The following is a 71,940-nucleotide window of genomic DNA, read 5'->3' as shown; positions in this document are numbered from 1 at the left end:
CAATTTCACTTGATCTTTGTGAAATTGAACTTTAGTCTCACCTACTGGTGCATTTCCACCACCTAGCATCTGGATTGACACTGAATTCTTCTTAATCCATTTGCTCATGCACCAAGAGAAAAGTTGATTGTGCTTATTCTGGTGATGAAAAAACCATACCAGTGATGTACTTGTGGTGACCCTTTGTTCATTATAAGCTCACTGTGCTTAAAAATATTAATCTCCACATCTTCCCTTCCGATCGCAACAATGTTATTGTCTACAGGGTTAAACACAAGGGATGTTGCAGCTGATGGAGGTGGCGAAAATTCAGACAATGCGTCAAATGTCACCATGTTGAATAATGAAACTATTCCTCCACTTGAAGACATGGAATATGAATCTTTCCTCCGATCTTCCAGTTCCAGCCTTGCTATTTCATGATATACTTTCTCCTGATACTCGCGTTCAACTGGCCGTATCTTGCTGTTTTCCTCATTAAAAGCTTCAAACACATTTTTGTTCTCCAATTTCCTTGCATTAAACTCATTAAACACTTGACATAGAACAAATGTATTAAATATCAATGTGTCATTTACCTTTAATGTCACACCAAAATTATTGTCACCTTTGAATTGAAAAGTCAACAAAATTGATATTTGATACAAGGCTTGTGACATAAGATTCCTCTACGTAATGCTTGTAATAAGAGGCTTTATTCTACCAACAATTTTTTTTATCCATTAGTTCCTTAGTAGGTTTTTCAGTTGCAAGAGCCAAAGCATCTAATGTATCCATAATCAAATTCACCCATAATAATTGAACTGATATTAATGGTTTCTCTTTTGCAACTTCGGTACCTTGAATTCCCATGGAAATTCCAATACCAGCTTCTATCAATGCGATAATTTCAACATCATGCGATAAATTTTCCACAATCTCCAAGATCCTTACTTCTCTGCTCCTTCATGTTGGGTCACGAGGGGAGCCAAGGTGACTGTCCACATCGAGGCTAGAACAACCGCACAAGCAAGAGAGACACCACACTCTTACCCAAAACCTTAAGGCAATGGGTTTATGGGCCCTCTTACTTATAATTAAGGTGTTCAACCTTTACTATTTTAGCCGATGTGGGACATATAACTCACACTTGCAAACCAACACTTCATATCCTCATCATAACCACCCTTCATCGACATTTGATACATCCGCGGCAACGAGAGCTACTTCATATCCAAATTTTCAATTGAAAAAAGCGGCAAGAGAGACAATCTACCGTGAGAACTGAAGCTAATATTTCCCCTTGAACTGATGTTGTTTCTATTGTTTTTGTTGTTATTGTTGTTGTTGGCGTGGTTATTCAACTGAGTTGTTAACATCGCCAATGTTGTAGTCAAAACATTGATGGTCGTGGTAAGAGTTGCGGTTATGCCGACAAACTCTGCCCTCGCGCTAAACCTAGATAGAAAAAGAAGAAGTTTGCAAGCGGCAAAAGGGTTCTGAAATCCACCAGAAATTGAGAAAACTCTCTAAAATATTATTGAATGAATAAAAGTTTCATCTTATGCTACAACTGTTAAGCTTAAATAGAAAATAAATAACAAAACTCTAATGGACCGAAAATCCAAAATAAAAAATAAAACATAAATTATTAAAATTGGGCTAAAATATAAATACTATAGAAATACTATGTAAATCCTCCTACATCAATTAGTCCTTCTGTTTATGTTTGTTTTTGCAATAACCATTACAATTTTGGTATATTTAACCATTTAGGACAACATCAGTGAAGTAGATCTTGCATACATTGATGTAGATCTTTCTCCTAAAGACAAAGTTTCTACCAATAAAGGTTAGCTTTATTATGTCGATCAATTTTTGTTAGTGTTTGTTTCTTATAACGTGAAGTTTAACACAAAAATAATGTAAACATAAATTTCATCAGTAGATGAGTTTTTATATGATTGACTATCACATGATGCGGGCCAAATTTTTTGTTCTTTAACCATTTAGTTAAAGATTTGATTGTGGTTTATGCATATACAATATCTTTAATAGATCTAAATCACCTCATCATATGATTAGTCTTTGTAAAGGCCGACTTAAGATCCAAGCTGATAATTGTTCAAAAAAGATCCAAGCTGATAAAACTATTATTTTATCAATTTTTTTCTTTCTTTACAAAATGTTATTTTCTCACTTATTTAAAGATTTATTATTGTTGGATGCCTGTTGCCGAAGAAAAAGAAGTCACTAGTAAGGAAAACAGAAAGGACTTATTGCCTACTGGTTATTCACAGACTCAATTAAATCGTACTAATGAAGGTTAGCTTCATACATACGACCAATTATTGTTAGTGTTTGTTTCTTGTAATGTGAATTTGAACGCAAAAATAATGTAAACATAAATTTCATTAACATATATGTTTTCATACGACAAACTATAAACTGATGTGGCACAAACTCTTGGTTCATTAACCATTTAATAATAGATTTAATTGTGGTATATACATATAGAAAAAAACTATAATGTGATGGATTAATCTCTAAAATAGATCTCAATCATCTATGATGATTAGTCTTTGTAAAGGTTGACTTATAACCAAGCTCATAAAACTATTTTTGTGCCGATTTGTTTTGCTCAGAGTGTCATTTTCTAACTTATTTAAGAGAAATGATATTTGAACATCCATTTTGTGACAACTTTCTCTCTCATACTCACATTATTTTTTACTTTATCTCTCTATTGCTTTGATTTTCGTGCAAATACTCATTTTTTCTTTGTAAATTATGGTTGTCACATAAGTTATCAACCAAATGGTTGTTCAAATAACACTCCTCCTTATTTAATGATTAATATTGTTTTATGCATCTTGCTCAAGAAGAAATCACCAACAAGAAAGAAAGAGAAAAAAAAAAGGACTTATTGCATAGTGATACTGCATATAGTGAATGAAGTGGATCCTTCTCTTAAAAGGCAATATTTCTAGTGATGAAGGCTAGCTATATTATAGCGATCAATTATTCATTAATTTTTTTTGACAAAATCTTTAATTTTTTTTTGAAAAGTGCTGTAAATCCTTATTTATTAATTTTGTTAGGTCTGCAACAATTTAATCTAATTTTTTTTTCTGTTCATTTGCTTTATTAGGTTTGCAATTATTTAACCTAACAAATTTCATCTAAAAAATGCATCGCACCAATTTTATTCTTATCCTCTTGCCTGTTTTTTTAAGGAAATATTTTCTACACTTATTTGATGTTGCAAGTTTGTTCTAGAAACTATGAGCATATCAATGATCACGTTTGATGCCTTCTATTTTATACTTTTTTTTTATTGTTTTTTTTTGACAATTTTTTGTACACTTTCCTTTTTAAGGAAATTAGTGTACCCGGCGTTGCCCGGGTTAGACATATTCAAGAAGATCAAAAAATTCTATGTATGATATCCACAAATAAATTTTATCACGGATTGGTATGTGACGAATATCTTAATAAATACACACGAATATAATAAAATAAACCATATTATAAATACTCGTAAATTTATATATCCACATACAGATAAAATTAACGGGATTTAGTAAAAATATTAACGCATATAGAATAAGATTAACTTTTTTTAAGTTTTCGGACTCACATAAATCCATATTCGTTATTAAATTAATAAAATTATACAATTGTTGTGTTACATAAAATAATATATAATTGGATCTCCTAATTAAAGATTTTTGTTCGATTAGTAATTTGTGAGTACCTGGTTTGGAGTTATTGAACTTCAGGAACAACATCGTTAATTATTAGTTTTGAATTATTATAGGGTGTATTTGATAGTTCCATTTTTTTTCTTTCTAAAAGTCCAAAATATAAAAAAAAAAAAAAAAAACATTTCAAACAATTTTTAATATACAAAGTAAACTTTAATTTGAAACACGTAAGAAAAAGTAAGTTGAGATATTTAAGCCAAATTAAATATTGGTTTTAAAAAATAGGAAAATAATAAAAATATTGCGAATAAATGCGAAAGTGGCACGTGGCATAAAAAACCTTACTTTATATATATGCATTTGATTGATTGATGATGTATCACGTGTAATTTGTTGAGATATTTCTGCTACATAAAATATTAGGAATTCAATAAAAAAGTTAAGTAAAATATTTAATAAATAAGATCAAAAGTTTGTTGAGATATTCATGCCAAATTAAAATATTGGTTTTAAAAAATAGAAATATAATAAAAATATAGCGAATAAATGTGGAAGTGACACGTGTCATAAAAACCTTACTTTATATATATACTATTGATATTTTGTACACTTATTTAATACTAAAAAAATGTATTGCTCCAATGTCATTCCTATCATCTTGCCTTTTTTTTTTTGACAATATTTTGTATACAATACTAGAAAAATTCATCGCACTAATTTCATGACTTTTTTTGGACAATATATTGTACACTTTTTTTTTTTGAACCAATTTCATACCTTTAATTCATTCCTATCATGTTGCCTTTTTTTTTTGACAATATTTTCTACACTTATTTAATACGTTTACAAACAAAATACCATAATTTCCATGCAAACTCGGCTACTTTTTTAGGAGAAAGTTTATTTGAGTTATGATTCACCTATTCATCGTAACTTAAACGGTGATCATATTGAATATGTTCATACACCCGGATTCCTCAACACCGTCACTGCTTCTGGACTGCCTAACCACAAATTAAGGTTAAAGGTTGGTGTGCCAGTTATGTTGTTGAGAAATATAGATACACGATATGGATTATGGAATGGAACCATATTGGTTATCACTAGGATGAGAAGATACGTTATTGAGGGGAGGGTCATTTATGGAAGTAATGTTGGTGATCAGGTTTTTGTATCAAGGTTATCTATATCGCCTTCAGATGTCAGGATTCCCTTTAAGTTTCAAAGAAGACAATTAACAAAAGTCAAGGGCAGTCGCTTAAACATGTTGGTGTATATCTACCAACACCTGTATTTTCTCACAGACAGTTGTATGTTGCTATTTCAAGAGTTACATCCAGAGAAGGACTAAAGATATTGACCGCTGATGAAGATAGTGAAGATACCAATGTAACGTCTAATGTTGTATATGAGAAAGTATTTCACAATGTGTGATGAAACTACATGCCGATGTACTAAAGATTTCATATTTCTTTTACCGAATTATTGATAGGATTACCGAATTTTCTTTTATAATATTTTCAAATTTGATACATTTTATGTAGTGCTTTATTTTGTCTACTATGGATTATCACGTATTATTTTTTCACCGTTATCAATTATATATTGCACTTTATTATTCGTATGTCAAATCCCTTTACAATAAACCCGAGCGGAGCACGGGTCAAAAATCTAGTTATTTTTAGTGTTCTTCTTTTTATAGTGTGATTTTCTTTTTTGAGGAATTTAATGGAATGTGAATTTGCTACACTAAAATAGTGCAAACATAAATTTCATTAACATAGATATTTTCATACGATTGACTATAACATGGTGTGACACCAATGCTTAGCTCTTTAACCATTTTGTTAAAGATTTGACCGTAGTTTACGCATATGGAAAAACATTTGTTTCGTAGTACTATGCATTGTAATATGTGTAGAGCTGTCAAAATGGGCCGGGCCGTAAGGGCCGGCCCGAAAGCCCGAATAAAATGTAGGGCTTGGGCCGAATAATTGGAGCCCGAAATTTGAAGAGGGCTTTTTAGCCCGGCCCGTAAAAGCCCTTGGCCCGTTAGGGCTAGCCCGTCCGGGCTCCGGGCTGCCCGGAAGCCCGCAAAAAATACAACTTTTTTTTTTTTTTTTTAATGTTACTATGGATAATTGTTATTATCTTGGATCAATCTTAATTTATCTTTTGTTCACTATTAACCTATTTGTGTATATTTAAGTTATTATGTTCAATCCTTAAAGAAAGGGAAGGAAAAAAAAAAAAACTGATACGGGCCCGGGCTGGCCCGTTAGCCCGGCATATTTATGTATGTTTCGTACTTAAAAGAATGGAAAAGGGAAGAAAAAAATACGGGCCAGGGCTGGCCCGTTAGCCCGGGAGCCCGTATAGGGCCGGGCTCGGGCTCATTTTTTGCAGCCCATATTCAAACCGGGCTTTTTAGCCCGGCCCTTAAAAGCCCTTGGCCCGGCCGGGCCGGGCCTAAACGGGCCGGGCCGCCCGTTTTGACAGCTCTAAATATGTGGGAGTTAAGGCTCGAATCCTAAACATTCAACTTATTTTCTTAAAGATTAAAGATGAATTCTAGCCACTAGATTACTTGTAAAAAAAACATTTGTTTTGATGAATCAATCTCTCATGTAAATTGAGTCATCTCAGATGAATAGTATTCATAAAGGTCGACTCAAGACCCAAACTCAAAACAATTGCTTAAAAATATTTTACTACAAGTAAGTATATAGTATCGTAAATGGTAAAGGATACATCAATTGATATACTAAATAAAAATATTGTGTATTTCATAAAATAAGAAATATAAGTTTAAATAAAATTATAATAAAACATTATTATTAACATTAAAAAGGATTTTTTTTTTTTTTTTATATATGTTGGGGATGCAACAAGAGGAAATATTCTTACAAGATGCAAAAAGACACAAAAGAAACTCAAAATCAAATGATGTACTGCTATCACTTGTAGTTTTTGTAAGAATAAAATTGCAAACTCTCTTACACATTTCTAATTCTTATAAAGATAAAATTGCAAACTCTTTCAATTTGAATGGAAAAATTGTAAATATTCTCAAAAGACACACGACTACTCAAGCCGCTAATACATTCAAAAGTTTAGAGTCGAGTTATTACATAGAGTGTGTTTGGATGGGGAAATGTTTTGAGGGAATTCAACTATTTAAGGTAAATTCTATTGTTTAAATTCAACTCAAATAGTTAAATTCCCTCCAAACATTACATTCCCTCAAAACATTTCTCCATCCAAACACATTTTAAGCGTACGTATTTTTATGGTACTTCATAGTGGATAAAGCTAGATTTTAGGTGTTGTGCTCACAATCTGTTGATAGTACACGTTGTTAGCATATACATTTGTTTGTGGATCACGTTCCATGGATGCCATAGTTCGTAAGTGTTGTCGTTTTGCGATTTTTTCTTTCTTTCAGGTGTTAGATTCAACATCGAGTGCGTCAAATAAGAGGAGAATATTAGTTTCAACAGGGTTTTTGGTTGGTTAGGTTTTTTACGAGACAGTAAATAATTTTTTTTTTTAAATACCAGCAATTTTGATTATATTAGATGCAACTATTAACAATTAACTCTAAATACTATTAAGATGCATAAACAAAAGGTTCAACTATTAACCATTAACTCTGGTTACTAAATTTGCAACAATTAAGTATAAACAAAAGGTGAGAGATCATCGATTGAGAGCATCACTGGGATAGAGACGATTGAGAAGAGATGGTCGAGATACAATTTAGTTCTTTTTAATGAATTTAAAATGATTACATTGTACATATAAAGTTAATTGGAAAAACAAAAAAGAAAGAAAAAAAAGAAGGTTGGGTGTTTTGTTTGAGCGAGTCTTTGGGATAAGTGAAGTGGTGAGTGTTTGGGTTGGGTGGAGAGTTTGGACTTTGGAGTGAGTTACTAATTTAAATACTCTTACTTAAAGTGAGTTTGCATTTCGATTTGGTTTGGGTGGCAAAACAAAAACAACAAAAAAAATTAAACCGTCTGGTTGAGTGAAAAATTGACCCGACCACATCCAAATGAAACTTAGTTTTTTTTTTTTTTTTTTTTGCAATTTCAGTTAGATGTTTTTTTGTTGGGTTGGTTCGGTTTTAAACACTCCTGCTCATTTTGAATGTTTGATTTGATGGTAACTTTCAATTATTATCATGTTGAGTAAGAGTTTGATGATATCATAAGGTATGGATCAAAGGAGTTGTCAGTGATGGCTGTCCTTTAGACCTGGGTGTATGAGTTAGAAGATTAAGTTGAATGAAATATTTAGGTATATCTAAACAAATTTTCTGGTTTGGATAGGAGTGATGAAAATTTGGATGAAGAAAATTATTTACTTATTTTTGTAAACAATTGCTAACTAAGATGTGTTTTTATTTTGTTATTGGTCTAGAGGCCAACACAAACTCAAATAAAAACATGAGGGGAAAATGTGGCGACCCAAGTTTGAATTTGGGATCCGCATAAAATACTCTCCTAGTTAACTCATAGTTAACAAAGCTATAATTAAAAATGACAAAAAAAAAATTATGAATCAAGAGCGCAAGAAAGACATCAAGGAGAAGCTGGACACCCCAACTATGTTGGCACCCCATAGTTGCTCCCATCCTCTCTACCACCTGCTCTGAAATTTTATTAAAATATGGAAAACTGTAGGGGGGGGCTGGGCCTGAACCCTAAAACTCAATGTGTCACATTATCAATTGTGCATAGTCAGATATCCTCAGGGACTAAAACTAAGTAAATCTTATATTACAAGGGTAGAGTCTCAATTTTTTGACAAGGACTTAAACTAGAACTCACGCATGGACAAAAAGCACCTTCAACCCGAATGTCAATTAAATAAAAAATTTCAAATGAATTTTTATTAAAAATATTAGATTTTTTATAATAGATCATGTGAAATAATAAGTTAAAACAAAACCCTACCATGATGGGAGTGTTAGAGTGAAAAAGAATGAAAGTTTGATGTCTAGGTGGAAGGAGGAAAAAGAAGAAGTATGATTGGGAAGAGTTGTCAAGTGATTTTCTCTATTTACTTTTTATTATTCTTTTATAAAAATGTTAATTTTGGTTAAAATCGGTGAAAATATGCTTCAGGGACTACTTAGTGCCAAAATGGGGAAGTTGAGGGGTTCAAATCACTCATTTTAAACTTGGAGAACCAAAATTGCATAATTGTGAAACTTAAGGGGTAAAAAAAGCAATCAAACTTTTAATCTAACACAAAACCCTACCCTAGTAAAATCCTTATAAATACATACATGAGTTCACTTTCACAATATGCCGACGGCGCTCTCCCAAACAACAATCCTCACATTTCTAACACCTTCATCGTAATCTTGTATTTGCACGAAGCAGTAAATCAGATCTTTTAGGATCATCTTTCTCCTTCATGGTAATCTTGTATTTCCATTTTCACGCTTGTTTAATTGTTTGATTGAATTGAACATGATGGTATTTTTCGAGAGGGTAGATCTATTGAATTTTTTTTCTACTCAAGTAAATATTGTTTACATGTAAAATTTTATGTGATTGATCTTACTTTGTTATTTATTGTAATTATCGTAGTTCGGATTACTTTTCTTGTTTAATCTTGTGTTGTTTTGTGTCACCCAGATCCGCGAGAGAAACAAAAAAACTTATTCATGGGTTGTAATTCCATGCCTGATCAAATGGAGACCATTAATTTTATCTTATATTTGTTCATCTTCTTTCTTGTGCTTTTGCTGTATCAATCTCGTTGACGATGCTCAAGATAAATATCCAACAAGTGTGATTTCTTTGATTAAATATTGGTAAGATGATACACACTATTGGTCTCTAATTTTAATATAATTTATTTTGATGAGATAATTCAATCTAATTTTTTTATTTGAATTTGTAGGTTTTAACTTGATGTGAATGACTAATAAAAGTTTATTATAGCTTTCTACTCAATATTTATTTATTTTATTAGGAAAAAGATTGATAGACACCCTTTTTCATACACCTCTTATGTACATCCCATATATTATGGGTATTTTAGTAATTTTACATCATATCATCACCCCTTTTCATCTCTTCTTTCAATGTTTTTGCCACGTGTCACAAATGTGTGTGGGTATAAAAGGGTGTATGCCATCTAAGGTGGTTCATGTATAAGAGCTCATTTTATTATGTATTTGTACTTTTGCTATCTTCAGATAGAAAGCAATTTAGAAGCACTACTTCCTCATTAGATCTATAAGTATTGTGTTTTTTTTTTTTTTGCTAGATTTTAAAATGATTGATATATCATGTATTGTTCCAATATTTCAAATAAAAATATTACTTTTGTGATAATTTAAATGGGCAACTTATAGTAAACATTGGGTGGTTGTAGAAATTAAATATTTTAAAATTTGTAAAATTTAAATAAGTGGAATAGTTTTTTGTCAAATTCAGTTTAGAAGGTTATTGTTTTATTAGTCTTTCTGTTTTTTGTTTGTTTTTGCAATAACCATTACAATTTTGGTATATTTAACCATTTAGTACACCATCAATGAATAGGATCTTGGCTAGTGATACTGCACACAATGAAGCGGATATTTCTCTTAAAGATAATGTTTCTGCTGATGAAGGTTAGCGTTATTAAGTTCAATTTTTGTTCGTGTTTTGTTTCTTATAATATGAATTTGAACACAAAAATAATTTAAACATAAATTTCATTAACATATAAGTTTTCATACGATTGACTATAACATAGTGCGGTACAAATGTTTGTTTCTTTAACCATTTAGTTAAAGATTTTATTGAGGTTTATGAATACAAACGTTGGGATGGATATCTCTTAAGAAGATCTCAATCATCTCACATGATTAGTCTTTGTAAAGGTCGACTTAAGACCATAAAACTATTATTATACCAATTTGTTTTTCCTGAACGTCATTTTTTCACTTATTTAATGATTAATATTTTCATATCCATGTTGCAGAAGAAGTCACCAGTAAAGAAAAAAGCAAGAATGGCCTATATTGCCTAGTGATATTGCACCATTTAGTACACCATCAATGAATAGGATCTTGCATAGTGATGTTGCACAGAATGAAGTGGATCTTCCTCTAAAAGATAAAGTTTATGTTGATGAAGGTTAGCTTTATTAAATCTATCAATTTTTGTTAGTGTTTTGTTTTCTATAATATGAATTTGAACATAAAAATAATGTAAACATATTTAAATTTTGTTAACTGATAAGTTTTCATACGATTAACTATAATATGGTGTGGCACAAATGTTTGGTTCTTTAACCATTTAGTTAAAGATTTTATTGAGGTTTATGCTTATACAAATACAAATGTAAGGATGGATCAATCTATTAAATATATGTCAATCATCTAAGATGATTAATCTTTTGTAAATGTCAACTTAAGCTCAAAGTTGATAAAACTATTATTTTTACCAATTTATTTTCTCCGAATGTGATTTCTCACTTATTTAATGATTAATATTTTTGTATCCATGATGCTGAAGAAAAAGAAATCACTAGTAAGAAAAGAAGCAAGAATGACTCATTGCCTGCTGATCATCACGCACAAAATCAATCGAATTCTTCTCTTCAAGACAAAGTTTTTGATAATGAAGGTTAATTAGCTTTATAAATATGATCAATTATTGTTGGCGTTTGTTTCTTGTAATGTAGATTTGAAAGAAAAATAATAATGTAAATGTAAATTTCATTAACGGATATGTTTTCATACTATTGACTATAACATGGTGTGGTACAAAAGCTTGGTACTTTAACCATTTAGTTAAAGAATTGATTGTGGTATATGCATAAAGAAAAAACTATAATGTGATGGTCAATCACTTAAATAAATCTCAGCCATCTCTGATGATTAGTCTTTGTAAATGTTGACTTAAGACTCAAGCTGATAAAACTATTATTTATGCCAATTTGATTTGCTCAAAGTGTCACTTTCTCACTTATTTATTGATTAGCATTGTTATATGCATGTTGTAGAAGAAGAAGACACCAGCAAAGAACAAAGCAAGAAGGACATATTGCATAGTTATTTTGCACACAATAAAGTAGATCTTTCTCTTAAAGGCAAAGTTTATGTCGATGAAGGTTAGCTTTATATGTCGATCAATTTTTATTTGTGTTTTGTTTCTTATAATGTGAATTTGAACACCAAATATAAAGTATACATAAATTTCATTAACATATATGTTTTCACACGATTGACTATAACATGGTGTGTCACAAGCGTCTTAAAAAAAACATGGTGTGTCACAAATGTTTGGGTCTTTAACAATTTTGTTAAAGATTTGATTGTTGTTTATGCATATAGAAATGCAAATTTGGGATGCACCAATATCTTAAATAGATCTCAATCATCTCAGATGGCCGATCTTTATAAAGGTTGACTAAAAATCCAAAGTGATAAAACTATTTCTTTTTACCAATTGTTTTTTTAGAATGTCATTTTCTCACTTATTTAATGATTAATATTGTTTTATGCATGTTGCAGAAGAAGAAGTCACCAGTAAGAAAGAAAAAAAAAAAGACGAACTATATTGTGATGTATCAATATCTTAAATAGATCTCAGTCATCCTTGACGAATAGTCTTTGTAAAGGTTGATTTATGACCCAAACCGATAAAACTATTATTTGCGCCAATTATTTTTTATTTTCTTTTGTTTAGTGTCATTTTCTAACACTTATTTATTGATTAATATTGTACTATGCATGTTGGAAAAGAAGAAGTCACTGAAAAGGAACAAAACATAAAGGACTTATAGCATAGTGATCTTGCACACAATGACGTGGATCTTTCTCCTATAGACAAAGTTTATGCTGATGTAGATTATCTTGATACATCGATCAATTTTTATTAGTATTTTGTTTCTTATAATGTAAATTTGAACACAAAAATATTGTCTAACATAAATTCGATTAAGATATATGTTTTCATACGATTGACTATAACATGGAGTAGCACAAATGTTTGGTTCTTTAACCATTTAGCTAAAGATTTGATTGTGGTTTATGCATATAAAAATTCAAATGTTGGGATGGATCAATATCTTAATTAGATCTCAATCATCTTAGATTATTAGTCTTTGTAAAGGTCCATTTAAGATCCAAACTGATAAAATTATTATTTTTACCATTTTTTTTTTCAAAATATCATTTTCTCACTTATTTAATGAAGGGTTTGTCTTTTTTTGGCGGCGGCCAGGGTTTAAACCCCGAACCTTGCATATTTTATATATTGTTCAACCAACTGAGTTAAGCTTACGAGGACAATGAAGGGTTTGTCTAACATGTGTAAATTTGCACATGTTAGAAAAACTATTTAATGAATAATATTGTTCTATACATTTTGCAAAAGAAGACGGCACTATTAAGAAGGAAAAAAAAAAAGGAATTATTGTATAAAATGATGTTGTAAACAATCAATCAGATCTTTCTCTTAAAAACAAAGCCTCTCGTGAGGATGGTTAGCTTTATAAATAAAATCAATTATTATTAGTGTTTGTTTCTTGTAGTGAATTTGAGCACAAAAATAATGTAAACATAAATTCATTAACTGATATGTTTACATACGACTAAACAATAACATGGTATGGCACAAAATCTTGATTTTTACTTACTAGTGATATCTTCTTTTTTTGCAACATGGATACAATTCCTACTGAAGATGACTAGCTAACAGTAGCTAAGTCTCTTTTGTTTACTCTAAAGATTGACACTAATTGAGAGTTATGCCACTGTTACTCGTTCATCACCATTATCGATATATTATGACGATGTGGGAGACACAATGCTTATTTTCCTATTTTGTGTGTTCTTTGGTTTTGTAGAAGCATAATTATGAATAGTTATGCTACATGTTATTCAAGTATGTGAATATATATGGGACTATTAATTTACATCCCGTAAAAATATTAAAATGTAATTTGACAATGTGTTCAATTTTTTATTTGAATAAAAATACCATTTTTCACTATTTGAAATCACTGTGAAACCAAAGATAATTTTATAAATTTTAATCAAAGTGTGTGTGAAATAGCAAGGTGGCTGCTAATTTACGCCATAACTTGATGTTGATTGCATTAGTAGTGTGAGGAACGTGTGATTTTTTATTTTTTATTTTTTATTTTTTTTTATGAAAAAAGCTAAAATGAAATTGTATTAATCAATCAACCTTACTTTTCCCGCACAAGGAAAGCCAGAGAGAAGCAAAGAAGGAGAAACAAATATAACTAAATGTCAAAATTCACCTCAAAAAAGGTGTTAAAAAAGAAACAAAACATCTAAAAAACATGAAAGAGGATTTGGGGCCACCACATGTGGTAGTTAAAAGCAAAATTGACATAATATTGAATCTTAATATTGTCAATAAGATGATGAATAATATCTTCCATTTGTTGGAAAATATGCATATGTTGTGTTCTCGCCAGATAACCCAAATTGTTAAATTCAAATTGAATGGAAGATATCTCGAGTATTTTTAGCAAAGCTTCCAAAGGCAACAAACTGAATAAGATGATCTAAAATATGATATTAGTGATTCCTTCATAAAAATGTCTTTAATTAATTTGCCATTGGAATATGTAAATTAATTTTATATTTATTATGATATTAATTAGAAGGATAAATTTTCTTTCAAAAATAAAAATTAAGTAACAATTTTTTGACAATTTTTTTTTTTTTTTTTGTGGTGACTGAGGTTTGAACCTGGACCTTGCATATATTATGCATTGTCCATACCAACTGAGCTAAGCTCACAAAGAGTGACAAGTTTATTAATACAAGGTTTAAATATGATATTCGTCCCTGTAAAAAAATATTGAAAAACGTCCTTGTAAAGATTTTTTAAATTTCGAAAATAGTTTTTAAAAATAAAAAAATCATAAAAAAATTCCAAATATTTTTTCGATCAAATAGTTTTTTTTTAAATTTGGAAATAAAATTTTGAAAATTAAAATATGATAAGAAATTTTTTAAAAATTATATAATCTCAAGATTTATAACTTTTGACAATATAATTGTCAGTATTTTCATAACTTTCCATTTTTTTTTCATATTTCAAAAAATTATATTTTTTAAAAAGTATATAATCGGAAAAAAAATTATATTTTTTTTATGGTTTTTTTAAATTATTTTTAGATTTTTTAATTTCAAAAAACAATTTTCAGAATTTTAAAAATGTTTTTTAAAATTTAATATTATGTGGCATACCACGTCAGCGCCACGTGACAAAAGTTGCACAATCAGCAACTGCCACGTGGCCAAAGCCATGCTACTTCAGCTGAATATTGGGGACAGGGACCATTTTCAAACAATTTTTTTTTTGCAGGGACGTATTTCAATTTTTTTTTTTACAAGGACGAAAATAAAAACTGAACCAAATTACAGGGACGATTATCATATTTAAGCTTTAATACCACTAATTTTCATAATAAAGGATGAAGGGAATAATAATATTTCACGTTAAATAATAATAAGTTAACTATGTTTTTCACATCTGAAAAGGGAAAACTATTTTTCAATAAAGTGGCATTAACAATCTTTATAGCTGCCGTAATTGTGGGTGTGGGAGGATGAGATGCTAGGGGAGTGTATTATTTTACTTGGTCATGTTTCTTTGCAGAGTAATGTAAAAGACACTTGGAGATGACATCTGGATCCTGGGTTAGGATCCTCTCCATTTATGTGTTTTTCCATTTCTTCAATTTGGAGAGATAAAGACACATAAAATCTTGAAAAAAGTAAAATATAATTAATGATGGTGGGACCCACTTAGTGGTAGGACCCACCATCTATTTTTTGTGTCTATCTCTCTCCAACTTGCAAAACACCATTTATTTTGCCAAATGGAGAGGGTCTTCACCCATGGATCCTTATGCAGGTTACACAGTTCATAACGCTTATCATTTTTTGACTTCTTCGGACATTCTTCAGGTGGATGGTGCAGATGCTCTAGTTTGGCATAAACATGTTCCACTTAAGGTCTCAATTTTTGCTTGGAGGTTGGTAAAGGATCGGTTGCCTACCAGGTCAAACCTGATGCATCGCGGAATTCTCTTAGATGCGGATGCGGGTTGTTTGTTAGGGTGCGGCCAACTTGAGACGTCTCAACATTTATTTATTTCTTGTGGTTTTTATGGCACTTTGTGGTGTCAGGTGCGGTCTTGGCTTGGTGTTTCAGGCCTAGACCCCATTACTGTATCAGATCATTTCCTTCAGTTCTCTCATTCCGCAGGTGGAGCTCGAGCACGGTGCTCATTTTTGCAGCTTCTTTGGTTGCTTAGTGTGTGGATCATTTGGAATGACCGTAATCAAATGTTGTTCAACAATACAGATAGCTCCATTGATCAGTTGCTGGACAAAGTCAAGCGGTACCCTCTTTGGTGGCTAAAAGCTAATAATGTTGTTTTTGTTTTTGGTTCCCAACTGTTGTGGTCAAGTCCTTTGGTTTGTTTGGAACTTGGCTAATTTTTGTCTTGATTGACTTTGTATATTTGTAAATACTTTGGGCTTCCTTAGTACATCTTGTACTTGGAGGTGTCTGTGTTTTGTTAATATAAGTTCCATTTTTTATTCTTCAAAAAAAAAAAGAAATCTTTATACCATTCTATCTGTTAAAAAAAAAAAAAAAATCTTTATACCATTCTATTTGAGGAGATTTGAAAATACAACTACCCAATCAAAAAATCAATTTAAAACTAATCAGTCAAAAAAGATAATAGAAATGAATATCCAGTCAAAAAGTTATGTTTAAAAAACGTCGCTTGATATAATAATTAATATATAATTAACTTTAACGATGCATATATATATATATATATATATATACATATATGTATATATATATATATATATATATATATATACATATATATATATATGTGTGTGTGTTTGATTCTCTCATTTGACATTATTCTAACATATTCAAATTCTATTTGAAATTATTGTACGTGTTTGAGCAAATATCATCATGAAGCCTCGGAAGCATTATTCTAATAGTGGGAGTTTTGTTTGCTCTCTTCACCTTCACCTATGGATCTGGTACACATATTATTAGAATAAACTTTTAATTTGATTCTTAAACTATAACACATTTAAAAATTTAATCCTTCAACTATATAAATATTGTAAATAACCTTTAAATTTTTACTATATTTTTATAGTTTATTTATGAACTAAATTGATGAGCGAGTGGTAGTTTAGGGACCAAAACGGACGGTCTATTATTATTGTTGTTGTTGTTAAACTAAACTGACATGTGAAATGATTTGATCAATTTTTGTTGTCTATAATGTTGTAGGGGAGCATACCGATAAATTTTGTAACAAAACTCTGCCAAGGTTGGATAGCAACTGTGACCATGCTGACCAAGACTGTGACCAAATTTTCCTGGAACGGTTTGGAAAAAACTCTCAGCCTCACGATTGTAAATGTCAAACTGATCCTACTAATGTATATCACTCATGTTCATGTAATGTTGTTTGTTGACCCAAGGACTAGGGTTTAGCCTAAAAGGCAAAATGAAAAGATCTTACATCTTATTACATAAGGTGGATTTTTTATTTTTTTTTACAAATGTATGAGGTGTTATGTTTCTGATTTGCATTCTCTTATGCCCTTTTCATAAAAAGTGTATACATATATCATACTGATAAGTGATGTTAAAAGTTTATAGTTCGAGTCCTAATAAAAAGGAAAAAAAAAAATACTAAAATGCATCTGACATAATAACATTTGTCATTTAAAAAAACACATATCGTTAATAAGAGTGTCATTTGCAGCTTCTGTTATTTCCTTTCCCTTGTCCGTCGAAGTCGACAAACATTGAATAGCTACTAGAATGGGATGTCAACCTAATTAGGACATCTCTTTTATATTCTTAATTTACAAAAAAAAATAAAAAAAATACGATCAACTGGAAATCACTAACTTGTGAGATGAATCATACATACATCATATATAAACATCTAAAGCTGACATATATGAAATTTTAATGAGAGGATTCTAATAGAGGAAAATAAACAAAATATTTAATTATATCTTATTGGTCTAAAAAACTGAGAATATACAATTCAAGGAAAAATTATTAGACCAGTCTATAGACCGATCGACTATATGACTGTTAATCACGTAAGAAACTTCCTATTGCTATTGGATCACGGATTTTGTCATGTGAACCGAGGTAAGAGTGAAAATATGCAAGCATATGTGCTTCTCCCTTCAATGCTTCATAACACACTTTTGTTCAATTAAAATTGCCCTCATCTTCACCTTCCGTAACCCAAAGTTGTTACTACCGGTAAAATTTTCAATATCCCACTTCAAACTCATGATACCTGATTATTGATTTGAACCTTGACCCATGGTGGGCGCTAAGTGTTGTGAATTCATTGCAAAAATCACACCAATAAAACTTGATGTGTGGAGCAAATAAAACCAAGCAATCAAATCAAGCGGGTGACAATATAATTCAAACAAAAATAAACAGCAAGAGATAAAGGAAGAAGGAGAACACAAGAATTTGTTTACCCTGTTCGGTCTAATGATGACCTACTCTGGAGGAGAGAGCAGCTCTCTGTTCCACTATAATGATATGAGTTTCTTTACAAAGAGATATTGAGAATTACAAAAATTAGTCTTCAAACCTAATTCTATCCAAAGTTCCAATCTCTTCCCGCGACCAAGAGACTCAATCCTAAAAGTGTTTTGTTCAAGGTGAATCAAAACAATCTCAGCCCTAGTGTTTGTTGCCAAGAGAAATTCTCTATAAACCCTAGTTTGTTTGTTGGCTTCTAAACCCTGTTTTCTACACATATTCATCTAATACAAGGTGTATATTTATGTGAAAGCATCCCTAAAAAACTGGAACAAAACAGGACCAAGAAAAAAGTTGTTTTATTTTTCTGCTGCTGCGACAATTCAGCCGCCGAATTTGACCCTTCTGGCGCCGAAAGTTTACGAGACAAATGTCTCCCAAAAACAGGCAAAATTCGGGCCCTGGACAGCACCATTCGGGCCCCGATTTTGACTTTCCAGCAAACTTCAATTTCTTCAATTTTGAGTCACTTTTAATAGATTCAAATATCCCCGGATGAAGATTGATACGATTCAAATTCTTATGAATGGATTCAATCAAAGTCAGAGAATTTTTATTGTACGATTCAATATATCTTTTATTGGTTAAGACATGGAAAAGCGAAAATTTGATGCTGTCAAAGTTTGACTGGATTTAAAAATATTTGACTTGATTCAATTTTTTTCAGATGAAGATTGATATGATTCAAGAAAAATTGACTCGATTCAAATACCTAGAAAAAGGGATTTTTGACGCACAACATGAGATTTTCTATGCACAACAACACACAAGACACTAGGAATCACATGACACAACGAGGCAAGGATTACTAGGTGCTTTAACAAGTTTCTAAACTTGAACTAATCAACATAAAATCATTATCAAATAAACCTAGCTAATGGACATCATCAAAACACAAACATATAAGAAACATAAGAGAGTACACGTAGCTGAAGGTGAGAAAAACACAAGAAGAGGGGTTGAATTGTGTTTGCTTTTTCTTCTTTTTCTCCTAAGCTGAAAACACTGATCAGAAGCAAATAGAGTTCTACTTCTGAAGTGATGTTCTGAACTAGATGCAGCGGATAAAACAGAGAGAGAGAGAGAGAGAGAGAGAGAGAGAGAGAGAGAGAGAGAAGAAAGACACAAAGCAATTTATACAGGTTCCTTCCACAAATCGGAAGTCAGTCTTGTCCCCCTTGCACTTCCAAGGAGAGTTCACTATATAATATCTGATTACAATTGCTCACAACTAAAACTAGCAAGAGACTTCCTATGCTCCTGAACAGAATCAAGAGACTTCTAATGCTCAAGCACAACTGCGAGAGACTTCTAAATTCAAACAAAATTACAAAGAAAATGTTTGAGGTCGAACACTTGATATACAATCAGTGGTGTTCACAATACAAATCAGATACAGACTCTTAAGACTCTAGAATTTCTAAGATGTGAAAGTTGATAAGAAATTCTAAGTGAAATTTTGAGTGCAGAACAATTTCAGCAGAGTTTTGGCACTTGTAATTCTTGGTATTGTTCTGTACAAAACTCTAAGTCTTCACTCCTTTATATAGAGGTGTGAAAGAGACGTTGTGAATTGTCAGCACATTCAAAATAGAGTCGTTTGAAGCTTTGATCAATCACCAATGATCTTTTGCCTGATATGGTTATTGTCCTATGAAGGATCAATTTCAAATGCATTCCTATTGTGAAGGAACATCTATGCAGGAAGAGCTGTTTTTCTTGTCTTGTTGCAGAGACAAAAACAGAGTAGTGGAGGTAGTGGTTGTAAACTTCGTACAATGTACTTTGTCAACGCTCTTTGAAAAGAACAAGCATCCAATGCCTTCAAATCCATTCAAACTAGTCGTTGCTTCACTTTTCCAGTCTTCTGCAATGCTTAGACGAGATTAAATCCATTGAACAGCCTTTGAAGCTTTATGTTGCATCTTCTGATGAACTGCAGCTTCTGGTGATTTTGAGCTTCTGATGACGTCACTACTTCAGGAGCACTTTGTCTTTAGGAGCAGTTTGTCTTCAGGAGCAGTTTTGTTCAGACGCTTTAAGCTTCCTTTTTGTTAATTCCTTTGCTCTCTATTGTTCTTCCAAGACCTTTTTAAGATGTCAAATTTTGTCTATGGTCCTGTACACTTGAAAAAATATTAGCATATCCAATTGACAATTTTTTTAATACCTTGTTATCATCAAAACCTTCAAAGGATAATGTTAAACATATTTTGTTCCAACAGCAGCTTCATCTTCATATGTCAATTAAATAAAAAAAATCATATGAATTTTTATTAAAAATATTAGATTTTGTACAATAGATCATGAGTAGTATTAAGTTAAAACAAAACTCTACCACGATGGGAGTGTTAGAGTGAAAAAGAATGAAAGTTTGATGTCTAGGCGAAGGAGGAAGAAGAAGGAGTATGATTGGATAGAGTTGTCAAGTGATTTTGTCTAATTACTTTTTATTTTTCTTTTAAAAAATGTTAAATTTGGTTAAAATCAGTCAAAATATGCTTGAGGGACTACTTAGAGCCAAATGGGGAAGTTGAGGGGTTCAAATCGCTCATTTTAAACTTAGAGAACTAAAATTGCATAATTGTGAAAATTAAGGGGTAAAAAATGCAATTAAACTTTTATCTAACACAAAATCCTACGCTTGTAAAATCCTTATAAATACATCCATGAGTTCACTTTCACAATATGCCGACGGCGCTCTCCCAAACGACAATCCTCACATTTCCATCACCTTCATCGTAATCTTGTATTTGCACGAAGCAGTAAGTCAGATCTTTTAGGATCATCTTTCTCCTTCATGGTAATCTTGTATTTCCACTTTCACGCTTGTTTAATTGTTTAATTGAATTGAACATGATATTTTTGAGAGGGTAGATCTATTGAAATTTTATTCTACTCAAGTAAATATTGTTTAGATGTAAAATTTTATGTGATTGATCTGACTTTGTTATTTATTGTAATTATCGTAGTTGGGATTACTTTTCTTGTTTAATCTTGTGTTGTTTTGTGTTCCCCAGATACGCGAGAGAAACAAAAAACTTATTCATGGGTTGTAATTTCATGCCTGGTCAAATGCAGACCATTAATTTTGTCTTATATTTGTTCATCTTCTTTGTTGTGCTTTTGTTGTATCAATTTCGTTGGAAATGCTCAACATAAATATCTAACAAGTGTGATTTCTTTGATTAAATATTGGTAAGATGATACACACTATTGGTCTCCAATTTTAATACAATTTATTTTGATGAGATAATTCAATCTAATTTTTTTGTTTGAATTTGTAGGTTTTATCTTGATGACATGAATTAGTGAATGGCTTATAAAAGTTTATTACAGTTTTCGACTAAATATTTATTTATTTTATCATGTATTTTGTAGTTTTATTATCTTCGGATAGAAAGCAATTTAGAAGCAATACTTCCTCATTAGATCTATAAGTATTGTGTTTTTTTTTTTTTTTTTTGGTTAGATTTTAAAATGATTGATATATCATGTATTGTTCCAATATTTGAAATAAAAATATAACTTTTGTGTTAATTTAAATGGGCAACTTATAGTAAACATTGGGTGGTTGTAGAAATTAAATATTTTGAAATTTTAAAATTTGAATAAGTGGAATCGTTTTTTGTCAAATTCAGTTTAAAAGGTTATTGCTTTATTAGTCTTTCTGTTTTTGTTTGTTTTTGCAATAACCATTACAATTTTGGTATATTTAACCATTTAGTACACCATCAATGAATAGGATCTTGCACAGTGATGTTGCAGAGAATGAAGTGGATCTTCCTCTAAAAGATAAAGTTTTTGCCGACGAAGGTGAGCTTTATTAAGTCTATCAATTTTTTTTAGTGTTTTGTTTTCTATAATGAATTTGAACACAAAAATAATATAAACATATTTAAATTTCTGAAAAGTTTTCATACATTGACTATAACATGGTGTGGTACAAATATTTGGTTCTTTAACCATTTAGTTAAATTATTTATTGAGTTTTATGCTTATACAAACACAAATGTAGGGATGGATCAATCTATTAAATATATGTCAATCATCTTGGATGATTAATCTTTGTAAATGCCAACTTAATCCCCAAGTTGATAAAACTATTATTTTTATCAATTTGTTTTCTCCGAATGTGATTTTCTCACTTATTTAATGATCAATATTTTTGTATCCATGATGTAGAAAAAGAAGAAGTCACTAGTAAGGAATGAAGCAAGAATGACTCATTGCCTAGTGATAATGTACAAAATCAATCGGATCCTTCTATTCAAGACAAAGTTTTTTATAATGAAGGTTAGCTTTATAAATACGATCAGTAATTGTTAGCGTTTGTTCTTGTAATGTAGATTTGAAAAGAAAAAAAATGTAAACATAAATTTCATTAAGAGATATGTTTTCATGCCAAATACATTTATTATGATGGTTTAATGCCAAAAATAAAAATAATATATTTTTATATACATTTAATGCCAAAAGTATTTTTTATTTAAATATCATTACAAATAATATTTTTTTTATCTAGAAAAGTGCTCATTTATAGGAAATAGTAAAAATTAAAATCTCAAAGAATGAACTTTCTAAAAATATTTTCTGAAAAAAAAAACAACATTCTAAAAGTATATAAATCATTATTTTAATAAATAATATAATTATTTCTAGGCAAATGTTAATAAATCAATAGATATTTTTTTGAAGATATGTTAGTATTTGAGTATGAGTATAAATAATCTCAAGCCAATGCACTCTTAGTTATAAACCTCACTCAACCCTCACATTTGATCAAGTTGTATGATAGGATCTCAACTTCCTAAGCATTGTGAATAGGAAGAATTCTAACTCACCTCTAAACATATATTCCTACCCCTTATTTGATAACTGAAAGTTTTGTGCAGACATGGAAGACAAAAAAAATGATTCATGTAAATCATTGTCACCAACTAATGGCGCTCATAGTGACATTGTTATGAGTCCCACTAGTGGTGAGTGTAATTTTGGGAGTTTCTTCAAGATGGAAAATTGGAGCTACCAACAACAATCATAAGCCAAATATTTCAGAAGGTATATATACTTTAGACTCACTTATTTTTCTTTAGCCATATAAAAAAAATAAGTGAGTCTAAAGTATATATACCTTCTGAAATATTTGGCTTATGACTGCTGCCGGTAGCTCTAATTTCCATCTTGGATAGACTTCCAAAATTGCACTCACCATTAGTGGGACTCATAACACTGTCACTATGAGTGCCATTAGTTGGTGACAATGATTTACATGAATCATTTTTGTTGTCTTCCATGTCTACACAGAACTTTCAGTTATCAAATAAGGGGTAGGAATATATGTTTAGAGGTGAGTTAGAATTCTTCCTATTCACAATGCTTAGGAAGTTGAGATCCTATCATACAACTTGACAAAATGTGAGGGTTGAGTGAGGTTTATAACTAAGAATGCATTGGCTTGAGATTATTTATACTCATACTCAAATACTAACATATCTTCAAAAAAATATCTATTGATTTATTAACATTTACCTAGAAATAATTATATTATTTATTAAAATAATGATTTATATATTTTTAAAATGTTGTTTTTTTCAGAAAATATTTTTAGAAAGTTTATTCTTTTTTTTTTTTTTTCCTCTTGAGCTTAGCTCAGTTGGTATAGACAATGTATAATATATGCATGGTTCGGGGTTCAAACCCCGTCCACCACAAAAAAAAAAAAAAAAAAAGAGATTTATCTTACTTTATTATTATTTTTTTCAAATTGATTTTGGATCCATAATTGGGTAGGGTCTGTTAGATTGTGCATGCAATGTGTGATTGTTTGCTGTGGAATTAGATATGTGATTTCCTTTGATTTATTTGACCTATTTGGAATTGTTTTTTGTAACTGGGTGGTCAAGTTTTATGTCCCTCAATCTTATATACCAATTTTTAATTTTAATATACATCTATCTTTTTAATAGACTAAAGAGTTAATGTACCAGTGAAAATAAGTTTTATTCTTAGATCTATGATTTTTATGTTGGTGTTGTTAAAATTTAGTGGTTTGCTATGACAACATTTCACGCCTGTGCTTAGGTTTGTTCTCAAATTTCAACCCTCGCCCCTTATCATGTGAATGTGTGTGTGGCATCTAGACAAGTCATATATAAAAGATGGCTTCTTAAAGAATATAACTTTATATGACATTTTACTTTTATTCCATTTTACAACAATGCATATGTCAAAATTTGATGTAAGCTAATATCATTAAATTATTGAAAAAGTTAATTTGATATATACTTCATCCGATCACATTTATAAGTAAAAAAATAACTTTTTAGATACATTCAATAAAACTAAAAATATATATATTTGCCTATAAATATGATCGAATGAAGTAAAATACTAAATTTAATATAAAAATAAAATAAATTATTTATTAATTTAAGTAAGTTGATCGTCATAAAATTTAGTCAGAAAGTAGATAAGTCAGCTTAAAGTGTTTAGCCTTATCCATTTTTTATTAAACACACTTCTAAAAATCATTGAAAAAAAATAAGTGTGCCTAAACTTAACGTAGACTAGGCATAAACACCGGTTGGTCTGTCATTCTTAAAAAACTTGTTTGTTACGGATTATAAAAAGTGATTTTGTTAGTCTATAATTTTGAAATTACGTTTTAGAGATGTTAAACAAAAAATAAAATTATTTTATATTTACTAAAAATAAAAATATTATATTTTTTAAAAATGTCATCTACAACAATTGTCCAAATTCTTGTAACCAAAGAAGAAATTTTCAATCTAAAAGCAACTTATAAAGATTATAAACATGTAACAAGTTATTATCCAAACGTAGCTTTATTATGCATGCATGCATATGCATTCAAAGTTTGATACATTATTTGTGTTGTTATGCGATTCAAGATGAAGAAGTTGTTGCATGCAAATTGAAGGGCGTTGCTGAAAGTGTAGACATCAATGTTCGTTTCTTCAATGGTTCAAAGTTTTGTGTTGAAGCTGCACTCGAATCCTTCAAAGAGCTTGTCGTTGGAAACTGTGACATCCCAATCCAAAATCAAAGACTCATTCACAAGGGAAAAATCTTGCAGAATCATCAATCCCATAAAAGCTATGGTACATTCTATTTTCTCATGTTGTCTTGTTACTTTTATGTCATTTTTGTTTCAACCATTTTTCATGAATTTGATGATGTTTGTGTATTGTTTTATGGATTTTATGAACTAAAAATGTCTTGCTTATGGATGATTAATGTTCAGAGTTAGGATGTTCTGACAACCATTTTTTCCAATATATGTCAATCAATCTATTAAATACATGTTAATCATCTAGGATGATTAATCTTTGTAAATGCCAACTTAATCCCCAAGTTGATAAAACTATTATTTTTACCAATTTGTTTTCTCTGAATGCGATTTTCTCACTTATTTAATGATTAATATTTTTGTATCCATGATGCAGAAAAAGAAGAAGTCACTAGTAAGGAAAGAAGCAAGAATGACTCATTGCCCAGTGATAATGCATAAAATCAATCGGATCCTTCTATTCAAGACAAAGTTTTTGATGATGAAGGTTAGCTTTATAAATACGATCAATTATTTTATTTTTTTGAAGAAGAAAATACGATAAGTTATTGTTGGCTTTTGTTCTTGTAATTGTAATGTAGATTTGAAAAGAAAAAAAATATAAACATAAATTTCATTAAGAGATATGTTTTCATACTATTGACTATAACATGGGGTGGCACAAAAGCTTGGTACTTTAACCATTTAGTTTTTTTTTTTTTTTTTTTTCTGAAGGACTTTAACCATTTAGTTAAAGATTTCATTTTGGTATATGCATAAAGAAAAAACTATATTATGATGGATCAATCTCTTAAATATATCTCACTCATCTCGAAGATTAGTCTTCGTAATGCTCGACTTATGATCCAAGTTGATGACATTATTAATTTTGCCAATATTCGAAATAGTGATGGCAGGGAGACTAGTGGCCGTACAATTAAGGGGGAAGTCGGTTTGCATGACCTAGCAATTAAAATCATCATTTATTAATGAAATTTGGGAGAAAAAAAATTAGCTCTACAAGTTTTGTCATTTAATGATTGACACGTTGAAAAGAATCGAAAGAGTGAAGTTATGTTAATTTAGTGAACATGATTGTTAATAAAACTATTATTTTTACCAATTGGTTTGTTTTCTTCGAATGTCATTTTCTCACTTATTTAATGATTTTGTATTCATGTTGCTGAAGAAGAAGAAGTCATTATTAAGAAAAAAGAAAGAAAGATGGATTTATTGCCCAGTGATCATTCACAAAATCAATTAGATCCTTCTCTTAAAGACAAAGCTTATGCTGATGAAAGTTAGTTTTATAAACATGATCAATTATTGTTAGTGTTTGTTTTTCTAATGTGAACTTGAACACAAAAATAATGTAAACATAAATTTTGTTAACCAATATATGTTTTCATACGGCTGACTATAAAATGGTGTGCAACATATGCTCGGTTCTTTAACATTTAGTTAAAGATTTGATTGTGGTATATGCATGTAGAAAAAACTATATTACGATGGATCAATCTCTTAAATAAATCTCAGTCATCCTTGATGAATAGTCTTTGTAAAGATTGATTTATGATCGAAGCCGATTAAACTATTATTTGTGCCAATTTTTTATTTATTTTTTGCTTAGAGAGTCATTGTCTCACACTTATTTATTGATTAATATTGTACTATGCATGTTGCAAAAGAAGAAGTCACTCATAGGTCAGGCCAGACAATGATAGGTCTGAGTATGGCCTACGAAAAATTTGCAAGCCTGAGTTTGGTCTATAACCTTTCGTTGGTATGATCTATTTCAAAACCTGGTCTAGATTGAAAGCCTATTTACATGCCTATTTCATATTAAAGCCCTTAAATAGTCTATTTCGTCTACTTCAAAATAGGTCCGCCGACCTTAAAGCCTACTGTAAGACTTGTCTATCACTATAAAACTTTAAAAGCCTATTTCATTGTAAAGTCTTAAAGCCTATTTAAAAAGTATATTATTTGAGTTGTTTCTTGATTTTTATGTTTAATATAAATTATATTTTAATATATGAGAAGTTGCATAAGCATCAAGAAGATGCTACATAGTAAGTATTTGAGTTTACCGCTGTTTGGAGAATTCAAACCGGATTAATAGTTAATTATTCTAATTGAGACTGAAAAGGGGAGTGGTTATGGTGCATAAGGAAATCTTTATGCACCGTGCATAAATCCCAACATAATTGCTTCCTACATCTCTAGAGTGAGGTAAAACCATTTTTGTTCAAAATTAAAGAAATCTGATGGTTGTGATGTGTTTATGCACGGTGCATAAGGAAATGACTTATGCAGCATAACTTTTGCCTATCTCTCGAAAATTGAGGTCATCAATAATTTATTAACTTTGATATCAATTTATTTTCACCCATAATTTATTATATTCACATCACCGCATAATATTTTCTTTCGCCGTTTCCTATGTTCTTTTTTCTCTGTGATTAATTGTTTGTTGGTTTTTATGAATGAATCGGTTTTGTTGAGATTATCTGAAGGATAATCTTTTGTGACATCATCTGAAGGGATACTTTGAGAGTATCTCTGAGTATGAAATGCCTAATAGAAAATAAGTGTCTTCAAGATCTTTCTTCACTAAACTTTTGTTAGAGAATTTATTGGTTTTCCATAATTAAATATCATAGTTTACTAAATAAAATAAAATCGACACATTAAAATTTAAATTTAAATTTACTTCCAATTAGCTTACTAAATTCACAATTCTACTTAATATTATCTCAAAATCAAATGAGACAATTACTTTATGAGAATTTGTGGTAAACATTAACTAGAAAAATTTCTTAACTCATAAGTGGATTTCATGACTTTACAAACCATCTACATATAAATTTTATTCGGTTGCATCATATTGTATCATTAATGTCGCCATTAAAAACATTACATTGTATCTACTTTGTCGCTACCGCCCCTCCACCTCGTAATCCATTCACATCCAAACGACAATTTCTTTTCATCAAAAACAACCATCCTTCTATCCCAATCTCATCCAAACAACCGCCTTCGCGGTGTATCCTCACGTTTTGGTGGTGTGTTCATCCATGGCCGAACCACTTGCAAGCCGCGCACAAGGCCGATCCAACATGTCAAAAATTCTAAAGCAAATTTTATAATGAGGCTTTTTGAAATTAAAAAAAAAAAAAAAAACAATGCTTATAAAAAGCATAATAAATCAAATTTTGTTGAATCCAAAATTTGACCTTAGGACTAAAAGGATTTGAGAGCTTAAAATTGACCAACTAAGCTAAACAAATATTGATTATTAATATGTCATATTATATACTTATATCTAAATTGATTTATTTTGAGGCCTTTTTTTAACCTAAAATCTTGAGGCATAAAGCCCTTTCTTGGGTTGCTTGACCCTTAGGCCTACCCTGGCCACGCACCGCGTTGTTGGTTTGACCTCTCACACATATTTTGCGTCGATTGGTGGGTTTTGATAACTAGCGAGTGTTCTTAGTTCAAGATCTTGTTCGATATATGCCTCTGATCCACGTTAGTCGAGTTTCTCTTAAAGTTGATGTTCTCCTTCTCCTACGGTCTAGTTGTTGTGTTAAAACGTTGTTGCGTCCTGATGGGATATGATGATGTCACGTCGATTTTGGTTTTTGTTGTATTACACCGTCGCGTTGTGTTGATTCACTGCCTCCGTGCTATTTGATTCATCCGTATATTGTAAGATATGATGCGTTCTTGGCATTGGTTCATCACCACAACGACGATGGTTTAGTGATTTTTGGTTGTGTTTGGTGCTATGGTGTATCTTACTTGTGTCTCCTCTATGACAAAGGACTAAATTGGGGTGCCAGCCTAGTTGGAATGTTCTCTTTTCTCTTTGATGTCATGATGGTCTTAATTTGTCAACAAAAAAAAAAATACAATCAAATGTAAATCGATCACTTGTGAGGTGAATCATACATATACTAAACATGATATCTAAATTGGTCTATTTATAAAATTTTAATGAGACAACTCTATTTTAGAGGAAAGAAAAAAAATGCATTAATTATGTCTTTGTTGGTCCATAAAATTGAGAATATAAAGGTTCCCAAACACCACAAATAAAACATGAAATTGATTACACAATTAAAAGGAAATACAAGGTAGTTTTGAGTTTTGTGTACATAAATCATTTCTCATCATGTAAACACTACAATTTAGTTATGCATATTAATTATCTGCAAGCTCCAATTTGATTTTGACTCCATTTAAAGTAATCTGAGGAAGAGGATGAGGAGGAGGATGAGCTATCTGCTTCTAATCATGTCAAGGATTAATTCCAACAATCCTCTTGATTTGAGGTGCATTTGTAAGTTGTGGAAATCACTAGTTGTTGATCATGTATTTGTGAGGAATCACCTTTCCAGAATGTTAACTGACTTCAGTGATGTAAATCATAAGAACACAGTAAACGCTTCCTTTCTTGCAAACTGCTTATTTTGAATAAGGAGGATGAGCTACCTGCTTCTAATCATCGTCATTGATAACATCAGGTGGTTGTTGATCCATCACCGAAGATCCGATATCTCTTGTGGATTCTTGACAAATATTACTTTTTTCATGTCAACAAATTTTGTATTGTTGACATGGCTTTGTTGCAATTTAATCAAGGAAATTACACTCGATGCAGATATATTTCTAACAATACAAAAACAAACAATAGAGGAAATCATAACCCATAAGATGTAGAAATAAAAACCAAATATCATTATTTCTGTTAGATCAAGCCTGAATTGATTTTCCATGAACTCGGATTTGTTAGCTCGCCTGTCAATCTAGTTAAGATGAAATAAATACAAGCCAAGAAATATAGGTGCAATCAATTTAAAATAAATCAAGGAAACAGATTGAGTAAAATCAAGGCGCAAAATTGATTTATGTACCTCTCTCGTATACATTGATGTTGCTAGAACTCTGACCTAGCCGCCGCGTGCTTTCTGCGGAATGAATGGCTTAGGTTTTACAATGGAATAGGTTGTCTATATATAGATATATGAATATCTAGAATGGGCCTTAACCACCTTGGCTATGTGGTCGAATTATGGGCTTCTCTATACTCGGATATTGGGCCTAAAGGCCTTTAGTGACAAGTGAAGAGCTAATGGCCTAACCTTATGATAATTCACATCCCCCTATCATGAAGAATGTAACACCCAACTTTTAACATCGGGATTGTATATTTTTCTTTTTAAAATAACAAATATTTGTCGGTAAAACACTCGTGATCATCCTTTAGTTAAATTTGAGTAATTTCCTTTCCTTAAAGAAATAATTTTAAAATGACAATCAGAGACATGCCACCTTTTATAAATATAATCACTGCAACAAATATTTGATATTAAAATAAGTGCATGTACAACCATGACTCCAAAATAAAATATAAAAGACAACTCTAGAAATAAGAACCCTTAGGTAATCTTGTAACTCTTAAACCAAGGATGATCATGTACTAAGAACAAAAGGGTGACGTAAAGTCTCACAACTTCCTATCACCAATCCAAATCATCGTTTTGTCACGTCTTCAACATCGTCACGATTCTTGAACAACACACACCTGGAAGAACTTGGGGCATAAGTCTAGTCCACATATACAGGAGAGGGTCAAAATTCTAAAACCAACATATATGCTAGAGTACTAAGTAGTGCCCATATCATGTCATGGAAGAAAACATAATAGTTAACATATTCATAACAAAGTCCAAATCAATAATGCATAAGTTGTTAGTTTGTTTTAATTCAAGTTTAGTTTAGTGATAATCACAATCAGTGGTTAATCACATTCTGTTTTAATTTGTTATGAAGTTTGTTACAAGTTTGTTAGAGGTTAGTAGATAAGATCTAGACTTTGTTACATTGCTTGTACTTCAAGCAACCTAGCTAGATATTGTATATAAGCTACCTCCTTTGTACATTTTTATATGTAGAATCAATAAAGATCAATTACAATTTCATCATAACTTTCTTCTCTCTCAATTCTCTCTCTAATTCACATAAACCTTAGAATCAGAAACTGCTTCTGAACTAGCTTCTGAACTGCTTCTGAACTAGCTTCTGAACAGTGCTTCTGAACTAGCTTCCGCTTCTGATTTTCTGCGCTATCAAATTGGCATCAAGAGCCTTTGGTTTCATTCTAAGGGGTAATCAAGATCTTCAATCACGCAATTTGTAGGAAGAAACGCTGAAGGAAACACCATGAATGGTAGCAGCAGTTTCAACACACATCTTCCAATTCTTGAAGCACGCAATTGGGAAAGATGGAGTGCAGTGATGAAGAATCTGTTTGGAGCACAAGATTTGCTTGAAATTGTGCAGAATGGTGTAGGTGAATTAACTGCGAATGCCACTGAAGTGCAAAGGAACGCACACAAGGAATTGAAGAAGAAAGATTGCAAGGCTCTGTTCTTGATTCAACAAAGTCTTGATGAAGGAAACTTTGAAAGAATCTCAAAATCACTGAGTTCAAAGAAAGCATGGGACATTCTTTCAAAGTATCATGAAGGTGATGATAAAGTGAAATTGATTAAGCTTCAATCACTGAGAAGGAAATTTGAACTGATGCAAATGGAAGATGATTAGAAGATTTCTGAATACATCTCTAAACTCATTAACCTTGTGAATCAGATGAAGGCTTGTAGTGAAGCAATCACTGATCAACAGATAGTTGAAAAGATTATGAGGACCCTATCTTCAAGATTTGATTTCATTGTGGTGGCAATTCAGGAATCAAAAGATGTTAAGACATTGAAGATTGAGGAGCTGCAGAGTTCATTAGAAGCTCATGAATTGATGGTTTCAGAAAGAAGCAATGAAAGATCAATTCAACAAGCCCTGCAAGTTCAAACTATCAAGAAGGATGATTATGATAGGAAGAACTTCAAGAAAGGGAAGAAAAACTCTAAGGGAGGAAACTGGTCTAAAGGCAAGAACAATGGATCTGATAAAGGTGAATCTTCAAAGGAAGGAAATTCTAATCAAAAGAAGAAAGTTGATAAGAAGAAGATTCAGTGTTTCAAATGTGAGAAATTTGGACACTATGCCTCTGATTGTTGGTCTGGTAAAGGAAAGCAATCAAAAAATGATGAATAGGAAGCCAAAATTGCACAAGATGATTCAGATTCTGAGTCATTATTCATGATGGTTACAACAACTAGTAATGAGAGCTGCAATTCAGAAAGTTGGTTCTTAGATACTGGTTGTTCTAATCACATGACAGGAAACAAGACATGGTTAAGAGAAGTGGATCCTGGAAGAAATACAAATGTGAAGCTTGCAGATCATAGAGTCTTGGTTGCAGAAGGAATGGGGAATATTGCTATTGAAGGAAAGAATGTGAAAATGGCAATAATTGAAGAAGTTCTCTATGTTCCTGGAATGCAGTGCAATTTGCTGAGTGTAGGTCAATTCATTTAGAAAGGATATTCAGTTACTATGAAGGACAACACCTTTAAGTTGTTTGATAAACATCAAAGGTTAGTATTGAAAACTCCTCTTGCAAAGAATAGAACTTTTCAGACCAATATGAAAGCTGTAGAATTGAACTGTTTATCTGCTATGGTAAAAGATGAAGATAGCTGGTTATGGCACTATAGATTTGGTCATCTCAATTTTAGAGGTCTTAATCAATTGGTTGATAAAGAAATGATTCTGGGAGTGCCTAAAATTGAGATACCTAACACAGTTTGTGATACTTGCTTGTTGGGTAAGCAACCTAGAAGTGCATTCAGTTCAAGTTCAGCAAGTAGATCAAAGGAGCTGCTTAATGTTGTATATTCAGATGTGTGTGGTCCTTTAGAGGTTCCTTCATTAGGAGGAAACAAATATTTCATCAGTTTTGTTGATGAGTTTAGCAGAAAACTCTGGTTATATTTGATTAAGGCCAAAAGTGAAGCATTTGATATGTTCCAGAAGTTTAAAATCTTAGTGGAAAAACAAAGTGGTAAATCCATTAAGATTTTAAGAACTGATGGTGGTGGTGAGTATACCTCAAAGATGTTTGAGAAGTTTTGTGAAGACAATGGCATTGTGCATGAAGTCACTGCTCCTTATACTCCACAACACAATGGTTTGGCTGAAAGAAGGAATAGAAGCCTGCTTGACATGACCAGAAGTATGCTAAAGATGAAGAAGATGCCTAATACATTTTGGGGAGAAGCAGTAAGAACTGTAGCATACATCTTAAACAGATGCCCCACTAAGAAACTTAATCAAATTCCTGAAGAAATTTGGTTAGGATGCAAGCAGTCAGCAAAACACTTGAGAGTCTTTGGTTCATTGTGCTATATGCATATCCCTGATGCAAAGAGAAGAAAGTTAGGGGACAAGAGTGAGCTTATGATACTGGTTGGCTATCATGAAACAGGTGCATACAGATTGTATCATCCTCTAAATCACTCTATAGTGATTAGTAGAGATGTAAAGATCTGTGAAAATGAAGCATGGGATTGGACTAAGAAAGAGAAGAGTTTCAGTCACACAATTCCCACAATAATTGAAGATGATGATCAAGCTGAACAAGTTCAACTTGATACTGAAGTTCAACCTGAAGAGCATGTTGAAGAGAATCAAGTCACTAGAACTTCAGTGAGACAGAGATTTACTTCAACTAGATTAGCTGGACATGAAGTCATTCCAGATAATATAGTTAATGAAGAAGGGGAATTTGTTCATTTTGCACTATTAGCAGATGCAGAACCAATCAACTATGAAGTAGCATTAAATGAAGATGTGTGGAAGAATGCTATGATTGAGGAGTTGAACTCAATCAACAGAAACAACACATGGAAGTTGACTGAACTGCCTGCTAGTAAGAAACCAATAGATGTGAAGTGGGTTTTCAAATTGAAACTGAAGCCAAATGGTGAAGTAGCCAAGCACAAAGCAAGATTAGTGGCTAGGGGATTCATGCAGAAGGCTGGTATGGATTACTTTGAAGTATATGCTCCAGTTGCTAGATTGGAAACTGTGAGATTGATAGTTGCTATAGCTTGTGGAAGAAACTGGCCAATGCATCATTTGGATGTAAAATCTGTTTTTCTAAATGGTCCTTTAGATGAAGAAGTGTATGTGACACAGCCACCAGGTTTCAAAATCAAAGGGAAAGAGGATATGGTGTACATATTACACAAAGCTCTCTATGGATTGAAACAGGCACCAAGAGCTTGGAACAAGAGAATTGACAGCTTTCTTGTGAAGCAAGAATTTGTTAAATGCAAGTCTGAGTATGGTGTATATGTGAAGAAAGGAAGTGAAGGTAATCAACTACTCATCTGTCTTTATGTTGATGATTTGATAGTGACTGGTAGCGATATGAATGAGATAGAAGCATTCAAATCACAGATGATGAGAGAGTTTGAAATGTCAGATTTAGGAAAATTGACATACTTTCTAGGCATGGAATTTACTGAAGTTGCAGAGGGATTGATGATGCACCAAAAGAAGTATGCATCTGACATATTGAAGAGGTTCAATATGATGAGCTGCAATCTATCATCATCACCAGCTGAGACAAATGTAAAACTGGTGATGAATGAAGATGAAGAGCCTGTGAATCCTACATTGTTCAAGCAAATAGTTGGTTCACTGAGGTATCTATGCAATAGTAGACCTGATATTGCATATGCAGTTGGCATAATTAGTAGATTCATGAGTGAACCAAGAGTATCTCACATGCTAGCAGCCAAAAGAGTGATGAGATACATCAAAGGAACACTGCAGTATGGCATTTTATTTCCTAAGTGCTTAAATGAAAATTCTATTGAGCTGATAGCATATTCTGATGCTGATTGGTGTGGAGACAAACAAGATAGAAAGAGCACTTCAGGGTACCTATTCAAGTTTATGAATGCTCCAATTTCATGGTGTGCTAAGAAGCAACCAGTTGTAGCATTGTCAACCTGTGAATCTGAGTATATTGCAGGGTGTATGGCAGCATGTCAGGCAATATGGCTTGAAAATATACTCAAGGAGATGGAGATAGAGGTTAGCAGACCTATAGAATTGCTCATAGACAACAAATCTGCTATAAGCTTAGCAAGAAATCCAGTTCTGCATGGAAGAAGCAAGCATATAGAAGCAAAGTTCCATTTTCTAAGGGAACAAGTGAACAAGGGAGCACTGCAGATTGTTCATTGTTCTACTGAGCTGCAGCTTGCAGACATATTCACTAAGGCATTGAAGATTGACAGATTCATCAAGCTCAGAAGCTTGATTGGAATGAAGGAAGTGGAAACTTGAATTAAGGGAGGATGTTAGTTTGTTTTAATTCAAGTTTAGTTTAGTGATAATCACATTCTGTTTTAGTTTGTTATGAAGTTTGTTACAAGTTTGTTAGAGGTTAGTAGATAAGATCTAGAATTTGTTACATTGCTTGTACTTCAAGCAACCTAGCTAGATATTGTATATAAGCTACCTCCTTTGTACATTTTTATATGTAGAATCAATAAAGATCAATTACAATTTCATCATAACTTTCTTCTCTCTCAATTCTCTCTCTAATTCACATAAACCTTAGAATCAGAAACTGCTTCTGAACTGCTTCTGAACTAGCTTCTGAACTGCTTCTGAACTAGCTTCTGAACAGTGCTTCTGAACTAGCTTCTGCTTCTGATTTTCTGCGCTATCATAAGTAACCTAAATGCAACGATTGTATGTAAATGCAAATTATTTCCGAAATATCGCCTCCCCTGATTGAAGGTGGTGGATCATCATCATTACAATTGATCCACAATGTGAAGTCTCGCTAGAGAATTACGTCTCCAATTCCCATTTTAAGATTGTGATCTATAATCTAGTATGGAGGCCACCACGGTGGCCGTAACCAATTATGGGCACCAGTGTGACTCCAAGAAATTATGGACGTCACTTACTATGTATGTATGAACATATATATACATCACATATATGCAAATAAGGTCAACATTATTTTAAGGCTTAAATGCACTTTTTTATTCGCCAATATAATTTTTTTTTGTTAAATAGTTTAATGGCTAAAAATTCACATTTAAGGTGAATAAATAGAATGTCTTAAATTTGAACCTAGGTCACTGCATATATTATGCAATGTTCGTTACTACCTAAACTAAGCTCACGGCTACTTTAATTTGTTTGTAACCAACACCAAGCATATTACAATAACAGAATGTGCATTCGTCACGCCATTTAATCACTCATTTACATAAACACCAATTTAGAATCCCCATAACATTAAATCATAGATTCTCACATTTAATCACCAATTTCCATAATCACCACCCCCATTTAACCATCAATCTATTTATCTATCTATCTGTCTATTATAAATTGAAAGATAGTGGTGCAAACCCTGATCCCAACCCTAATGATAAAATGTCTATGTTTCCCTCCATTTTTTTACCTCATTCCAATTTTGTCCTCCTCCTCTTATCTCATATGTATACTTCACCACTATAAATATAAAGCTTTGGTGGTGCACATCAAAGCTTTTTATCCTACCACTTTTATCCAACATCTCTATTCACATCTCTCTTTATTTTAATTTCATAATTTTTAGATCACAAATTCATCTTATTCAAGTCATCATAAAAAAAATCATGCAGATGTAATTGAAGAAACAATGCAGTATCTCTCCTTTATGTTAATTGTTTTTTCAAATTATGTCTTGGGATTTTAAGAGATAATTCACTTAAGTTTTCCATGTGATATTTGTATACAAATATTTTGATTATTCTATTGTTCCTTTTTAAGCAATTGAGTCTATGACGAAATGTTATGCGACTGTTATTCACCAAAAAAAATGTTATGTGACTGATTTTGGATTTTTCTTTTGTCATTGAGACATTTGATATTTCATACTTTATTTTCTATGTTGTAAACTAATAAAGAAACCCTAATTTCTATGGTAAAAACGAATCCTACTTTCACAAAACTAACATCTTTACCCACACTCGTTAGCCAAAATATTGAAACCCTTACTTATTTGAGTTTGGCTCTAAGGACATTTTATATGGTGATCCGGTTTTGAACTGGGTCACCACATTCCCCCTCCCCTTTATTGAGTATATGTTGGCCACTAGGCCAATAAGAAAAATGAAGTCTGATACATAGTACACATGTGATAGAATATGGATACATAGATACCAGAAATTTATGACAAAACAAAAGCCTATATACAATAGCATTCCTTCAAAAAAACAGGCCTATATACAATAGCATATTTTTTATAAAATAGTTATATGCACCTAGAATTCTTGTAAAGAACAAAACATTGATTATAACACAAATTGTAGAGTGTTTGTCTAACTCATAATATATTTAAACATCTGTTAGAATATCAACATCTGAAATACAACATGCACAAGCACCCTTTTGTCAGGCACAATCATCTGCAATATTCCAAAATTATATTTTGGGGGAAACAATGTGATGGCCTTCAAAGAAAGTAACCAAAAGATAACCCTCACTAACCTCCTCCTTAACATTCTTTTCTTTCTCCAACTATATTTTTCATATTTATTCTGCAATCGGAGTAAATAACCATTTACAATAATGAAAATACCAATAGAAAATGATTGAACTTCTGATATTCCCCCACATAAAAGATCAAGTGTTTCAAAATAGATGCGGATCAACAAACTAACCACTAAAGTTCCGAGTTGGAGGTGAGTTAGAAATGCAGATGTTCCCCCGACATAGTGGGCATACCCTGTGTATAATTGAAGAGGTTAGATGCATACAAAGACTCTCGAGGCAAGTAGAGTTGCATTCGAATGAATCGTAAATAACAAAATTATTACATATGAAAAGAATAAAACAAGGTAAACGCGACATTCTTTTGAAGGTAAAGAATCCCAATATCATTAGAGGAGAACAACTCAGTGTGACGGTCAACAATGTCACGTCTAATAATATTAGGATTCTCCACCTCAAAAAGACGCTTACGTGTTGAAATAGTTTGGTTGTATAAATGGAGACTGTATTCATAATTGTCTTGAATTTAATTGTGAAAGAGGGTCTAACGTCAAACTTTTAGATTGCATGCGTTGAGCAACGAAACATTGAATTTGAGGGTTTTGTCTGCCAGATATACAAATGAGATGAAACTCAACATACTTAATCTTAAACCCTGTGCTAATAAATAAGAAAACATTTGAAGAGCTAGAGATACAAGATAAATATGTTGCCAAGTTAGAAAAGGGGGTAGGTGTCCCATGATTGAAAATATGTACGCTATAAATTTTTTGCTTTTGAAGTTATTTTATGCAGATGCGCGTGCATCTCTGGTTCCTCGTATCATATGTACAGGTAATATGGATATGTTTCAGATCTTCTGTATTGGAGGGAAATGGTGCAAATGTGTAACTCTAGTGATAGAAACAAGAAGGAAATCTGGATATCTATTTTCTCATACCTGTGAATCTCCTTCAACCATTTGTCTATGCATGTTCTATGAAATTCATGATTGCAAGGCAGAACACGCACGCTGTCTCCATCATTATACTCTACAAGGCATATATAGCATCTGAGAAATTATAAGGTTAGCACTGGTAACAGTAAAATATAGCTATTATAATCAAATATTAGTGAACACCTAAGCCAGCTAAAGATCAGAAAAACAAAAGCTCCGCAAACATACATGTACACTAACGAATAAATAGGCACGATGCACATACACATGAACACAATGCAAGTGATAACAAGTTACACCAATTACAAGCGAAAATGGCACACACTATATCACAATACTTATATTTCCATGATAAAACTTTTCAGCTTTCAAAAAGGAATATTATAATATAAGCCAGTGGACTTCATTGCATCTTCTTTTTTTCTTTTCAAAACTTGTGTTGCAGTGTTAGAATTTTAACATTTGAGTATGTAGTCCACTCCATTGTATTTTAGCTGATCTGATCAGAATAATTAGTTACTAATCCGGTTTAAATCCTCCAAACAGCGGTAAACTCAAATACTTACTGTGTAGCATCTTCTTGATGCTTATGAAACTTCTCATACAACTTGACAGGCAATGACTCCACAACATTGATAGGTGCAGGAACAGATCCAATAGAAGATACAGAAGGATGGGAAGATAAAACTACGGATTGCTGGTGAATTTCATCCAGAACCTAATTAAAATATGTACAAAAGATTCAAATTGTATAAATAATATTATTAATGTTGATCGAAATCTTAAGCATTAATAAAGCTACCTCAAATAAGGCTTCTGCAAGTACAACAACTCTTGATATGCTAGCTCTAGTACCAGTGTCATCATTTGAATTAGTGTCACGGTTTCTGAATCGACACATACAACGAGCACTTCTATGTTGACCAGACAAGATACATGATCTCTCATGTGCAGATTGATTTTCACGCCGGCTACCCAACCTCTGAAGAGAACGGACCTGTGACCGTATTCTTCTTCTTCGTTCAAGGAAATTGGACCTATGCTCCAGTAGATCCTGATACCTACCTTCTCGCAATTGTGAGGTCTCAACGTCATAGTTTTGATTACTAAACATGGAGTTAGACATACTAGATTGAGGATATCTGGATGTAGAACAACTATAAGCACTATGATCCGATGGTGACACTCTTGAATCTGCCTCTAATGTTTGCCTTAGAGTATTCTGAATATCGTCTCTGAGTTCTCTCTCTTGTTGCAGAGGGAAAAAGGTAACGTCAGATAATGTTGATCGACGAAGGACTCTGTCACGAAGTCTTCCAACACTTAAAGTTCGACTAAAACGAACATTCTCTTCAACTTGTTCTCGAGTTCCATTTCGCTGATCTAAATGTCTAGTCTTGGTATGTTCTGTCTCCGTTTGAATTCTCGGAGAAAATAAGTTTATCTCCAATTCATCTCTTGCACCAATGCCACCGATGCAAGGCAAACCTGATCCTGAGGCATTTGACCTGAAATTAATTGCAGTATCTTCATGACACCGTGTTGTTTCATTTATGTTAGTCAAACTGCTACAAGGTCCTGGATGTAGATTACGCTCAACATCATTGCCAAATATTGAAAGTCTTGTAGAAGAAACAGGACAAGGCCTCGATGACCTTGAACCGGTAAATATGCTAAATCTGGAGCTTTGATTACCAGGAGTGATGCCGAACTGAGAAAGGAATCGACTGGTAGGATTCAACAAATTAGTTGAAGAAGCGTGAACAGAACTGCGAGTATTGTCACTGTAGCCGGCTTTAACCTCATCTCGGTCAGATAGATTGCCATTATCAGCATATGTAACATCATTGCCATTTACTTTATTCTGATCACAAACCACAGAATGAGTTACAATTAATACAAGACATTCATATCCAAATGGCAATAATGGTTATTACTACTATCTCTAAGGGGATTTGAACTCCGTCTCTTTTGAAGTTACAAGTTCAAACTTTTACCGCTGGGTTGACACCTCAAGGATCAGAATAATGTGATGCATGGTTATCCAAGCATAGAATTTACTATTCAGGTAGACACAAAGCAAAATTATTTACACTAAACTAATCAAATATTAATTACCAACTCTTTTTAGTTATCAATTGCTAACATAATCCATCTAAAAAAAATAAGTGAGTTTATTCTAGCAAATTCCTATTGGAGCTGCTAACTTACACCTACTTATCTTTTAGGAGTATTTTAGCAACATGTACATCAAGGTGTATTTAACTACTTTTTAGTTATAACTTGCTAAAATACTCTTTGGAAACAGAAACTGCATGAAAATTAGAAAAGATGATTCTTCAAAATATAATTAATCAAACAGTGACAAAACCATAAAGTAACATCTAAATCCTTAACAGGTTGGTATAATCACATTACACTTAAAAAAATCCAATCAAATTATAAGCATAATGAAGAAATAACAAGATAAGAAAAAGTTGAAAAAACAGTAACATTATGAAAATTAAGGAACAACCTGTTCCTCATTATCACTGTCATGAGATCCAGAACATGTTCCAAGACAAGAAGAATGAAACCCTTTCAGTCCCTTTGAACTACTCTTCCTAGTGGCTTTGCTACTATTGGAACCCATGACCCACAACAAGAAAAAACTTTCAAACACCTTAAAAAACAAAACCCAGAAATCAAAATGCTGTCTTTTTTAGATTCCGGAAGATGGGTGAGATCTATAATGAAGTAAAACTAAACTACCACTGCATTGTTATGTAACAATGTGTTGCATTGTTTTGAAGATTGAGGTGAAATGAAGTGTTATGGTTGAAATGGGTGAAAGAAAATGAGAGGATGAAACTAAAAGGTTGCATTTTTATGTTGGTGATGATGGAAGTAGATGAGTGAATGAGACAGAGACAGAGACAGAGCAACTTCAGTAGTTGTCAGAGAAAAAAATGTGTGAGAAAGCAGAGGAACAGTGGCATGCCACGACTGAGATTTAAACTAGTTTTGGCATTTTTCTTTGGTGTAATGTAACGTGTTTCTGAAATTTACATTAAATAAATTTGAAGTGTAGATTTATTTTGGGTATTCACAGTTTTAGTGCAAGTTAATTTAGACAAAAATAAAATATAAAATAGTATTTGATATCTTCGTATTAAAGATAAACTCATTATAATATAAGATTATGGCTTAAATATGTAAATCGTTATAAATGTTTTGCTTTCTGTCCTTGCCGTCATCATACAAAAATGCTTTTGAATTAATTTGTCCATAGGATATTGGTACCAACATTAAAAAAAGTAGACAATCAATTAGTGAAACCATGGAACTTACAATTTTATAGAGAGTATAGTAAATATAAATTGGACAATAATTGATTGCGCCTAGCACACAAGCTCAATGCAATGGCGCTTTCTCTCTTATTATGCTTGCTTTATTTTTACATTCAATAATAATGCTATTTTTTTATGCCATAGGAATGAAAAATATATTAAATTAGTAGACTCTAGTGTACATTGCTGGGTATGATGCAGTTGCTGACTCCCAAACACGGTTCTGACAAGTAGGGTTGCAAGGGTAAGTACAGTCTATCTCACGTGAAGGACTTCTTTCATAAAACCAGTCTCCTACTGCCTTTGCAACTGTCTGCAAATTATCAACCAAACAAAATTATTTGACTCGTAGAGGGATGCGGATTTCTTGCAGTCATAGAAAATATGTTGCTTCGATGTCAAGTTATTTAAACCGTTCGATGAGATCAGATAACTTGTATTCTAACTTCACTAAAATCGGCTTCATAACTCGAATACAAGTCATTTGATATTTTATCTAATGGTCGAGATCCACACATTTAGTTAGGGAAATTAAAACATGTTGTCACAAAGTCAAGTTATCTCAACCATTAGATGAAGATTATTCACCAAACCGGCTTCATAATACAACTTGAAATACAAGTCGTCGGATATTCATCTAATGGTCGAGATCCTTACATGTGGGAAAACGTGCGGTCACGAAGTCAAGTGATCTCAACCGTTAGAGGAAGATTAGACAGCTTGTACTCTACTTCATCAAATTTGTTCGTGATACAACACGAAATACAAGCCGTCTGATCTTCATCCAACGTCTGTGATACACGACCGCGTGACTGCAGAGAATCTGAATCTCTTAGAAGGAAAAAGAAAGGAAATGAAAGAATGCAGTCTCATACTTTATTGCCAACCATTGGAGAGTCGCTTTTAAACCATGTTTCCTGCGGTTCTGTTTGGCAGTGGACATAGCAAGAGTCTATGAACATTCCATTAGATGGAGAATTGCTTATAGGACTCAATGCCTCTAAGAATTGTGTTCTATAGTCTGCAAAAAAATTCATTCATGAAAGTAAAGTTAGAAAAATATTGGAAAATTTTGCAGTAAACAAATCATATACCTAAGTATATATTGTCAAGTCACTAGAGCAGAAAATGTTAACCTTGCATTATATTTAGCTGTTCAGGTGAGCAGTTGTTTAGATTGGTCTTGCAGCTACGCCATTGGCCGTCGGGATCAGCATCACCAGGTGCCAAAATGTTTTTGATCTGAATCATAAGAAATTTCATTGTGATGCATTGACACTGACACTAGACACGATACTGACACTAACGCTGGTTATACCTAAAATGATCATTAATTTACCAACCAATACAACCTATTTAATGTTACTACTTCATCTTTGAATTGAATCCACAAATTGATGAAAAAAATATAAACATGGTTTAAGAAGTTTTTTTAGTGACAGAATTATTCAAAAGTAACGCCATGTTGAAAAACAAATTATGCTAGTTAAGTGACAAAAATTCTACCTGCCATGAGTCATATGCTGCGTTTACAATGAAGATTGGTGTTTGTATACTTGATGCCATATATTGCGGGAAAAAGCACTGCATGTTAATTCATAAGTATTAGAAACGCGCAATAGAAATTGCGAAGCTGCAAGATAAAATTACAAGTCATAGTTACCAGTCCTGGACTGAGCATTGAAGTGCAGGATGAAGGCAAACTCTTTTCTGAGCCCTAAAACAATATAGAAAAACAAATAAGTCTCCTTGAATATTTGGAATCATAGTGAATTCGACAAAACCACTGTCAGAGAAAAACAATGAAGTACATGTGTTGCAACAACTTGACTGTAGTAATCTTCAATGTAATGATCTCCTGAGATATCATTTCTGTTATACAACAACATAAAATCATTACATGATCTTTTGAATTATAAATATGTAACAAAAAAGAGTATCTATAGGGAGAAAGTTAAAGGAGCATACACATTAACAAAATAACCAGCATCTGAGACACATTTCACTCTAGTTTCATTAGGAAATAGTGCTCGAAATCCGTCACAGTGTAATATAGTAGTTAATCCTCCAGCAGAACATCCAGAAAGAATAGCCTATAGTTACAAATTTTAATTAGTGATTGAAAAAAAAAATCAAGAGGGATTAAAGAGTGGAAAATCATTAATTAATGTCATGTACATTTTCAGCATGATCCATTCCTTTTGCTAGTAACTCTTCCATTACAGCAGAAAAAATCCTTGCACCTCTGTAGTATAACTTCGTCGTCTGATTTATGTAACATATTATAAGAATATCATTAGATCATAGTATAAATATGACTCCAATTTTCCTTGAAATTTAAATTTTAACTTCTTCGGATTTTGCAAAACTTACTGGATCAACTTCTTCAACATCGCCGGTAAATGATGATCCGTCACAATACCTAACCTTGACTCTATTCCAATTGTAGAAATCTAAAATTTATTAAAAAAAAAAAATTATTGGAAAGCTACACCAAATATTTGGCTAACAAGGAAAGAACAGTATATATTGATTATTAGCAAAGTAGACATTATACAATACCTGGATTATATTGTTGGTTGTCACTTAAATATCCAGAAAAGTAAGTTTGCTCTTCCATTTCATGCGACGAACCTAATCGACTGTCCCTCCGATAAAGGCAATACGTTACATTATGGCACCATCCACCTCCCTAAATTAAATAAAAATCATATACAACAATAACAACCAAATGTTATTCCAACAGGTCGAGTCAGCTACATGGATCATATGACGCCAACAAAAAGATACTCTCCGTGGTTTGTCCAAGAAAAAGAGAAACGACAATCGACTAAAGCTAACATTTAAAAAAAAAAGTCCATCTTATAACACAAAATGATGTTGTGATCATGAGTCATCAAACACTTTATGTTAAATGATAGTTTAATGAAAGGGACCTCAATGTGAACAATCCAATTGTTAGCTCCTTCATCATGTCCTTGATCAAAATGGTAAGCTGGGGGGCTTCCATCCAAACACACTGCACAAGAAGTTAACACTTCAACTTCTCTACTATTATATACATAAACATATTACAAACATAAAATCAAGAACTAAAAAAATATATAAATAACAGTTATTGAAACAGCAAAAGAAAATCCTCACCAGCTCCTTTCGATACCGCACTTTCGAGCCTAGTCAATGGAACATACTGTCCTTGTGTCTTTAGGAATAGCAGGGCACATAGTAGAGTACTTAACCATTTTATGATTCTTGAACTCTCCATTCAATCAAAAGAAAATGGAACCTATGCATAAAAAACAAAGGAAAATAGGTTGGACAAAAAACGACCAAAATGAAAATGCATTATTTTGTACAAAGTAGAAAAGAATGAAGGTTATAAACTAGGTGAACCTGAAATGTAAGGTAGGGTGGTGTAATATGGAGAGTATGAATGAAAGTGTGTTCAGGGTGGTGTGTCTTATATAATAGTAAAAAAAATAATTAATGTGACACTTTGATATTATTTTTTTACACAATGTGACCTATTGATATAAGCAATGATTAAGATGAAAATTCCCTCAAAAAAAAAAAAAGATGAAAATAAAATGACTTCTTTGAGTAAGTTGAGAATAAAAGTTGGATAGGACCGTATGGAGGGAGAATTTGCCGTTTGAGTTTAGTTTCTTTGGAGTTATATGCCATTTTTGATTTTATTAAGAAAGTGACACAAAAACGGTATTTTTCTGTTTTTCCACTTTTTTGCTCAACTAAGAAGCCAAAATAGCATTTCAACACTCATTTGCTAGAAGAAATTGTATACAGTGTAGTAACTTTCATGCTTTTGTTTTTTTGTGCAAATAATTTTCATGCTTTTATTATGACATTGGTAATTTGTTTAACCATCGTTGCTCTTTCAATTATATTAAATATTCGGTTAAAGATGGATTATCATGTCTACGCCGGTTGATTATGAATTCCTTTCGAATAGTACATATTAGTTTGGGGTAAATAGTGAAGCATTTTTTTTTACAATAGAGTAAATAGTGAAACTAGTAGTACTCAAAATTGTGATGTTAAAGTAGGATCTGAATTTTGTAAGTTGACAAATATTATCTTGAAATTGAATGTTTGGATGAACGGTTTAAAAGGGAGGGAATATATTTTCCTAAATCAATTAACTGGGGCATTGTACTATTTTTTAAAATTAAAGATATTATAAAATATTTTTTAAAATCAATTAATTGTCATTGAACCAAAAAAATAAAAAAAATATAATCGTCTATCATGATATTCATTTAAATTTTTAAAATATCAAGTATCAAATATATATATTTGTCAAAAAAAATAGTATCAAATATATATAAAGAATATAACCCTTTTAAAGCTCTCTCATCCAAAACCTTCCAAAAAAACCTCCCAAACAAATTTAATAAACTCTCGTTGTTAATTTTTGTAGTTATCGTGTCACTGTAAACAAATATGGAGTCTTTCACGTACATTCACACATCAGTATTTTTTAAAATTTTGATTTGAATCTAACTCAACTTAACAAAGTCTATTTATAAAGTGAAGATTTCTCTCACTTATAAACTTGTGTTTATGTTGTATCTTATTCAATGCGAAACACTTAACGCACCCCTCTTACGCCCAAAAATGGACATCTAGGGAGTGATTGTAGTTGCTTGATAGAGGAGCTGTAATAGCAAGTGTCCAATGAATCATGAATAGAGTCTAATACATCTCAAATTCTTTGGATTGAATCTAATTCAATCTTACAAAATCGACTTGTAAAGTTTAAACTGGATAAAAGTCTAACTCAATCTTATAAAACTGACGCGTAAATGCATAGACTATGCATTTGCACGCTATACCGGTTCACACCAACAAATAAAGTCTAAATTTAGAAAAACAACGCAAATTATTAACAAATTTAGTTATAACCGACTTTTGAATTTTTGTATTTTGATTAACATTCCTATATTATTGATATAGTAGAATTAGTTATGAGATATCATGGTATACCGTGAGCACACAAGATGATAAGTTGATAAATGATTTTTTGAAAAAGAGTTTTATCATCTATTGTGTTTAGTCTCTATGGTTGAACGCAGAGATATTGGATTTATTCTACGATTGATTAGCAAACCTGTATTGGGTTTTTATTTTATTGGGTCAGTTCAAAATGTCCGGGTGAAAATCGGGTTGATAATTTACTGTCTAAACCAGATCATATGCGGACTTTGAATTTTCAAACCGACCCGGATACTTCAATTTGGCTATTTAGTATGATTGATCCCAGAAATTATTAAGGAAATACATCAGTTGTTTAAATGTGAACTGGTTGATGATTTATTTATGTAACGATGCAGTGAATGTGATATGAGATTCCACTTTGTCTGAAACTTGCAGTAACTATAATGGCCACTATCTATTGTTTAAGATGTTGGACGCATATATATATAGTGGTATAGTGGTATTATATTAGTATAGATTTGTTTTGTCAGGGGATGGGAGCTGATGAATGATTTCCAGCACTATATAGGTATGCTCACAATTAATGTAGTCATAGTATGCAATAGATAGTTTTGAAGACCACTAATTAAGTGGATAATCTATTTCTCAAAAAGAAATGTGGTATTCATTATATAGTTTTATAGTGAATAGATAATATAGATAATGGGGTGGGAGGATTTTAATGGAGAGAAATTATAAAATTATATTTCATAATACTAGTATATAAAAAAAATGGAGTCCAAATGTGAAAGAAAAGAAAAAAGTCATTGAGACCGTAAATTCAAAAAAAACAAATCATCGAGACCCTTATTTTATAAAATATTTGTATAAACATCATTACTCATGACAAAATATAGGTTATATTATTCTAACTCCAATACATCGAACATTTATGAAATCTACAATGTACTAATAAGTTTTTTTTTTTTGAAGGAACAATGTACTAATAAGTTAGTTGTACTTAAGTTTTATTGTTGATTATAATTAACTTTCATCGATATAAACATTTGTATGAACAATTTTCTCATTCCCTAAAAAAAATTGACAATTTTCTCGTAATCACACAATTGGTAGGAGTACTTCTTTTTCTTTACTAACCTAAGGCAAACATTTAATTAGCACTTTTGATGGGCTTTTGCTTTTTAGTATTGAAGTTAAACCCTAGAATGTTACCTTCCTTGGGTACTTCATTATTAAATTTATTGTTTGAAAAATACTTGATTAAGTTACTAGAAATATTTGATATTATTGTATCTGAATTCACCACACAGTTATGACAAGATGAGTTTTTTTTTAGTATCTATAGATAGTTAAATTATAGTTTTTTTTTTTTTTTTGGGTCGAAATAGTTAAATTATAGTTGAGAAGTAGTGTTATACTTTTGGTTACCACGTCATTTGTAGTGGCCCTTTATAAAGAAATGTAACTTGCCAAATAACTTTTATCTTTTTAGTTTTTTAGGGAGGAACTGATGTCGCTGGTATGACAAATCGAATTACAAGTGATAACACTGAAATTGTACGGAGTAACCATCATCATGTAATATATCAAAATGTCGAAAGACTATAGTTCATCTACTTGATAAGTATCATTCGGTTTGGGTGAATAGTTTTATTAAACACTTAGAAAATAAACGATATTTGTCATATACATATGTCATTATGGGTATATGAGAAATGAGATAAATTCTGTTAAAAAAAAAAAACTCCACATAAATTGTTTTTATAACTTATGTAGAGATTAATAAAAGCTCTGCATTCTTTGATTAAGCCCTATTTGTAACCAAGCAATTGAGCCCAAGGGGTTAATTAGTTAGGAGTGTTCAAAATCGAACCAATCCAATAGAAAAATCGTAAATTAAACTAATTCAATTCGAAACCGTAAAAAACCGCACTTGGTTTGGATGAATTCGGATGACTTTTTTACTGAACCGCGCGGTTTGGTTCAGTTTGCGGTTTGTATCTCAACAACCGAACCAAACCAAACCAAACCGCAAGAATAATGAATATTACTTAAACATGTACTAGCCCAATTACATAGCCCAACAATAATCTCTTTTGATTCGATTTTTCCATTGCTGCACTATGAGGTTTGATTCTAATTCCTTTCCATCTCTTTTAATTCATTTCCAGTGATGAATTTGTTTCCTTTTCTTCCAATAATTTGTTTCATGCTTATGATTCTTCTTAATTTTACCTATTTTGATATAAGTTTTACATAATATTTTATCATATAAACAACAAAATAAAATGCTCTATGTTTATTTTGTAACAAGTTGGCAATATTAGAGTTAATGTAATATTTTTTTATCTCGCGATAAACCGCACAAGCCAAACCAAACCAAACCGCATGCTTTTTTATCTCGCGGTTTGGATGACTTTTATGCTCAAAACCGAACCGCACCGCACCGCAAACACCCCCATAATTAGCACTCCATTAAAAGACAAATTATTTAGAAGAATTTTCAATTTCTGTGTGGAACAACTCTTGGTTAGGTTTTACTTTCCTCTTAAACGAACTCCAAATTAATAGAGTCTCACTCTCTTGAAAATCAGAGGGTTAACATAACAAAAACATAAAAAATAATAAAGCTCCACATTAGAGCTGTCAAAATGGATCAGGCCCACCGGGCTGGCCCTTCGGCCCTTTATTTTTGTGTGGGTCGGGCCGTAAAAAAGGCATGAAAAAACAATCCTATCATTTTTGGGCCAGCCCATCAGGCCTGCATTTTAGATGGGTCGACCTGGGCTGCGCCGTCGGGCTTGCGGGCCGGCCCTTTTAAAATAAATAAATAGTTTATAAATAGTTTTACTAGGTAAGACTGAATTATTTTATTATGTAATATTAAATTTTGTTGTCTTCAAGGTTCACTTTGTGAGTTATGATAAATACTCTACTTTTGCATTGATTCTTTTGTGCTATTTATCCTTATGGATGTTGATTTAATAGACATTTTATATGTAATTTAACTAAGTTTACGAAGACATGTGATTTATTTGATGTAATATGTTTCTATTTAAAAAAATGTGATATGTAGCTTTATTGTTCATTCCATCGATTTTTTTTCGAAAAAAACAAAATAATACATTTTAAAATATGGGCCGGGCTGGCCCATCGGAACGTATAGCCCACTACTAATTGGGCTGAACTCATTGACACTTATTTAAGTGGATCAAATTCCTTATTGCTTGAATCAATCTATTGGTAAATACTAATACAAATAAAACGCTCAAAACATCTTTCTTTTTTTTAGAGAAAAAACACTCAAAACATCTTAAAATTATATACTACTTATTTAATAAATATTTTATTAATTTGATTTAATTTAAATTAATTTAATTTAATTTTAGTGTCGTTTCCTTTTAATATATTAAAACTAATAAATATAAATTAATAGATTTTTTCTAAGGTGTCATTTCCCTTTAATTATATCTTACAAATTAAGCAATTGATGATGGGTTCATGCGTTTATGAGCTTAAGTCAATGACATATTGTTTTGAGAGAAATTAAATTTGAGTCTTGACTGAAAACGGTTATTAGGCGGGCTTTCTTTAATTTTCAGTTAATGCCACATTAATAAGGACATCTTCTCATAGCTTAAGATAAAAAGAAGATCCTAGAATATGTAAGTGTATCTCGATTGGCAACTCTATAGATATTAATATGAAGGGTATGAAGTTTGAACCTCAAATTCCTTATATTATAGTGTGTGAGTTTAATTACTAAGTTGCTTGAAAAAAAAATAGATCCTAGAAATCACATGAGACATCACTATTCAATTTGCAGGCTAACTTGACGTCCTGTTTTCTTTTTTCATTTCACAATTTATTCCAATGATCATATGACATCTTGTTTGCTGAATTACAAGTTATTCACAATGGATATTGAGGAAGTAGTTTACTTCTCTGATTCATTGCACTCCACCCACCATGAGGTATCACATCCATGCAATTTTGATTCAAGAAATAAAAGATTTCTTTTCCAATAGTAATGTATTTTTAAAGTGGAAAAGTGTTTCTAAAGTGGCATCTCCAAGCATTCTTAGAGGTTAAGTTAAACATTTTATGCCTGGAAAGTATTATTACATGAATGGAGCCAAGGGAAATAAATAAGATTCTTTCGAATCTTTAAATTCTTAAGAGGGATATTATTTGAACAATCATTTGTAATAATAAAAGGAAAGGAGATTGTATTCAGTTTTTTCTCTCATGTGTAATCTAAGCCCTCCATTAAATAGGTGATAGAATGTGTCTGTAATAATAAAAGGAAGAGAGAGTGTAATTAAAGGTGGATTGTTAGGCACCGGAGAAAACATGAGGGATCTCCATGGAGAGGATCCACTTCCATGGGACAACCATAGATTTTTAAAGAAAAGTAGATATTAACACAAAAACCAAAGCAATAGAAAGAGAAAGAAAAAAAAAAAGTGAAAAGATAATGTATGTATAAGAGATAAAGTTGTCATGAAAGTTGTCACAAATTAGTTATAGAAATATCATTTCTCAATCCTTAAATACAAATAGATTAGGTGAGTTAAACACTTCAAGGTTTAATTTTGTCTCAAAAAATTTCAAGAAATCTTATGTTAGACCCGTTGCTTGTTTTAAATTTAATTTTAGGTTTAAGTTTGATCTTTTTGAAACTCCGATGTAATTTGAAAATCTAGAAAGCCAACTATGAAATTACATTTTTTTATATAAAGTAGATTTTCTTCTGCATTCAACTACAAAAATAATTCATCTATCCACTATCAAAACAATGAAGACCTCTTCCATCAGAACTATCAAAATAATTTGAATAATATAAAGTTGTTAACCAATAATCAAAGGTGCCTTATTGGCTTTTCAGTATAGTAGACAATAGATACATCAAGTTGTAGTAGCATAAAATAAATTATTTAATATAGTAGTTTGAACATCCTTTATTTTGAGAGCTTAGAAATTACAAATCACATTCTCATGATTTCATGACTAGTTAACCAATAAGTGTAGTTTTGTAGAAATTATATGTGTACTTGAATGAACCTATATTTTGTTAATTTCATTCAAAAACACGGTTATGACAAGTAGGGTTGCAAGGATAAGGACAATCTATCTGCTGAAAAGTGCTTCTATCATAATACCAATCTCCTACAGCCTTTGCTATTGTCTGCACATTGTAAATAACATAAGTTAGTATTTCAAAACAAAACACTTCCATAAAAAAAGTTGAAATACCAACAAAAAATTAGAGGCATAAAAACATAAAAATTTGCGAAAATTTTTAAGTTCGAGTTTAACTACTGGCATAAGTACTCGTGACACTGTTTGAGAGAGCATATGAAAATAGCTAATGACATGTTCATAAGTTGTTTTCAGCTTATTTTCATAAGTTCTCTAGGAAAGCTTATGAAAACAGCGTATAGCTTATATAAAAGCAATCTAATTTCATTTTATCTTGTCATAAAAACAACTTATACATAAACACTTATGCTTTATAAGCTATTAATTAAGTTGTTTATCCAAGTAGGACTCAATTTCATTTTTTCCGTCTCTAAGTTCCATCTGCAATTAAACTTTTCTTAAGGTGGAAATGTACAAGTTGTGGACAAGGAAGGAAAACATGCAGTGTCTTACTGTTTTGGCCAGCACCGGAGAGTCGGTTCTCATCCATGTTTCCTGCATTCCAGTTTGGCAGTGGGAATAGCAGCCATCTATAAACATTCCTTTAGATGGAGAATTACTAACCACACTAATTGCCTTTAAGAATTCTGTCCTGAAACCTGAAAAAACAATTCATGATGCATTAAAATCAAGTCATAAAACTCTGCGCACTCATAAAATCCATATGACCCTCAAAGCTCTCGTGCAAATGGCGTAAAATTTTACTTTATTTTATCTTTTAGGCTTAATAGCAGTTTCGGTCCCCCTACCTCACCTCACTCACGGAATTGGTTGCCTTTTTAAAAGTTAAAACTCAGTTTATTTTGTCCCTCACACAGACACTTATATGATAGTTATACTATAAGTGCTTAATTAATTTAGGCCTATAAATGCAAACAAATGAGAGGCAGGGAAAATTTTATACAACTTTCTAAGGCTATACAGAAGTTTGGAAAACTTATTGAGTTTAGGAATCAACAAACTTAAGTGTGAGAAAGTCATGATCAGAAAATGCTTACCTTGCATTGTACTTAATTGATTAGCAGAACAGCTCTTTATATCAAGCTTGCAGTTTCTCCAAGTGCCATGAGGATCAGCAACACCTGGTGCCAAAATGTTCTTAATCTGAATGAAAGCAACAAGTTGAGGATCAGAAAAAAAGACTACAAAGATGTCAGCGCTTGTAAGAGAAATAAGTAATGAAAACATCAAATGTCAATTGCATATGAAAGATGAATTGTGAAACATCTTATAGATGTGCAAGTGTGCTTCTGCATTTTAGAGCCGGTTTGGATAAACTACTCTTCGGACTTCTCTGCAAACAACTAACTACGAAAAAAAGAATATTAACACAACTCTCTCGTTGTTTTCTCCATAAACACCTGTAAAAATGTCCTATACACTAGCGCTAAACACTTATCTTATTATTGCTTTTACGCTAGAAGCACTTAATTAAGCTTTTTATCCAAACCAACCCTGATATCTTAAGTCTATTTCTTCAAGTTCTGTATAAATCGTTATGAATGTTGTAGAACATAAAGTACAGAAGAAACGCTATAATTCTCTCCAACTATCATCAGCTTACCACCATATATACGATATCAAGTGTTACATAACCACTTAAATACACCCACCAATTGATCAAAGAATACAATCTTAGTTACATAGTTTCAAGTAGGAGTAATACATTCCAAAAGAACGCCATTCAAAAAATAAATAGATGTTTCTTGAGAAAGTGAACTCTGACCTGCCATGAATCATAGGCTGCATTTACAAAGAAGATCGGTGTTTTGATTTGTGCGGCCACGTTTTGGGGGAAAAAACACTGCAAAAATTGTTCTGAAGTATCAGCAACACCAAAGAAGTTTTGAATTTAAAACATTTACTGTTAACAAACTTACCAGCCCTGGTGAGAGTCTTGAAGTACAAGATGAAGGCAAATTCTTTGCTGAGCCCTAAAATAAAGAAGAAAGTGCAAATAGTCAGTGCCAATGTAAGGAAAAATTCTAATGTTTCTTCCAAATGGAAAGTGTTGGTTTATGTTTTCACTCTAGTGTTCCAACAGAAAGAGGTAAAACAATATCAGCACAATTTTGGTCACAGCATAATAATAGAGAAAGAATGAGTACATGTGTTTGAACAACTTGACTGTAGAATTGTTCGATGTGTGATGCTCCGGAGACAGCCTTTCTGTTGTACAACAATAAAGTATTGATCATTAAATTACTTTAGAAAAGAATTCAGAAAAAAATAATTGTCTCCCAGTTATAAACATATTTTCAACACATCCCCACACGCGCAGGGATAGATATCTGGAGTCTGACCCGAGTGGTCAGATAGTGGACGGTCCAACGGATCCTAGATAGATCTAATACCCTCTTAAAGTTTAGGTTGGAGCTAATTCAACCTTACAAAACCAGAAAGAAATTTAAAATAACTTACGCATTTTCAGATCATATCTCATTTGTTACGGTACTCTAAAACAACTTACACATTGATAAAATAACCAGCATCTGAGACACATTTCACTTTAGCTGCTGCAGGTAGTAAAGTTCTGAAGCGATCACATTGTAAAATAGAAGTCAATCCTCCAGCTGAACATCCAGAGAGAATTGCCTGCAGTTGCATTTCCCCAAGTGAATAAGAATCTCACGACTCATTCCTAAAGAATAAGAAGAAAAAAGTGATAAAAGTCATGATATCTATCATACATTTTTAGCATTTTTCATTCCTTTTGCTAGTAAATCCTCAATGACAGCAACAAAAATCCTTCCTCCTCTGTAGTGCAAATTGGTTTTCTGGCTCATAATTCAAATTATAGAATCTCAGCATATAGTACATTAGAGAGTATAATTCAAAATTTCAAATTCTTTTGAATTTTTAAACTTACTGGATCGACAGCTTCAACATCGCCGGTAAATGAAGAACCATCACAATACCTAACCTTGATTCTGTTCCAATTATAGAAATCTGGAAATTGCAAATTACAACTATTGTTCAAGATTGAGTTCACGAGCACAGATAGTATCTAACTTATCTGATAAGCACTCATGCTATAAACGTTTAATTAAGGTTTGTGTAGTATATTGACTAGTACACAATACCTGGATTAAACTTTTTGCCGCTACTAAAAAATCCAGAAAAGGAAAGTGTCTTATCCATTTTCTTCGATGATCCTAAACGAGTGTCGATCCGGTCAAGGCAAGTAGTTGCATTGTTGCACCATCCTCCTCCCTAAAATAATTGTACTCAAGATCATTACAAGACAAAAGAATTTTCCATAATTTGTACATCGTAGAATATTTGCAAAATCTAATATGATCTATATATAAGATTAGATTCAATTTTCACTGATTTCATGCCTTGTATCAGTATAAAAGTAGTACTGTCTAATGTAACACATCATCACACAATATATGTATATCATTATTATAAGCTTTAGCTAGAGGGCGAGTGTTTTTACATCAAGAAAATATTTCATAATGTGATTATGGTAGAATATCTCATACATCTCTTTGGAGAGATTTCAATATTTCATCATACAAAATGGTTTGTTTCATTATTCGATTAGAATTGGAGTCGTCGATCAATATGACTAAATCTTAGTACTTTGTAAGCACATCAGTCCACAATTTTGAGGATCAATTTGTCTATTCACTCAAAGAAAAGGAAATTAATGATGCCAGTTTGCAGAAAGGGACATACCTCAAAGTGAACAATCCAGTTGTCAATTCCAGCTTCAAATCCCTTATCAAAGTGGTAAGCTGGTGGACTACCATCCAAACAAACTGCACAAAAATGTTTAATATCAATTTTACAATTATTATAAAGAACATACATAGATAAATTTTCCATTATCAGACACAAAAGTACTTTCTCACCAGCTCCTTTTGCCACTGCACTTTGAACAAAAGTGATTGGCACAGTAACCCCTTCTGCTGCTTTTAGTAATAGAAGTGTACATATTACAAGACTGAATAATTGGTCCATTCTTATAAACTTCATTCTGCACAAATGTAACAAGTTTATTTATATGAACAAAAACAAAACAAAACAAAATAAAGTAGATCCTTCTGTTATGTATGAACTAGAAAAATGGCATCTATGGTAGAACTTTTAATAGAGAGGAAGAAAAACTATATTGTCAGATATGCATATTAAAAACAACAAAAATTAGCTAAAACAAAAAGATGCATAGTACCTATATATGCTAAGAAAGTTATGGAGAGTCAAATAAAATTGAGATCCTAATAAATACTTAACTATAAATTATATTCTGAGTCAATATGGTCAATCTTACAACATGGTCTTAATTATTTCATCTATTTGGTGCCAGAAAACATCATACATAGCTTCTACTCTAGTCCAGAAACTGAAACATAGCATTTCCATATTTAAATATTGATTCATAGCAACACAAGAGAAAATCCCTAAAACTTAGATATATAAAATACAAAAAATCATTTGTCACTTTTTAACACTTCCTAGATAAAAATAAAAAAAATAAAAAATAAAAAGTTCACTACAGAGCAAAACTAGCAACTTTTTTCTGCATTTTAGGACCCAAAAATCATAAACATCCAACCACATGAAATGAAAAGTGGCAAAAACAGACATTATTATGTAGAAAAGAAGGTGAATATGAAACTCACTAGTTGAAACTTGAATGGAAGAAGGAAAGAATAATAATGAGTGAAACTCAGTTGAATATATGGCTTATAAAAGCTTTCAACTACCGACAGTGGCTACAACTATTAGCTGAGGAAAACCGAGTGAGAAGTACTTGCAACTTTTAGAAAACAGTCAAACACAATGTTTTATATTAATAATCTTTTTTTTTTTCTTTTTGAGTCTTAAATAATCATAGCGAGTTAATGAGTGTTCTAGGACACTCTTTTATGAATTTTCAAATTAATCATCAAATGAAAATTGTGTATTAGAAATTATCACATCATTTTTTTTTTTTAATCTTTAAATTTTTCTTATTTTTATGTGTGCGCGCTTAAGTCATTTTTATTTATGTTTCTGGTCAACATCTCTGATCTACTATTGACGAGGATGTTGGTTTTATGGAACAGGGTTCATGTACAACTGGCACGCAGATGACGGTGACTATTTAAATGGGACCCAAAATAACCAATGGAACAAGACAAGACATGTGTATTTTTATAGTAAGGTTCTAGTGAGGTTCATATATATATTTGAATATTGAGGTGAGATATTCATATTCTCTTGTATCTACATTTGACATTACACAACACATGCATGCCATGCATACACATTCACCGATCCATATCTCTCCTCAATTAAGAAGTGGTTACAACTTACATGTTAAGTCATGAACGTCTCAAACCTCATTAATCAAAAAGAAAAGTCATGAACGTCTTTTCGGTTCTATTTGTTCCTTTGCCCAAAAGTGTCTTCTCTAAATAAAACCGCGTCTAGCAACAACCCCACATAACCACATGGGAGAGAAGACATTATATTCTTATTTTTGGATAGCACTTGGGTACTCATGCATATCTCAACATCCATGAATAACCTGTATAGTGGGTACCCACACGGGTACTGGAAGGGCACGAATATCATATTTATGCAAAAGAGCGAAGACGGGTATCATATTATCCGTACTTATGGATATCCATTGACATTCCTATTTTAATACACAAATGGGTAGACTCCACTTAAGTTGATCATGTGGTATTTGTTTGAAATCTAAAATTGTGTTCCTCTTCAATTTCTTAAGTTCAATTTTCTCTGCTGTCAATTTAGATGGATTAATTTAAGATAGACTAATTTAACTTCTTAAAAATATATGGGAAGAACTCAGCGTTTAAATTTCATCAATCACGGCTAAAAGAAATATCTCAGATAAAAGAAATATTTGTATCAAAATTTTAGTGTTCGACACGCCTCAAATAAACTTATATCCAATCCACATAACTTCAGAAAAACCATGTTCTTGGTCATTGATTGTTATCTCCAAGTTCATTTTGTTTATAAGTATATTGTCAACGTAAAATAGTTTAACAATGACTCCTATAAGAACTTATAACATTGTAAGCAAAAAAAACATAATATTATTATCTCATAAACCAACTTTATAACCCAATTTTATAAATAATCGTAAATTGGTGATAATTCTCATTTGACATCAATGACAAACTAGTTCACACTGAATTTGTATCTCCCAATTTTAGTTTCCTTATTTTTCAATATTTATTTTTATACATTATCTTTGCAATATTATACAATTCATCCTTTTACCTACACTATTCATTTCACTATATCTATATTCAAATAAGAATAGAAGATAAAAACATCAATAGCATTAACAAAGTTTGACAAAATAGAGATCACAAATCCCATGTCGAAAATTTGAAAATCATCATGAATCTTGTTAACACTCGAGATAAAATTAACTATGATTGTATTACCAAAAAAAAAAAATTAACTATGATTGAAAGACGCATTTAATTAATGATCAACATTTTTTACAAAGTAATATGCTCATCTAATATACTTCCTCCATTCAATTTAATTGGCATGTTTGAATTGTGTGTGGTTCTTAAAAATATGATTAGTTTGGTCAATTTTAAGGGGGTGTATTCAATTGAGATTTCAAAGGATTTTAAAAGACTTTTTTGTTTTTAAAAAGTCTTTAGGTATTCAATCAAGACTTCTAAGGAATCTAAAACATTCTTGTGGTATTCAATTAGGATTTTCATGATTTTTTAATTAGTTCAATAAAATCCAGTGGTATTCAATTGAGATTTTGCACAACTTAAAAATTGTCTATTGGTATTCAAAATTGTAAGGATTTTAATGGATTGTTGTGAGTAATCAATTTTGTGAGACTTTTTAGTGTAAAATGTACCTACTAACAATCTCACATCTAACCTTGAGACTTTTTTGTCTCCCACACATAACTTTGAGATTTCTTGAGACTTTTTACTCCTTCTCCCACTTCATTTTTTGTTTCTCTCAGTATCATTATTTCATGTTTGTTTTCTTTTTCCAGGTTTTAATTTTTTTTTATTCTCGTCATTTTTATTTTCTTCACGAATTGGTTGTTGTTGATCACATTATTTACTTCATGTTTTCTTTTTCGTGCTCTTACATGTTTATTTTATTATTATCAATAAGTTTTTTTTTTCAAGGAGTAAGTTTGATTTTATTAAGTAATTATTATTATAGTATATTATTATTAGTAGTCAATCCCATAAAAATTGTATCGATTTTATTTTTTATCATGCAAACCTTTGATTTTTTTTTTTTTTGGTCTAGCAAACCTTTGATTTTTTATTTAGTCAACTCTTGTAATTTTGAATTATTGCTAAAATTTGATAGTCATTTCAAATCTTATGAATTCTCATAAAATGCTTTCAAATCTTTAAAAGTCTATGAGCTAAAATCCCTCAAAATCTCAAAAGTCTTTTAAAATCCTTTGAAAGTTAATACATTCCTCCACAATCTTTTAAAATCTTCAAGACTTTTTTTGTCAAAATAGTCTTTTAAAATCTCAATCCAATACACCCCTTAATGATAAAATTATTATTATTTATTAAAATATTTTTATTAATTATAATTAGTGGAGTGAAATTTAATAAATAAAAATATGCTAGCTGAAAAAATCAATAAATGTTACATTTGTATTTTAAAATGACAATTATTTTAAGAGTTTTGTTAACGAGCATTCTAATTTAAGAAATTATCCACTAAAAAAGTTAATTGTTTCAATTTCTATTCTCATAAAATTTTACAATTTAAATGTCTTAAAAGAATGTCTCGATGACACTTGTTTACATTTTCTTTATTTTAAAAGGAAAAATAAGGCAATATATGACTAGTGATAAAGCTCTTTCATCTACTAACCAAGACAGTTTTTGGGGTTACGGATAGGGACTAACAACCATCAATAATAAACCCGTGATTGAGAGCTAACCAGCTAATAACTACTCTTATTAATGAATCCTAATTGATATTCAAGATTTTGGGAAAGAAGACAACCATATAAATCATCGATTTTAGATGAATATATTTCAACATGTCACAAAGCAAGTGGGATAGTTCAAGGTTAACTCAACTCACAATCATGACACGTTCAAAGATAAATTTTTCAACATTCCGGCAAAAAAAATTATCAAAATTTATTTTTTAAAAGATAAAGATCAAAATAACTTTTGAGTAAAAGTTAAATGACAAAAAGCTCAAGCCTTTATAATACTAGTTCCAATCATTTTTCTAATTAAGAAACGAGGATCATTATTGGGAAAATTTTATGTCACGTCAGATTATATCGTATATTGCATATTTACTTATAAGATGTGTCATTATATCTTTACTTATTATAATTGTGCCCCTGATTAAATATAAAAATTAAGCATAGATTCTTATTTATGCACTTATTGTAACCAACATAACAACACCTGACATGACATTAACAGTTGTACTAATAGCTAAACAAAATAATTTTTTCAAAAAAATCAGTTTTCTAGTTGCACCGTAGAAACCTCTTTTATCTGTTAGCAAAGAAAAAACAAATCACAGTGTTAACATCAAAGAATAGTACTCCCTCCGTCCCTTAATAAATGATCCAGTTGACAATATACATTATTGACTTGACATACTTTGACCATACTTTTCTACTAATTCACAAAGATAAATAATATCATGTAAGATGTTGTTGGATTCGTCTCGATGAGTATTTTTAAAATATTAAATTTTTTTAATTTTTTTTAGTAGAGAATTGAAGATATCAAAGATAAAACATATGCATTGGTATGTGTGTCAGAGTCAATTAGATCACTTATTTAGGGACGGAGGGAGTATTTGACTAGAGCTCTCGTACAATCAAATGGGGGAACTTAGCCTAGCTTAATAGGCTAGTCATTGAGTCGAGTGGTACTAATGATCACATCTAAGAGAAGCAAGAAAGCAGATTATAGGCTCTAATCTTCAAAACCATACTTCTTCCAACCATATGTTTTGTTTGGTAAAAAGTAGTTCATAGCTAATAAATTAGCCCATAGCAAATGAGTTTATAATAGATAATTGATAGTTATATGGATAAGATGGTGAATTACATTTGTAGTGTTTTGTAAAATTAGTAGTTAAATAAATATGAAATGACATAATAATTATTTCTAATTAAAAAAAAAAAAACAACTAAAAAGGATAACTTTCTTACTATACTCTTAACAATCTATTACTCCCTCTTCTTTCAATTTTTTAAATTATATTTATGATATATTAATTAAAGATAAATTTATAAAATAACTCATAATTTCTCTTTTCAACACAAAAATAATTGCATTTTTTAATTTGTATGAAATGACAATTCAGAATGGATGGGTATTTAATTATATTATTTTATATATATGGCGGGGCGGGGTAAAAAAACCTGACTAATCAGAGGCTTAGTTGAGAATCCAAATTTTATATAATATATATATGCATGTCTTACTAAACCACCACAACACAACCAAAAAAAACTATTACCGACTTAACTCATCATTATTCAGTCTTACCAAAGCTAGTAGGATGAGCCACGAGCGAACGTCCTCCTCCCAACTCTTTATTAGACATGGCAACGGTGCGGGGGCGAGTTATCTGACCCGCCCCCGCTTCACTGTACCCATTCCTTCCCCCGCCCCCAAACCCTGTAGGGGATAGTAACTAACTTCACACTCAAACCTGCCTCCAATGGGGACGGGTTTCCACCCGCAAAAACTATAGTTAAAAAAAAAAAAAAAAAACATGTTTTTTCATTTTTTTTTTCACAGCAACAAAAAAAATCTAATGAACCTTTTTCAAATGAGTGAGATAACTCAAATAAACCTATTTCTAACAAGTAACCATATAATAAACCTATTTTTAAAGAGGCTACATAGTATATCCCTGGTTAGTTGCAAGATCATTAAAACAAAAGCTTCTACAAAACTCAGAACAACTTCAAGTTCTATCTAAATATCATTATAGCTCATAACCAATTCATATTCAAAGCAACAAAAGCTTCTAAAGAGCTAATAATATCTTCAAGTTCTTTCTAAATATCATTACATCTTGGTTAGAATTAAAATTACCTATCAATATAACACAATATAAACAATGACAATCTTAAAAATAAGAGCTAGAACTTCATATGTTAGAACAGAGTTGGATGTTTATTTAGATGAGGAAGTTTTACCAAGTCCAAATTTTGATATTTTATTGTGGTGGAAGTTGAATGGCATCAAGTATCCAACAAATCAAGCAATTGCAAGAGATGTGTTGGCAATTCATGTTTCTACCGTAGCTTCTGAATATGCGCTCAGTACCAGCGGTTATATTTTAAGTCCTTATCAAAGCCAACTTCATTGGACCACTTTAGAGGCTTTGATGGGTGCTAGAAGTTGGCTATGGAGTGCATTCATTTGAATATGAATGTATTTGTGTTATATTGATATGTAATTATAATTCTAACGTGGAAAATGAAGATGCTATTTTACTCATTGAAATGGAGTCTGATGATGAAGGTATTCTCTTTAGGGTTAATTAAGTTTTTGGTCCCTATAAATATCTGCAGTTTTGTTTTTAGTCCCTATAAAAATAAATCACACTTTTTAGTCCCTACAAAATTTTCTGTTAGTGTTTTTAGTCCCTGTTAAATTAAAATTTGTTTAATTATACTTAAACTTCTAAATTTTTGAAATATTTTTTACATACATGTTCATAACATCGTAAGACACTCTTTTGTAAATTTTTTTAGTTTTTTTAACATGTAATGAATTTTTCTAAAAGCCAAATTTTCAAAATTATATTAATGAAAATTTGGACCTAATAATAAAATTTTAAGTTACTTTTTTTTCGGAGGAACTTAGTATAATATTCTAAGTAAGTATGTGAAAAATATATGTTACAAATTTAAAAGTTTAAGCACGATTAAGCAAATTTTAATTTTACAAGGACTAAAAGTATGTGTTGGTCCCTATTAAATTGAAATTTGTTTAATTATACTTAAACTTTTATATTTTTAAATTATTTTTAACAGACATGTTAAGAACATTATAATAATCTCTTTTATAAAAAATTATAATTTTTTAACATGTAATGAATTAAATATAATTTTTTTAATACGCCAAAAATTCAAGATAAAACTAACGAAAATTTGGACCTAAAAATAAAATTTTGAGCTAATTTATTTTGGCGGAACCTTTTATAATGTTTTAAACAAGTATGTAAAAAATCATTAAAAAAATTAAAATTTTAAGCATAATTAAACAAATTTTAATTTAACAGGGACTAAAAACACTAACGGAAAATTTTATAGGGACTAAAAAGTGTGATTTATTTTTATAGGGACTAAAAACAAAACTGCAGGGACCAAAAATTTAATTAACCCTTCTCTTTACAATCTTTATTAAATTTGTCAAGTTAAATGTTTATATTCTAACTTTTATTTTTCAATATAGGTGAACTGTTTGTAAGTGGCATTACTTCTGTTTCAATCTCCCGCAATAATTTTTAGCAAACTTGTTGTTCATTTGGAACTTTTTTTGTTTTGATGATTTGGAATCCTTTGTTGTTTTGAATATGTCTTGGTTCTTTAATGATATTTAGAAAGAACTTGAATATTTATGAGCTCTTCAGAAGCTTTTGTTCTTTTGAATAGGGATTGGTTATGAGCTTTAATGATATTTAGACAGAACTTGAAGTTGTTTTGAGCTCTTTAGAAGCATTTGTTTTAATGATCTTGAAACTAACCAAGGATATACTATGTAGCCTCTTTAAAAATATATTTATTATATGGTTACTTGTTAGAAACAAGTTTATTAGAGTTATCTTGCTTTTTAAAAAATGTTTATTAGATCTTTTTGTTACTGTGAAAAAACATGTTTTTTTAACTACAATTTTTGCAGGTGGGGGTTCGGGGGGCGGGGAAACTCGCCCCATTGGAGGCAGGTTTGGTTGTGAAGTTACTATCCCCAACTGGGTGGGTTTAGGGATGGGGGCGGGGATGGATACAGTGAAGCGGGGGCGGGGCTGGGTATGCTAAAACCCGCCCCTGCCCTGTTGCCATGCCTCTATACTAGTACTAGTTTACTGTTATTATTATAAGTCCCATTTGTCGTTTGTCATTTTCACGTATATATAGAAAAGTAGTTAGTGTGTCCTAAACGTATATTTGAAAAAACGATAAAAGTATGTATTTTAGTAATTTGTAACGGAATTCATAATATATTTAGAAATAGAGGTAAAATTATAAATCACATACCTTTTTAGTAAAAGAGTTGAAGTAATGGAACGACTGTCTCCATCAATAGCTGTGTACACTGTAAATAGACACGCGACCTTGTTTTAAGCTCTGTGGGCATATGTGTTACTTAAGCCCTTCAAATTTGGAGTCATGATTGGTATGCAAGGGAGGCCACATGTATAAACAATGTCATGGGTCTTTAATTTTTTTCTACTACATACATTTTGAAGCCATTCACTTCCATTTTGTCATGCACTCAGTACTCTATACCCTCGCCTCCCTTCTCTTTGAGCAAATGCAGGGAAAAAATTGTTAGCCAATTTTGAAGTGAAATTCATCTTCTTTAGGAGCATGCCTCCTGCTGTTGTAAACTATAGTGAACAGTGTAAATGGCAAAGGAAAGGAAAGCATGTATAGCATCATTCATTTTAAAAATGTAGAAACTAAAGAATAATGAATAGCATCAAGGGTGAAACTTTTTATTATTAAGTCTCTAACATTGCCTAACACAATGAGTAGGAGGGAGGTGCGTTTTATTTAAAAACTAGCGTGGGTGAGTTTTATTTTATGACTACAAGAGCGGAATTTTCCCAGTATCTTGATATGTGCATCTCTACAAATGTTTAAAATATAATAGTAAGGAAATTATAAAAGGCAATTAGTAGTATTATAAATGTGTCTGATACAAATGAGAGCCCAAGTACAAATACTTTATTAGAATCTCTGTTCTTCATTGATAAGGATCTGTGACCTAGAAGAAAGACGCTGATAAATTTATCTATATGATTTCTTTAAAACCAGTCGTATTGAAATAAGGAAAGTGACTATACTGGGGATTTATCTGCATATCTATAATCTAGATGGAGATTTTCCCTTCATCTTTCCACTAGTTCTATTTGTTTTTTTTCTTTAAAAAAAAAAAAAACTGAATAAATCCTCCAAGGTCATTCAAAAAGGTGCAGACTGGACAACGAAGACAGGAAACCAAAGGTCTTTGGCCAGCATATATATGAAATTTATAAACTTTTGTATCTTACAACCATATCCAGTTCACAGCCTATCTTGAGACCCACTTCAAAATTGTAACCACGACCGAAAAATCAAATGCTCCTCCAATGCACGGCATCCTGAAGCTTGGAAGTACCAAGTTCCCTTGCCACCAGATCCTACCTGAAGAAATTAATATGAAGTTATATGTCCAATACATCAAAACAACCTAAAATAGCTCAAAAAACCAAAGGAATAAAAAGAAAATGCTCACAATCAAGTCAGAAGGTGTTGTCCACTTACCGTGTACTTACTTTGAATATTCCCTGCATTATTGCTGTTGCTTTTTCTACATCACGTTTGCCTCTTGCATGATGTGCCATAAATTCCTTTGGTTGAGACACATACCTGTTTGCTGAATTTCTCATTATTTTCTTTCATGTAACTTTGGTTCTTGTTGGGACAGCTGTCGGGAAAAACAAAAAAGTTTATAAAATTAGGGTTGAAAAATACCAAGAAACAAGAGCTCATTAACCTTATTACAATATTCAACTTTTTACTTTTCCTGCTCTAAGCTAAAACATCGTATATGACTGGTTTTCATCCTCCTTCCATGGTGGCTAGGATCTAAAAATTATGGTTACTATAGAACTAGATATAGAAACCCATGTTTTTAAATACTGAACATTCTAACCCTGCTCGAAGCTAAAATATCGTATATGACTGGTTTTCGTCCTTCTTCCGTGGTGGCTAGGATCTAAAAAATTATGGTTATTATAGAACTAGATATAGAAACCCATGTTTTTAAATACTGAACATTCTAACAAATGACCATTAGGGGAAAAAATAACAAGAATGCCATTAAAGCGGGAAACTATATCCAAAAGACTGATGTATGAGAATCTTCTCAAGAAATGATGCTTGGTTAAGCTTTTAAAAGAAGTGATTTTAAAGTTGTGCACAAAAGTGATTAATTTCTTAAGGTTTTCCATAAAGAATACCAGTTGTCTCTTCAAATCTTTAATGCTATGCTATCTCCAATATCCAAGAGATCTGCTGTCCAAGAAATGCCCTGATACCATATGACAAAGGTTCCTGGAAGTCAAAGCAAAATGCATATTCACACATACACGCGAACAAAGAACACCAAAGGCATGTAAATCAAAGCGGAAAAGAAGATGGATAAGATATGCATTTGATGCTTGACTATATCACTCTGTCTCTAGTTATAAAATATAGCTGCATGAATAGGTTGGGCTGGCTTGAGTTGAACATCAAATAAGTAACATCACTAAATCTATAATTCACATTTGATAGAGCATACACATCTAGCACATGATCAAAAGCAGCAAATAAATCTACACCGTGACAACATGTATCCATCAGTTCATTGACATAAGAGTATTAAATATCACTCCATCCATCCCAAAATATACGAGCTTCATTATTTGTCCCATTTTAATTTTATAAGACTTCTTTGAAATTGTCTATTGCATTAATGATTTTTTACCACAATAATGCCCTTATTTAATTTGCATTTTTTTTGGTAATTTACCAACACAAATTCTTTTTTGGAAAGACAGTTCTGCCAATAAATTCAATTCAATAATTTGGGTAAAATGATACAAATTGTAGACAATTTTAATGCTTTAAATAAATTAACTAATTTCCTAGGTAGGGGTTTTTAGTTAAAAAAGCTCTTAGCGTGAGTACGTCGATTTATCATATAAAACTATATGAAGAGGAGATTGACGTAAGAGATGGAGTAGCAGCCGTGCGAATCAGCCACTTGCACATACAAGGTAAAGCTACCTACAATAGATTTGCACTGGGTACAACCCTTCCCTGAAACCCTACTAAGCGCTCTTATGGCACTAGGTTGCTCTTTTGTGTAAAACCAATATGTTATGTTATGCAGTAACATTATGCAGCACTATGTTAATAACTTTATATTTCTCATAGTAATAGAAATCTTATTAAAAAGAGGACAAAGCACAGCTATAGAAGGATAAGATATCTTCCAAAACAGAAAATAAAGAATACTCAGAGTACCGGAAGGGATCTAAAATGCAGTAAAGCTGCACAATCTCTCTCTATGCATTTATGAAAAGGCGACTCCTTTGAAAGACGTTGACAAAAAACCCGAGAGACCACTAACACAATCTTATCTATCCAACAGAAAATTGAGGGGGAATAGACACACTTAGAATGAGCATTCCCCTTTATATTCAAATCATGACCATTCCCCTTTATATTCAAATCATGAGCATCCGCCCCAAAGTAGAACATATTCATTGCACACCAAAATTTCCAAAAAGTGGTCATAAGTACACAAATTACAGTGCAAGATTTATTGTCCAAGGAAAAAGACCAGCGTGAAAAAAAAGTAGAAAAAACAGACAAGAGACAACAGGAGTCTAAAATCCAAATTCTTCCATCAGGACTAACAGAGTACTAAGCATTATCATGCAAAATCGGAATAATACTGAAAAAACATATCATATGCATGAATAATTAGCACAAAACAGAATGAGTTTTTTAATTACTTAGTGCAATAGCATGAATAACATGGAGCACCCTAACGAGATAGATAACCCAAGGGTGGTCGAGTTAAGAAATTAAATCCTAGTTAAACAGATTTCCAAAAATCAACTATTTAAAAATATGATTGATTCCCCAAATCACCAGGAAATAAATATTTTATCCCTAAATTGCAATTCAATTCATTCTTCATCGGTTATAAACACCAAATAAAATATCTGAGAATGGCACAAATGCATAAAACAGCGATCATCCTATAATACCTTTATCAAAAAAATTCAAAACCCAAAACAAAACAAAAAATATAATATAGTTATAATAACAAATACAATGTACAGCCAAAAAAGGAGAAGCAAAAAAAGGTAAACAATTTGATCTTGAAAAACTAACCTCTAAAATCCAAGGCCAGTTGTTCAAGTAGGAAGCCAAGTCAAGTGTATGTTATTTAGTTGTTGCTAGTAATCCACGTGTTTGGAGATTGAGCATATAAAACCTTCATCTTTCCACTTATTGAGCTTGAAATCAGGCTTAACAATGGTAGTCTCAACTCTCAACCACGAGAGTTAAGGTGTCAACTTAGTGCAACTGTCAACTATTTTGAGTAGTTTTCTCATTATTCACGATTACTAAGTGCTGCATCTGAATGTGGATGCAACTTGTCAACCAATGTGGTGTATGTTATTTCTTCTAAAGGTACTGCTGTATCGCCTTGAAGAGTTTCTTCAAGCTCATTTTCCTTGCAATATCCTTTTTGCAATACAGTATAAGTAACAGTATCTGGTGATATTCCATTTGCTATCATCTCATTTAAGAGCTTAGTCGCTTCTTTCGTATTTCCCATTTTGCAATAACCATCAATCATAATAGTGTAGGTAATTTTATTAGGCTGTATACAGTTTGATGTCATTTCCTGTAAGATACTCTCTATCTGATCCATCTGACCTAACTTGCAGTAACCGCCAATTAGAGCAGTATAACAAAACACATTTGGCATCAATCCTTCATTTCTCATTTCTTCAAAAATTCCCTTTGCTTCCTCAACAAGGTCATTACAGCACATACCATGTATTATAGAAGAATATGTGAAAATCGTAGGATGAATGTTGCTACTTCGCATGGCATCGCGGAGTTTGAAGGCTTCCGTAAAATTCCCAGCTTTACTATGGGCTGCAATAAGTATGTTATAAACAACATAACTAAGTTCTACTTTGTTATAAACTAACTTATTGAACAAGCTCACAGCATTATCAATCCTATCAGCATTACAATATCCTTCCAACATTAATGCATATGTGTAGATATTTGGAACCACGCCATGATCTTTGGCTTCATGCAAAACCCTACCAACATCATCCATTTTTCCCTTATCAGCTAACCCTTTCATTAGGAAGTTGTAGGTATAAGTATCAGGTTTGAATCCTTGCTTCATCATCTTTTCCTTAAGCTTGAAAGCTTCCTCGATTTTACCTGATTTACAACAGCCAAAAATAAGTGTGTTGTATGAAATACCATCAAGCACCAAACCTCTCTCCACCATTTCTTTACATACCGGAAAAACCTCTTCCATGTTCCCCCTTTCACAAAGTCCATAGAGCAGTGCATTTGAGGTTGTTGTATTCGCTGCAAGCCCTTTCTTATCTGCTAGTCTAAACCAAAGGTCAATTGCCTCCAAATGTTTTCCACATTTACAAAGTCCACAAACCAACAAAGTTAGCAAGCTATCATTAACCTTAATGTTCCTCAACAACAACGCCTTAACAATTTTCAAGGCTGAATCAAACTTGGAACTCTTGCATAACAAGTGAAGCACATAAGAACATGCGTCCTCATTAACAGACAAAACGTTCGATAACAAGTACTCTAAAACTTGTTCAGCTTGCTCCATTTGATTGGTCCTACAAAAACCCTGTAAAAGAGTATTATGAGTAACAGCATTCGGTTTCAATCCCTTCAACGTCATATCATCTCTAACCCTCAATGCATCATCCATATTCCCTTTTCTGCTATAACCATCAATAAGTGCATTAAAAACAAACTCATTAGGAGAAAACCCCTTGCTATACATTTCAACCAAAACCGAATTCGCCTCATCAAATTTCTCAAACTTCACCAAACCATTCACAAGAATCCCATAAGTTACCAAACTAGGGTTCACTTTATTCTCAACCATCCTGCCCTTAAACATTAAAGCTTCTTCTAACCTTCCACTCTTACATAACCCATCAATCAAGTTATTGTAAGTAACCACATTCGGCAAAACACCTCCCTCCCCCATTTTCAAAAACAACCCAACAGCCTCATCAATCTTCCCACCTTTACAATACGCGTTAATAGCAGTCGCATAAGTATAAACATCAATCAAAACACCACCGCGGCACATCGCGTCAAAAACCCTAAAACTCTTATGAAGCTCATTACTCTTCACCAACGAACTCATCAAAAAATTACAACTTTTCAACGAAGGAAAAACACCCTTACTAGTAAACAACATGAAAGTATCAAAAGCCCAATGAAACCCTAAATGCTGAAACTGTGAACACAAAATATAAATCAACAAATCCAATTCACCATGACTTCGCTCACCCAATTCCAAAAATGCCGAAGCAATTTCGCTTAACCTAGCGTCGGTTTTCTTCAAAGGCGTATTAGCATTACCTTCTATTAACCGTTTCAACGTAAACTTAGCACGCGGTATATGATTCGAAGCTAGAAGCAAACGAATTAAGATGCAATAAGAACGAACGGTGAAACGGAATTTGAAATTCTTTGAAGCGAAACTGAAGAAATCGAGTGTGGTTTTGAGGTTAACGGTGGTGTGATGAGTGAAGAATGAGTGTTCGAATTCGTGTGGGGTTAGGTTAGGTATTAGGGTTTTGCATTTGGAAGAATCTAGAACTTTGTGTGCGAGGATTGAAGGGAGGGTGGTTGGTGGAGGAGAAGGAGGTTGTGGCGGCGGTGGTGGTGGTTGTGGTGGTGGAATGTGACGGTAGCGGGGGAGGGTTGAGGTGATCCAGGTTAGGAGGCGTGTGAAGAGAATGGGGGGTTTAGTAGTAATGTGTTTTGCGAAATCCATTGGAAAGTGCATTTGTGAAGAAATGAATGAAATGAGAACAGTTATTTATTGTGCGTTGTTGAAGCCATTGATTTCGTAGAGAGAGAGTGTGATTGTGAATGTGCCACGGTTACGTTGAAGCGGTTGCTGTGGTGGGAGGGAATGAACCAGGTGACACCGTAGGGGTGAGGGGGAAATTGAAATGTGGGCTGGGTATGGATTTGATTTGAACCACTTCGATTGGACCTAATGTTAGAGAGATTTTGTCTTATGAGTTTGGGTTTTGCATCCCCTTGTTTTGCTAGTAGCCTAAAACACTCTCAAAATTACTCTCCTCCCTTTTAAAATTGTTCATTCCATTAACTCCCTTCATTCCATTAACTCAGCTAGAGTTAACTTCCGCTCGTCATTTTTCATTTGGAGTTAACTCCTGCTGGCACATTTATGATCGGTTCAATCACTTTTTAAGTTGGTTCAACCGATTTTAAAAGTACTAGTATGCAAACCCGTGCCAAGCACGGGCTAGAATTTCGTGATATTTAAAATATTAAGTAAAGATTTGATATCATTCTCATTTGTCTGGTTGTTCTCTGTGCAATGGGTCAATCCATGCCAGTGTTGGCTCCCTCGTAAGGCCCAACAATGGTATCATAGCTTAAATTGACTCTGTGGAGAAGCAGAATTGGTTTATGGTGGTAGATCTCATATGCATAGAGTATGTGTTAGGATTTGTGGTAACTCTAGGTGAAAAATGTCGAGCAGAAGTTAACGCTAGTGTTATACCCTGATTTTGGACCTAAAAATACTCGTTCAAATTTCTTTTCTAACACTGATATTTGTCAATTCTCTGTTAT

The 71,940-nt window shown here is 31.9% G+C and overlaps 5 protein-coding genes and 1 long non-coding RNA gene across 12 annotated transcripts; 1 reads left to right on the top strand and 5 right to left on the bottom strand.

Moving 5' to 3' along the window:
* Positions 1–29,403: 29,403 nt before the first annotated feature.
* LOC112417559 (uncharacterized) lies at positions 29,404–30,398 on the bottom strand. Its single transcript, XR_003008150.2, has 2 exons — positions 30,305–30,398; positions 29,404–30,059 (listed from the first exon to the last, which is right to left on the bottom strand). It is a non-coding gene; the product is annotated as an uncharacterized lncRNA (long non-coding RNA).
* A 1,215-nt stretch (positions 30,399–31,613) lies between these two features.
* Positions 31,614–32,831, top strand: LOC120577554 (uncharacterized). The gene is made up of 3 exons (XM_039829137.1): positions 31,614–31,931; positions 32,043–32,475; positions 32,635–32,831. The coding sequence occupies exons 1-3, from the start codon at positions 31,614–31,616 to the stop codon at positions 32,829–32,831; spliced, it is 948 nt and encodes a 315-aa protein (XP_039685071.1).
* Positions 32,832–37,648: 4,817 nt separating this feature from the next.
* On the bottom strand, positions 37,649–41,920 carry LOC11424625 (uncharacterized). Of its 3 annotated transcripts, none has more exons than XM_003628949.4 (6): positions 41,318–41,918; positions 39,605–40,666; positions 39,369–39,520; positions 38,806–38,916; positions 38,036–38,100; positions 37,649–37,912 (listed from the first exon to the last, which is right to left on the bottom strand). In XM_003628949.4, exons 1-6 carry the CDS (start codon positions 41,432–41,434, stop codon positions 37,908–37,910), a joined length of 1,512 nt encoding a protein of 503 aa, XP_003628997.2. In that variant the 5' UTR covers positions 41,435–41,918; the 3' UTR covers positions 37,649–37,907. The 3 variants fall into 3 exon arrangements, 2 of the variants coding, with proteins under 2 accessions (XP_003628997.2, XP_039684508.1); XM_039828574.1 differs by having other exon boundaries at positions 37,649–38,100; positions 39,605–40,380; positions 40,498–40,666; XR_005643412.1 differs by lacking the exon at positions 37,649–37,912 and having other exon boundaries at positions 38,052–38,100; positions 38,806–38,896; positions 41,318–41,920.
* A 169-nt stretch (positions 41,921–42,089) lies between these two features.
* Positions 42,090–45,628, bottom strand: LOC11419522 (pectin acetylesterase 8). The gene is made up of 13 exons (XM_003628948.4): positions 45,525–45,628; positions 45,276–45,417; positions 45,068–45,150; positions 44,694–44,823; positions 44,505–44,584; positions 44,310–44,396; positions 44,100–44,224; positions 43,943–44,003; positions 43,795–43,848; positions 43,638–43,715; positions 43,268–43,373; positions 43,007–43,152; positions 42,090–42,444 (listed from the first exon to the last, which is right to left on the bottom strand). Exons 2-13 carry the CDS (start codon positions 45,394–45,396, stop codon positions 42,295–42,297), a joined length of 1,221 nt encoding a protein of 406 aa, XP_003628996.1. The 5' UTR covers positions 45,397–45,417; positions 45,525–45,628; the 3' UTR covers positions 42,090–42,294.
* Positions 45,629–51,908: 6,280 nt separating this feature from the next.
* Positions 51,909–57,079, bottom strand: LOC11425257 (pectin acetylesterase 8). Its single transcript, XM_013590846.3, has 13 exons — positions 56,921–57,079; positions 56,150–56,274; positions 55,974–56,056; positions 55,373–55,502; positions 55,159–55,238; positions 54,980–55,066; positions 54,760–54,884; positions 54,398–54,458; positions 54,170–54,223; positions 54,016–54,093; positions 53,288–53,393; positions 52,743–52,888; positions 51,909–52,275 (listed from the first exon to the last, which is right to left on the bottom strand). The coding sequence occupies exons 2-13, from the start codon at positions 56,271–56,273 to the stop codon at positions 52,168–52,170; spliced, it is 1,182 nt and encodes a 393-aa protein (XP_013446300.1). The 5' UTR covers position 56,274; positions 56,921–57,079; the 3' UTR covers positions 51,909–52,167.
* Positions 57,080–65,143: 8,064 nt separating this feature from the next.
* On the bottom strand, positions 65,144–71,292 carry LOC11430878 (pentatricopeptide repeat-containing protein At4g19440, chloroplastic). 5 transcript variants are annotated; one of them, XM_003628945.4, is made up of 4 exons: positions 68,425–71,292; positions 66,495–66,588; positions 65,797–65,959; positions 65,144–65,676 (listed from the first exon to the last, which is right to left on the bottom strand). In XM_003628945.4, exon 1 carries the CDS (start codon positions 71,117–71,119, stop codon positions 68,648–68,650), a length of 2,472 nt encoding a protein of 823 aa, XP_003628993.2. In that variant the 5' UTR covers positions 71,120–71,292; the 3' UTR covers positions 65,144–65,676; positions 65,797–65,959; positions 66,495–66,588; positions 68,425–68,647. The 5 variants fall into 5 exon arrangements, with proteins under 5 accessions (XP_003628993.2, XP_024629486.1, XP_039684821.1 ...); XM_024773718.2 differs by having other exon boundaries at positions 65,808–65,959; XM_039828887.1 differs by lacking the exons at positions 65,144–65,676; positions 65,797–65,959; positions 66,495–66,588 and adding an exon at positions 66,687–66,851.
* Positions 71,293–71,940: the final 648 nt, after the last annotated feature.

This window comes from Medicago truncatula, chromosome 8 (assembly GCF_003473485.1).
Source record: "Medicago truncatula cultivar Jemalong A17 chromosome 8, MtrunA17r5.0-ANR, whole genome shotgun sequence".
Classification (NCBI taxonomy): domain Eukaryota; kingdom Viridiplantae; phylum Streptophyta; class Magnoliopsida; order Fabales; family Fabaceae; genus Medicago; species Medicago truncatula.
This window is presented reverse-complemented; position numbering and strand designations above follow the sequence as displayed.

Excerpts from the sequence above, each read along its gene's own strand:
- LOC120577554 (XM_039829137.1), top strand. The coding sequence starts at position 31,614 with ATGAATGGTAGCAGCAGTTTCAACACACATCTTCCAATTCTTGAAGCA. Across the intron at positions 31,932-32,042 it reads ATCATGAAGGTGATGATAAA|ATGAAGGCTTGTAGTGAAGC; the intron begins GTGAAATTGATT and ends CTTGTGAATCAG. Across the intron at positions 32,476-32,634 it reads TGCCTCTGATTGTTGGTCTG|GAAACAAGACATGGTTAAGA; the intron begins GTAAAGGAAAGC and ends ATCACATGACAG.
- LOC11425257 (XM_013590846.3), bottom strand. The coding sequence starts at position 56,273 with ATGAAGTTTATAAGAATGGACCAATTATTCAGTCTTGTAATATGTACA. Across the intron at positions 55,239-55,372 it reads CGGCAAAAAGTTTAATCCAG|ATTTCTATAATTGGAACAGA; the intron begins GTATTGTGTACT and ends TGCAATTTCCAG. Across the intron at positions 54,885-54,979 it reads GAATGAAAAATGCTAAAAAT|GCAATTCTCTCTGGATGTTC; the intron begins GTATGATAGATA and ends ATGCAACTGCAG.
- LOC11419522 (XM_003628948.4), bottom strand. The coding sequence starts at position 45,396 with ATGGAGAGTTCAAGAATCATAAAATGGTTAAGTACTCTACTATGTGCC. Across the intron at positions 44,824-45,067 it reads ATTGGATTGTTCACATTGAG|GGAGGTGGATGGTGCCATAA; the intron begins GTCCCTTTCATT and ends TATTTAATTTAG. Across the intron at positions 43,153-43,267 it reads ACAGCTAAATATAATGCAAG|ACTATAGAACACAATTCTTA; the intron begins GTTAACATTTTC and ends ATTTTTTTGCAG.
- LOC11424625 (XM_003628949.4), bottom strand. The coding sequence starts at position 41,434 with ATGGGTTCCAATAGTAGCAAAGCCACTAGGAAGAGTAGTTCAAAGGGA. Across the intron at positions 38,917-39,368 it reads CATCAAGAAGATGCTACACA|ATGCTATATATGCCTTGTAG; the intron begins GTAAGTATTTGA and ends ATAATTTCTCAG. Across the intron at positions 38,101-38,805 it reads TGGTTGAAGGAGATTCACAG|GGTATGCCCACTATGTCGGG; the intron begins GTATGAGAAAAT and ends AATTATACACAG.
- LOC11430878 (XM_003628945.4), bottom strand. The coding sequence starts at position 71,119 with ATGCACTTTCCAATGGATTTCGCAAAACACATTACTACTAAACCCCCC.